This window comes from Heloderma suspectum, chromosome 1 (genome assembly GCF_057233095.1).
Source record: "Heloderma suspectum isolate Gila_16-S chromosome 1, 16-S_ref, whole genome shotgun sequence".
Classification (NCBI taxonomy): Eukaryota; Metazoa; Chordata; class Lepidosauria; order Squamata; family Helodermatidae; genus Heloderma; species Heloderma suspectum.
Window position 1 is genome coordinate 137,571,769 of NC_139458.1, and position 72,089 is coordinate 137,643,857.

At 45.1% G+C, this 72,089-nt stretch overlaps 2 protein-coding genes across 2 annotated transcripts in view; one reads left to right on the top strand and one right to left on the bottom strand.

Moving 5' to 3' along the window:
- Nucleotides 1-183, top strand: part of MPEG1 (macrophage expressed 1) — a 3,249-nt gene extending 3,066 nt beyond the window's left edge. The window contains exon 1 of the mRNA XM_084828851.1: nt 1-183. This exon is cut by the window's left edge and continues 3,066 nt beyond it. The gene's annotated coding sequence lies outside the window, so the exon portion shown is untranslated.
- A 6,009-nt stretch (nt 184-6,192) lies between these two features.
- DTX4 (deltex E3 ubiquitin ligase 4) lies at nt 6,193-52,016 on the bottom strand. Its single transcript, XM_084828864.1, has 9 exons — nt 51,601-52,016; nt 33,030-33,792; nt 29,510-29,571; nt 28,606-28,767; nt 21,019-21,080; nt 19,922-20,074; nt 11,985-12,146; nt 11,250-11,339; nt 6,193-6,426 (listed from the first exon to the last, which is right to left on the bottom strand). The coding sequence occupies exons 1-9, from the start codon at nt 51,809-51,811 to the stop codon at nt 6,193-6,195; spliced, it is 1,899 nt and encodes a 632-aa protein (XP_084684990.1). The 5' UTR covers nt 51,812-52,016.
- Between the last annotated feature and the right edge of the window lie 20,073 nt (nt 52,017-72,089).

Consider the following 72,089-nt stretch of genomic DNA (forward strand, 5'->3'; position numbering starts at 1 on the left):
ATCTGGAGGACACCAAGTTGGAGAAGGCTGGGATATCATATGCTCATTTGGTTGCGGCCAGACCGCACCTAAATTCATTCTATGCCCGTCCTCCTGCCTGTCTGTCTGTACTGCAAATCATGGTTAAGGTGGTGGTGGTGTCATGAGGTTGTCAAGGGCATACAGATAAAAAAGTTGATTTCATCACAGCGGACTCCCTGAGTTATCTTATTAAAGGGGCTGGGGGAACCATGAGCTCACCATGGGCAGCGCAGCCCTTACAGGGGAAGGGGTTTCTTTCTATATACTTCCTAGCAGATCCTGCAAAGATAAAACCCTTCTGTTAAGGACATTGATTTTGAAGGACAGCCCCCAGAGTGTGTGCAAGATTCAAGGTGCACAGAAAGGCGACCGGTTGCCTATCTGAAGCTGGTAAGTAACCGCTTGTATTACACTCAGTCTGCACTCTTGTGCATCCACGCTGACACACACTTTGCCTAAAGCAGGAGTAACGAGAGAAGAGGAAAGGCTCCCCTGTAAAACAGGGATGATGTCGTGAGAGGCAACTCTGTGTCAACACCACTCCTTGAACATCGCAGGCACTGCAGCAGCATCTCCAAGGCAGGCCTGCTGCACAGTCAACTTGCCCACAAAGTGGGCACCAGCAGAATTGTGCTCACAGAAGCAGGACCTGATAAAGCAGCCTTCCCCAACCTGGTGCCCTCCAGATGTTTTGGACTACAACCCCCAGGACTCGCGACCATTGGCTATGCTGGCTGGGCTGATGGGAGTTGAAGTCCAAAATTTCAGGGCACTCGGTTGGGGAAGGCTGTGATGTTTTAAAACTAGCTACTGCTACCTTGAAAAATCTGCTTCCTTCTTGTCTACTTCTCACAGGACACATCTATGTGGCACTCATGTGTGTATGTGGGGGTGCTATGCTGCTCCCTTGTGCCCCCCCCCCCGATTGACAGGAATTATCACAGGACTACTGCACATTGCACAGGCTGCATGAAAAGCCGCCCACTTTGAAGGCAAGGCAGCAGGGTGTGTGTGTGTGTGTGCATGCGCGTGCATGCGCAATCCTTCCAATGCCCAGCTGGACATGAGGGAAGCTGCTCTTTACACATGCCCAAAGTCCCCAATCAGTAACTATTTTTGACAGTGAACCATTTTGACAAGATGTGGGTGGGTGGCATCACTAAGGCAGATGCAACACATGCAAAAACAACCAGTTGCCAAGTCCTATTGCCACAGATTCTGCAAATCCACCCTCTTCTTTTGCCTTTAGGGCTGGTAATGGGGGGGGAGGGAGGCACATGGCACCACTCAGGGAGTCAGACAGGGCCCAGGCGCCACCCGTCACTGATTCCTATCCTAGTTAAAATCTCAGAGGGATGACCTTCCCACTTCTTGCATCCCACCGCGGACTAAAAACCCTCTCATCATAGACTCCCTTCCCCTGTCCCCAGCAATTATACCCCTGGGGGTGGGGGAATAATTGTTATTACACTATTCTTTTATTACTACCCCCACACACACGTTTTTCTTTTTTTTAGCCCCAATTGCCACATAAAGGCTGCAAAAACTGCCAGCGCGTAGATTTTCAAGCTCCCTTTTGCCTCTAGTTTAAGAAGCTGGATAAAATATAACTTGACAAGGACACCTCTCCACCCCCACTCCAAGCCCAATATAAGACGGATAATATGAGGACAGAGCAGGCTCTAAATGCAGACTTTTTACCAGCAGCACTCTAGAAAGAATAACCTGAGTAATGATAGAAGCAAGCTCTGGTTTTTCTTCCCCTGTAGTAACAGAGGCTAGAATAACATTTCCCTAGCACAGCAGAGGGTTGAGCCAGCTTTTATTCATAGTGGCAGGGAACAACACTTTGAACTCCATAGAAGAAAAAGCATGCTTACTGCCACATGCTCACACAGCCCTTAGGCTTAAAGGAGGAACAGGAAAGAAGGGGGAATGGATAGGAGAGAATTCAAAGAAACTTCAAGGTCTAGTCCTTGCTCAGTACTGAGATGCCAGAAGTGGAAAGAGGCAGCAAATGCTTTTATCTTTCGACAAGATGGTTTTTTTTTCTTTTTCTTTCCTGAGCCCACTCCACAAGTGCATCTTTGAATACACATTGTGCATTAGCACAATTTTGAGAATAGCTCCTCTGTGTTCAGTCAGCAGCCTCTGCACCATTACAGCAACATATATCCTCACGGGGAAGGATGACAGGAAAATGGACTCTTCTTCCACAATGGGATTTGTCTGTTAAGCACAGCAGGTTATTTACAAACTGTCATGTCTTTGGTTTTATTTGATCCAGCAAAGGCAACTGCATATATAACAATGTATTAAAATATACTCCGGAGTGCAAAAATATACTGTGCTCTTTTATAAACATGATATTCAATATGTTTGGTGGGAATCAACCTGAATGAACAGCATTTTGTGTAAGTGAGCTTTGCCTACTCCCTAAAGAATCTTGATTTTCTCAGAGCTGCTTCTATTTGATTGCCCTGTTTTATTGCTTAATGTTCCAAGCTGGTGGGGACTCAGTTTTAAAGGACATAAGAAATGATGTAGGCACATAGATCTCATCGAAACAAAAAGACTGACGGTTACACACAAGTAGAAAATTATCAGGAAAGCCAAATTCTACAATCAGAACAGAATTAATATGTGAAACACAACTGTTTATATTTAGTTTTCCTAATTAGCCTCTATTTCAATACTTCATGCTAGCGCAAAACTGGAATTCTTTGGCAATGAAGCAAGTGTCAGAATGAAAGGGAGTTAGATCTCTAGAAGGATCAGGGAACAGTAACAGGTACAGCCTGGACCTTGGAAGCCAGAGTAGCCTCTTGCCTTGGAGCCAGGATCACATGAAGAATGATCTGGGAGGGTTTCCAATCCTCTTGCCAACACACCTTGTACCTTTAATCACTGCATGAAAGGCAGGCATTCAACAAGTCCAGATTCCTCCAGCACTGTATCTTTAGACCAGGGTAGGGTGAGGTGGAAGGGAATCTGCACCTGTTTAATTTCTGCTTATCATGCAGCTGTGAATGGCACAGGGTCTCTCTCTGGAAAAAAAAGCTGCCACCATCCTAGATGGTGGAGCATAAATACATTCCAAGACTCACTCCAACTCAATCCCTCTTTTGTCCCTTCGTAGTATTTTCCTCCCGTCTCACACCTACATGTGAGATTTTGATTTTGCCTAAAATGTAAGAATTAATGTCTGTCACTGGGTCTAAGCATCCTCTTAACTATAGCGAGCGGGCTTTCTGTCAGCTCCCCGTTGAGCTCAGGACCAAACACTAGCTTTCCTTGTAAGTGAAACAATGCCCCCTTGTGTCCATTTGAAAGCTGATGTTCTCCCAGCTAGGTAAATTGTACACATGCACCTGCTCAGGAAACAGAAACAATGAACAAAAAACAGACACACAGACACAGGAAACACAGACACAAAACGTTCTTCAAACTGGCAGTGGAGTTTTCCTTTTATTGTTACACCCCAAGGGTGCCATCCTCACATAATGCAACAAACTAGAGACGGGCAAAACGCACCGTTCACAAACAACGAACAAACAATATACAGCATGGCTCCCCTCCCTCCCCTCCCCTCCCACCCCCAAGACCACTACCAGCACCCACACAACCTGCTTTGGGACATGACGAGGACCACAGGGGAAGAGACCCTGCCCATCACCCCCGCTGACAGTGTCACATCAGGCTGGTCATTCTCTATGAAGTATAAAAATATCAACAGCTGGAGCATTAAAGGAAGAAATAAATCAACCAAAACAAAGTAACGTAAAACGCAAATTGACTCTCTTCAGCTGGGAGATGCCATTGGCCAGGTCACCCTTCAAAACCCCTGCCCTATCCTGGAGGCTAAGTCACATTTGAGGGAATGCCATGGCTACTTGAGGGTCGGGGGGAAGAAAGACCGTTATGCTTAAATTGTTAAGGGATGGGGAAACTGACTCCTATGGTGATTTTTTGTTCTCTACTAAGACAACCACTCAATCAGATCAAATCTACTAGGGGGAAGATACATGTGGCTTGAATCCAACAGGGAAAGCCTGGTTAAAATGGATCAAGGAATGTATTCCTATGTACGACAGAAGCCAGGGCGCTTTCAATCCGGTGATATCCCCTGGCGCCTTGTTACTTTCATTAAGTAGTAACTGAGGTAAAAACGGAAGAAATTAGTGTTGGCAAACACACCGTTGGGGAATGGGCACGTAGGGCATTATTTTAGCTTCTCTGTAAGGGCCTACAGGGAGTGATTTCTGAAGCACATTTATATTTCCAGGAGGAAGCAGGCATACTGGACATTTAATCCTCTTGAAGAGAGTGCCGCTGAGAAGGAGGAGAATCTCTAGGTGGGACAGAACCTTAAAAACACACTGCAGACTTAAAAACCCATGTGATGTCTCTGGGCTTCTCCTCTTTCACTCTTTCTCACACATACACTCACACACACCCTTCCACCACCAACTTGGACAAGCATGCAGACACCTCCACAAACATGCTTCTTTCTCTTCTCACATGCTTTCCCTCTAACCCCGTCCCATCTCTTTATTTTCTTGCCCAAGCCTGCCCCATAGAGATTTCACATGGATTGTTAAGCTCTTTAAAAAGCCAAAGTATTGACTAAGATACTTGGGGTGTGGGGGGTGGACATGAACCTAACATAATATTGGTACAACCATTTCAAAATGGCTGCCGGTCTTACCTCTGAACCATGGCAAACTGCGGTAACAGTAGCTCTTAGCCTCCAGGTCTAACTTAAGTACCACTGTGTTACACATCCTAGCCTCAACATCTCTTTCTCATACATTACAAATATATATATATATATATATAAGTATATACATATATACGACAAACCCCCAAAACATGAGGTAAATAAATTCAAAACAGTATCCAGGGGACTCCCCCATACAGACAGTTCAAAGAACGCACCTTGGAAAACGTGGGGAAAAACCAGGAAGTGTCTCACCTTCACCACTTCCGTAACTCCACTCATTCTAACCCACAACAGAAACAGATCAAACATAGAACAATCCCCTGGGATGCAATTCACAAACAGAAAGAGAGATTGGGGCACATGGCTCTGTACTGGTCTGGAAATAAGTAAATGCAATGAGACAGAAACACCTGACCTAAACTGTGACCAAGTCAGTATAGCATCAAGAAGCCCAGCTGGGTCAAGCAGAGCCAGCTACAGGAGCAAGTAGTAGTTCTGACTCGGTTTGGAATGGACTGACATCATTTGGAAGCAGGAACAGGCCAGATTCTGATCTACTAACTTCAAGGAAGCAAGAGGGTTATTGCTCCTCCTTGAACTCCAGATAGTGGCTGCAATTAATTTATTCTGCTGTAGTACACTTTGAACTGGATTGTGGAGACTTACATGCAGCTGACCCAGTTTGGAATGAGGAATTTCCAGCCTACTTCCCTAAGGAACTGGGACAGATTCTAGCAGTTAAGCGGGCCTACTTCTTAGCTCTCTTGGAATGGGACTGGGGAGGCAGCCTCAAAATACAGGAGGCTGTCAGGAAAGAAATACCAGACCAGCAAACAGCACATTTCTGACTCACACTGACTCCAAGACATGGAAGCAGCAGTGACGTGACAACATGGAACCAGGCATCTAGCTGGGCAAAGAAAAAAGAAAGACCAGGGCTGGTATTAATCCTCAGTGCCTTCGCAATGGAGCCATCTTCTCGGCTCATGAGTGGTACCACCAGAGATACCGTAAGGGGCTGTCTGCCCCAAAAGCATACCTTGTTTTTCACAGAATTTAAAGTGGGGCCCTAATTTCCCCACACAAGGGTGCTAAGGTTAATATAACCTCAGGCCTCATCAGAATGCTCCACCCCATGCCCAAGAGGAGCTGGAAAAAAAACACCAAGTTTGTTTGTTTGCTCTTCTCAGTCAAGTGCTGTGGGCACATGAGAACAGGACAGCAGTCTCTCATCTGAGCAAGGTCCTAAGCATACTGCCGGATAGGCAGAGCCGGGCCCTTTACGAGGCAGATGGTGGCTGTGGCAGGAAGAGGAGGAGGAGGAGGAGGAGGAGGAGGAGAGGACAGAGTAGGCACAGTGGAAGAGGGAGGGAGCTTGATCCATGGAACTCGGCTATACTTGCAGCTCCACCCTCAGGGCAAGGCCCTTCCCCTCTCCTCCCCCACTCTCAATCTTTTTCTTGAACCACACTCTCTTCTGTAATGCCTTGAGCTGCCAGCTCCGCCAGCACATTGTCTACGTAGTTGGGATCAGGGTAACCATGGCCAGTCAGGTTGGAGCCAAACTCTGTCTTGTGGTGAATCTCGTTCCAGATCACTGTATCTGACTCGCCAGTGGTGCTTGAGGTGCCGATGGCAAAGATCAGCCGCCGATCCCAGGCTACCAATAGCAGTTTCAGCACCTGGCGGACGGAAACGACGGGTGTTAGAGGAGTTGTGTGCCTAATCCACAGAAACCCACACCATGGTGGGCTACTTCACTTAGCACACTGTGTGCATCTGATGCACTTGCAAACATCTTGATGCCGCTATGCAGGAATCTACCCAATACAAACGTAAGAACAGCCATGCTGGATCAGACCAAAGATCTATCTAGTCCAGCCTTCGGTTGCCACACTGGCCAACCAGAAGCCTACGGATAGCCACAGGCAGGACGTCAGCGCAACAGCACCTCCTGCTTGTGTTCCCCAGCAACTGGTACAGAGAGGCATAGCGCCTCCAGTGCTGGAGGTAATAGGCAGCCATCACGACAAACAGCTACTGATAGTGTTCTCCTGCCTAAATTTGTCTAATCCCCTTATAAAGCCATCCCAAATTGGTAGCCATCACTACATCTGGTGGTAGCAGGTTCCACAGGTCAACTACGCACAGTGTGAAGAAGTACTTCCTTTTGTATGTCGCATGGACAGATTCCACAATCTCATACTTGCCCAATTCTGGTAACACTATAAGTTGACACCAGTCAGTGGTGGCATACAAGCATTCCTGAGGCATGGGAATAGGCCCAATGCAATGCCCTTTTCCAAAATGCCTCCTTAGACAGAAAGGAGGTCCCCTTCTCATCCAAAAGGAGACTGCTCTTCTTGGTCCCAAGCACACAGGAAGGAGTGCTGCAGTAGATAAGATTGTGGAGAAGCCTTGCCTGGAATGCAAAGTAAAGAACCTCTTCCCCATATTTTATCCACTCCCAAAGGATAAACTACCTTACAGCAGCCTCCCCCAACCTGGCACCCTCCTGATGTTTCAGGCTACAATGCCCGTAACTCCCCAGGCAGCACAGCCCATGATCAGGAATGCTAGGAAAATATCTGGAGGGCACCCAGTTGGAGAAGGTTGCTCTAGAGCAGGGGTCCCCAACCCCCGGACCGCTACCGGTCCGTGGCCCGTTAGGGACCGGGCCACAGTAGGGGTGTGGGAACCCCCCCTTACCTTGAGTCTGTGTGGGGGGGAGGCAATCCGTCCCTCCCCCCCGCCCCGGAATCCTCGCTGGCCTTGGCCAGCTCCGCAGCGAGTCCGCGGAGCTGCCAGCCAGCTCCGGCCCTGTTCTTTGCAGTAATAGCCTATTACTGCAAAGAACAGGGACGTAAATGGTGTCTGCTATGCGGACGCCATTTGCGTCCCAGCGGCCAGAAGTCTGCCCCCCAGCCGGAGCAGGCCAGCAGCTTCGCGGCAAGTCCAGGGCTGACGAGGATTCCGGGGGGGGGGGGGGAGGGACAGATCACCCACCCAAGGACCCAAGGTAAGGGGGGTTCCCACACCCCTACTGCGGCCCGGTCCTATCCCCCTGACCCCGGTCTGTGGAAAAATTGTCTTCCACGGACTGGTCCCTGGTCCCAAAAAGGTTGGGGACCACTGCTCTAGGGTATATGGACAACTTGGGCTACAATCAGGAAATACACTTTTGTCGCTGCAGAGGGAAGACTTTGTTTCTGTGCTGTCATCAGTTAACGTTTTAAATGCTTCACAGACGGACCTCGTAATATAGGGGAGCTGGCACCAGGAGTGGCTTTTCACAGGACTTGTGTGCTGAAATGACCTGCCTCATACACTATGAGGGGTAAGTGTGTACAGCAGGGGGGAGGGTTCCCCACATGTTCCCACCCCCTTCCTCTGGCCCCACCCCATTTCCTCCAACTGACGATTGTTTGGAGGTTACTCAGCCTTTGCACGTCCCCCACCCCCAAGCCTCTTGTCAAGGGCTCCTTGGAGGCCTCTCTCAGTCTAATCCAGTAGCCAAGTCCAGACACAGACAAAGGGATTCCTTTCAAAGCTTTATTCCTCTTTTTTCAACTTAACAACTCTAGTTAAGTTAAGTTGACTAGTTAAGTTAAGTTAGCAACTAGATATGAGCAGCAGAGTACCTATGCCCTAAGTTGGAACAGTTGGTCCCCGTTTGAAAGGGAATTACTGGCAGACCCCTGAACTTAAGGACTAGGGAGAGTCCCTCCCCTTTTCCCTAGGATCCTCTGGGCGCAGCCGTTGTTTGCGCGCCAACCAGGCACTACGCCTCCTTTCTGCGCCCTCCATTTGGCGCCGCTCTCTGCGTTGGCGTCGCGCGTCCATCAAGTCTGCTTCCTGTGTTCTGTCACTCCCTGGACTGCTATCTAAGCTAGGATTGCTGGTGGGAGGAATCTCCGTCAGCTGTTGGCCCTGGGAAAGAGGAGGGTGCTCCTCTCCCAGGAGCGACTGCTCTTCCTCAGAATCAGAACTACTCTGGGATTCTGTGGGCTCAGTGTCCACCCTGACACCTCTCCTGAGGCTTACTTACCGGCAGCAAGAGCTTCCAGCTAAAATGTACTGGTATTTTGGGGTCTAATTTCCCCACCCCTCTTGCCTTTGGCCCTGCCGACCTGCAAGAGTGTCTCCAAAATCGAATTTGACCACTGAGCTGAAAGAGGTTTGACCCAGGCTAAATCAGTAGCATGAAGAAGCCTTTCACAGCCAATCTGACCTGATTATCCCAAAGGGCCAAACTACTCCGTCCTGCTTCCCATCCCCCTTAGATCTTTTCTACATCACATTAATGCCACTTATAATAAGGCATTCTACAGTGCCATAAGCTAATATTTAAGGGAAGAAGATTTCATGTTTTGATTCAACAATATCTGGGCTTTTGAAAAATTATCCAGCTCAGCTTCAAAACCAGAGAATCTCTCTGAACGTTGGAGAAAGCAAAGAGCTCTCGCTCTGGGACTGAGATTCAACCTGCAACTGTATGCAGGGGCTTTGTTGGAAATAACACAGGAAGCTCCAAAAACTGCTCTTAGGAGGTTCATTGAAACTGTGGCCTCAGAACATATCAAGGCAGCTTAGAAAGTTCTTGGACTGAAAAACATCCTGTTGGGAAAAGAGATGTAAACCAAACAGATTCAATATAAGCTCATTATTATTGCATATAGGGTGTGGTCTTACTGACTGGACTAGCTTTTATCAGCTCCTTCCCCTACTTAAAACAGGGGGAAAGAAAAAATTCCAGGCAATCTCCTAGTCATGCTCTAAAAGGAACTAAGGATGCCACGCCACCAATGGCACTCTTTAGCTCACGTTTGACTAGCCAGGCCCCTGTAGCAGCCATTGTGTGACTAGCCACATCCACCATGGGAGCCATTTTGTGGTGGTGCCCACAGCAGTTTCTCAAATTCCCAAATGTGCCCAACAGGCAAAAAAGGTTGGGGACCCCTGAGACAGAGGAGTGGGAATTATCTAACATGCTGATTCAGCCAACCCCATACCTGCAAGTTACAGAGGGACCACCATCCCCATTTGTCCAAGACCAGATCAGTGGGCTCAATACATGACATGTGGGCACAAAACACTAAGGCAAATCTGGCTCCTTTTCGCCCCTGGGTGCTGCTGCTGCTTCTCGGACACGACTGAACGACTGAACAACAACAACAATATGCAGTCAGCCATGTAGGAAGCTGTTATTTGGATGAAACGTGAGATGTGGAGTTCCCACCCCCAGCAGTTTTTTATGCTATTCTTTAAAACCATGTAGGGTGTGTGTGTGTTAAACTGCTTTTAGCCAGAGAGCTCAATTCCATTTCAGAGACGCTTTTGGGGACCGCACTCCAGTTGGGGGCGGAAGAGGGGAGGCAAAAGAGACAGGGCTAAAAATACTAGCATATTTTACCTTAAAGTTCTTGCTGCCTTAGGAGAGGCAGTTCAAACTTTTAGAATTTGGCAGGGAGGGAACTGCACAAAAGCCAGGAAACTATCAAATGACTGGTGGTTGTGGGAAAGGGGTGTGGCCTTCTGGGGAGCCACAGAGTGCTGGATTTGACCCTCTGTACTCCTGCCATACAGGATAGGAAAGGTACTTGGATTCCAGTATCAGCACAGAGAGAAAACCAGGAAGGAAACAAGGCGCAAGAGCCAGTGCGGTGTATGGGCTGGAGTGCTGGAACCTGGAAAGACCCAGATTCAAATATCTACTCAGCCACAACTGCTTACTGGGTGAACTTGGGCTATTCACTATCAGCCTAATCTACCCTTCAGGACTGTCGTGAGGATAAGGGGAGGGGGACATCTCATACACATTGCCCCAAACTTCTTGGAAGATGGGAGGAGCTCCCCACAAGTCAATATATTTTATTTACTTATACTATTTTAGTACCAATTTTTAACCATAATTGTTCCCGAAGTGGTCCACTGTGTGAAAAGTGGTTGTCATGTGTGCAAGATGTTTGGAGCTGGGCGTGGAGCTTCAATTACTTGCTAGATGTGACATCTAGGTACATCTTGTCAAGAAGGTGGGACTAGACTGCTGCAAGCATTCCAAGAAATGTTCTGCATTTATAACTGCAGGAGTTAAGGTCAATCCTCTGGCTACACGTGCTCTCTCATTATTCAGTTTGAAATATTGCACAGATGCTAGCTAGAAGCCACTACAATGCAATCCTTCCTGCCTAATTTAGAACTTAGGAAAAAGCAACACAGACACTTTAATAGTCATAAACCTTATAAGTCATGCAAAAGAAATTGGCATCGTCACTTTCACATACATATGTGTAAACTGAAGCTGTGGTAAGTCTTCCACTGGGTTGCTCAGAGAAGCAAGCCAGCAAGCCTATGGCAGAGCCAAGAACACATTGACCTGGACCAGAACACACAGAGCAATGATGCCTTCCTCATCAGGGCATAAATGACTATCCAAAGACACAGCATGTTCCAGAGACCTCTTGGGAAGCTTGCGTAACACCGATAGTGAAAAGATGCCACTGACCTTTCTGCCTCTCTCGCTGTCTGGGAGGTAACAATGTCGAGGGAATCCCCGGGCAGTGAAGCTCTTCCCAGGATTTGGGTGCTCTGGTCCCTGGAAAGAGGGGGGGGGGGAATGGGAAATATGAACTAAGCTGACTTTTAAAATATCCTCAAAGGAGGTACATAGGATGAGACAGCTAATCTCTATGCTGTACCATCCATTGGTGCAGAATAGCTCGCTGCTTGTCTCTCCTTAATTTGCACTTGCATTTGCGATCGCTGCTGATTTTGTGCGAAGAGGAAAATTATGCAAAACGAACAAATATCAAATATAAAAATGGCGCAAAATGTCCCAAATTCGTGCAAATTTCTCCAAGGACTAAAGCGCGCGTGATTTAAAAGTTGTGCATTTCGAGGAAGTTGCACATTTTTCAAAATTCATGCATTTTGAGGACGGTGTGCATTTTGAAAGCCTTGTGTATCTTTCAAGTACACACTTTGTGAATGAGAATGCAATTTGGGAATTTGCTAACATTTTCAGAGAAAATGTGTTCCCATTCGTGTTTGGGGTTGTGAATGGAGCATTTTTGAGTGATTTGCAAACTGAAATGAAATTCTTTTATATTCCTAGTGGGGAAGCCAAGGATGTATGATCTATTCAAGGACCCCACTCACAGCCCACCATACTTCTCCTCCTGTCCCCCGACTTACAACTGTGGTACTATTGCCAGGCCCCTGCCCAGAGCCAGAATCTCACCTGGACTCCTGGTGGGATGTTGTAGATAATTCGGATTGTTTTACAGTCGAAGTGTCCAGGCAACGAATGGGGAATAAGGTGATACTCCATCTTTCCAGGAGGCTGGGTGCCAGTCTTCACCCCATAGATGGTTTTGCAGGTCGGACACTGCAAGCTCCCATCCTTAAAGGAAAATGGACAAGTAATAAGACCAGGACGTATTTTTAGAGTAGCACAGAATAAAAAGACAGCCGGTTGACATTAAATAATACTACTCCCAGTCCCAGCACCATAAAATAATTGGCATGGGGGATCAGTGATAGGTAACACATCACTCTCCAGAAAAGTACGACTTCACAATCTCATCCATCCCCAAGTGGAGAAATGCAAGCACAAAAAGCAGGGTTAAATTCCAGGTTCCCTCTCTCCACACACATGTATCTAATCACCCGCAAACCTCTCCTTCAAATAACTACATTGGACCACTTCAGACATTTTGTGGCAGGAAACCCAGATCTATAACCAAGTGCCCCATACCACAAAGAGATGCAGTGAATCTTAGTTCCCTGGGGAGCATGTACCTGGATGATACATGTCTTTGCATAATTGCAGATGGACTTCTAAATTGTATTCCTGTGGTGTGGGGATTAACAGATAGACAGCAAAAGCGGTCTTTGAGAGACTCTACAGTTGCAAAGAGACTCCCGCTTCAAGCCCAGAAGGATAATCACCCACCACCTATCATTCATTGGTCTGAAAATCTTACTGCTCTGGTTACATCTGAATGTATATCGTACAGTTGTCAATTTTATATGGATGCACATGGACTGCTTATATTAATGTATGTATTTGAAATAGAGGGGTCAAACCTTTCCCCCCTTCCTTTTATTAATGGTATTGTAAATTACTATTGTGAATGGATATGCTTTTATTTTATGTTCTTCCTTCCCCCCGCCACACACTTTCTTTTTCTTTTTTGTTATATTTGCATTAAAAAAAAAAAGATACATGTGTTTGCAAACCATCTATCCACTAGCACACTGTCTACTCCGACTGGGGTTCATTCACTTGCTCATCTTCCAATGTGGCATATGCCATCTTCTGTCAGCAATGCCCCTCTGCATTCTATAGAGGGCAAACAGGCCAGTCTTTATGGAAAAGATTGGACACAAATCTGACATCAGAAAAGGCAGTATTCACAAACCACTAGGAGAACACTTCAGCCTCCCAGAACACACTGTCTTTAACCTTACAGTGGCCACTGTGGAGCAAAGAAACTTCAAAGAGAGACTGGAGCAAGAGATCGGAATGAGAGTTAGCATTCATCAACAGGTTCAATTCTATCACGCGAGGCCTGGATTGAGATAATGGTTTTATAAAATCACACTACACGTGTTAATTGGCTTACTTAAGTGCCTGGAGGTTTGTGTTTGCAGCAGCAATTGTAGTGTGACTGACTACTATTAATAATGGCAATGTCTTTAATTTCTGCATTTAATTTCCTTTTGACTCACTGTTTACAATTCTTCCCACATGTACTGTATATAAGCCTGAACGGCTTGATAATACTCCATGCATCTGATGAAGTAGTCCATGAAAACATGTGCCAGAATAAATATGTAGTCTTCAAGGTGTTACAAAACTCTGCTGTTGACTGGCAGTGGCTCTCCAGGATCATAGACAGAGCACTTCCCCATCATCTGCTACCCAATTTTTCTACTTTTAAGCATACAATAGAGACTTTAAAAAATGAGGCATTCTTAAGTCTTAGTGAAAAGTGTTTTAATAAGCCACCTTGGAGAAGAGGCAGCCAAGAAACATGGGGGGGGGGGAAGGTGTCACTTTCAGGGTAACGTTCCCAGAAACATGATGTATTCAGCTGTGCTTTGAACTCAGCTTAGATGTGATAGACCTTTTCACTTGCACAGTCAGCCCAAAGGAGAATATCAGAGCCGTTAGGTGACCAAGGCTAATGCAGCCCATTTAAAATGCAAAATGGAACCTCAGAAATGACGTCTCTCTAACCATGGACTTCAACTAGGACTGTGTATAGTCTACATAATTAAAACACACAATTCTGCACCAAGGAAAACCAGATTCTAAATATTAATAAATGATGCTGATTTTGCATAATTTATTGTTCTTCTGCTAGCTAAGGCAGAAGAACAAAGAGCTGAGGCTCCATCCCCAAAGTCAAGTCGGTCTCTTTTGGCTTCTAAGAGAGACCTTGCCTATATATTGTTTTATCCCCAGTCATAAGGCTTAGAAACTTGTTTTTGAAAAAGTAAAAATAATAAAATAAGGGTGAGATTCTCAGGATGCTTGTATCATGCCACCACAGATGTGTAGAATGAACAGAACTATTGGCTTTGGCTCATTACAAAGAGAAACAAAGGATGACTTATGGTGCCCTACCTCCTGTAGGGCATCTCTAACCACATGGAGTGACAGCCACCTGTAGTCTCTGGCCACACAGACAGCTGACTCTTGTGATGCCCCTGCTCCCTTCCTCAGATTTCCAAGCAAATGTAGGATGCAGGAGTGTAGTAAGAATTGGTTTGCTGCATGGACAGGTATTACAAATATGACAATATTCTCCATATTCACCAGGGGCTTCTGAGAGCTCCAACTGAATTGGGGGTGTGTGGCCTGAGTACTCCCAGCAGCTGAGTGGGCGGGAAGCTTCAGTCTGTTTCTCGCCTCCCAGCTGAGCAGAGCAGAGCAAGCTGTTCCAGCTGGTCCAGGGACTACAGAAGCAAGCAAGCTCCCAGAGAGCGAGCGAGCAGACAGGAGTTGGTCAGGGGAGTTGCAATGGTGGAACAGACAAAGGACACAAAGGACACAAAGGCTAAGAGGTAAGTGGGCTGCAGGAAGCCCAGGGGGCTGCCCTTTATCCTTCTGAGTGGCTGTGAGCTCACCAGGGGCTTCTGAGAGCTCCAACTGAATTGGGGGTGTGTGGCCTGAGTACTCTCAGCAGCTGAGTGGGCGGGAAGCTTCAGTCTGTTTCCCGCCTCCCAGCTGAGCAGAGCAGAGCAGAGCAAGCTGCTCCAGCTGGTCCAGGGACTACAAAAGCAAGCAAGCTCCCAGAGAGCGAGCGACCAGGGGGAGCAAACAGGAGTTGGTCAGGGGAGTTTGGCAGGGGAGGTCAAGGGGGAGGCCCCTAACATTTTTTTTCATTTTTTAACTAACTTTTTTCAATTATTTGTCTTGTAACACACACTTCCACACCAGTGAGACTCTGCTTTTAACCTCTACTAAGTAGAGCAGCAGGCACAGGCTAGTCTAGAGCAATCACAAAGCTAGACACAAAAAGGGAAAAGAGGCAATGGAAGGACAGGACTCTCCAGTGGTGGTGACCTGCAAGGTGTGTGCAATGCTTGTTTTCTTGCCTGAGAACAACATGGCCTACACCTGCAACAAGTGCAAGTTGATCACGCTGCTGGAAGAAAAAGTAAGTGGACTGGAGCGGCGACTGTCAACCCGCCGGGGAATAAGAGAACATGAAGCGTTCTTGGACAGAAAGGAGGAACTACAGAAGCAAAGGGAAGACCAGAAGCTTGAAGAGCAACAGCAAGATGAGGCAGAAGTGGGAAATGCTGAGGTGAAGAAAAATGGAGTACAGGATACTCCATGGAAAAGGGTGACAGTTAGGAGAAGAAGAAATAGACACCACTCTGCACCAGTGGAAGCAGTGGAGCTGTGGAACCGATTCCAGGTACTTGCGGATGAGACTGGAGGACAGCCTGCAGAGGAAGAATCACAGGGGAACCTACATGAGGGTGAGCAAGAGGCTGAAGGTCAGTCAAACAGAGGCGATGAAACCCAGGCCTATAACAAGAAGAAGAGAAGAATGGTAGTAGTGGGAGACTCCTTGCTGCGTGGGATTGAGACCCAAGTATGTCGCGAAGACCCATGGACTCGCCAGGTATATTGTCTCCTGGGAGGACGGATTAGAGACGTGACTGAAATGTTGTCTGCACTCATAAAGCCCACTGACAGGTATCCCTTTCTTCTCATCCATGTGGGAACAAATGATACCGCCAAGCGGAGCTACAAAGAGATCATGTCAGACTTTGAAGCTTTGGGAAGGAAACTCAAGAACTTTGGGGCCCAGATAGTTTTCTCATCCATCCTTCCAGTAGTCAGAAGAGGGATAAAAAGGGAACAAAAAATACTCTGGATGAATGACTGGCTACGAAGGTGGTGCCGAAGAGAGAGATTTAGATTCTGGGACCACGGCCTATACTTCCTGGAAGATGGGCTGTTGGCAAGGGATGGGTTGCACCTCACAAAGGATGGGAAGAATGTGTTTGGCCACAGCATGAGGAACTTCGTCAGGAGGGCTTTAATTTGAATCCTACGGGGAAGGGAGATGTAAAGTTGGGGGTAACAATGGACGTAGGCGCATGCACTGCAACGGAGAGAACAGCTCTGATAGTGCCCAATAATAGTCTTCAGACACATGTAGGAAGAAAGCCAGACTATGAAGCACATAGTCTTCGATGACTATATACTAATGCCCAGAGTATGGGAAACAAACAGAACGAACTTGAACTCTTAATACAAGAGGGAAATTATGACTTGATAGGTATAACTGAGACTTGGTGGGATGACTCTCATGACTGGAATACAGCAATTGAAGGATATAACTTGTTCAAAAAGAACAGGAGGAACAGAAAGGGAGGTGGGGTTGCACTGCATGTGAAAAATACATATCTCTGCACAGAAATACAGGAGGATGAGCTTGGTAGCCCCATCAAGAGCACCTGGATCAAAATAAATGGAGCAAAGAATAAAAGGAACCTGGTGGTTGGAGTCTACTACCGGCCACCCAATCAAGGAGAAAACGAGGATGAAACTTTTGAAAAGCAAATAGCCAATGTTTCAAGGAAGCATGATGTAGTAGTAATGGGGGACTTCCATTTCCCCGATATTTGTTGGGAGGCAAATTCTGCAAAACATGGCCCCTCCAGGAAATTCCTGACTTCTGTGGTGGATAACTTCCTCCTACAGAAAGTAGAGGAAGGAACTAGAGGATCGGCTATCCTTGACTTGATCCTAACCAACAGAGATGACTTAGTGGATAAAGTAGCAGTTACAGGAACTCTGGGGGAAAGTGACCATGTTGTACTTCAGTTCTTGGTTCTAAGGGAAGCAAAACCTAAGTGTAGTCAAATGCGTATTCCTGGATTTTAGGAAAGCTGATTTTAATAAACTCAGAACAATGATCAGTAAGGTCCCATGGCAAGCGACGCTAATGAGAAAAGGAGTCCAAGATGGGTGGGAGCTTTTAAAAAAGGAAATTCTCAAGGCACAATTACAAACAATTCCAACAAGAAGAAAAGGTGGAAGATAACAGAAGAAGCCAATGTGGCTTCACAAAAAGCTTAGGGATGACCTGAAAACAAAAAAGGACACATATAGGAAGTGGAAAGAAGGCCAAGTAACAAAGGATGAGTACAGGCAGGTAGCACAGAATTGTAGGGATGATGTCAGGAAGGCTAAAGCTGAGAATGAGCTGAGGTTAGCAAGGGATGCTAAAAACAACAAAAAGGCTTTCTTCAGCTACGTGCATAGTCACAGAATCATAGAATAGTAGGGTTGGAAGGGGCCTACAAGGCCATCGAGTCCAACCCCCTGCTAAATGCAGGAAAAAAGGCAGAGGAAAGAAATGGTGGTTCAGCTATTAAATAAGGATGGCAAAACGATAACAGATGACAAAGAAAAGACAGAGGTGCTCAAATCGTACTTTGGCTCAGTCTTCTCCCAAAAGAGGTTCCATGACCCCCCTGGCAAAGGCAAATTACAGGCTGAAGGGGCAGGATTGCAGCTTGAGATCGCTAGGCATATGGTCAAGGAACAGCTAATGACTTTGAATGAGTTCAAATCTCCAGGGCCAGATGAACTGCATCCTAGAGTAATAAAGTAGCGGGCAGAAGAACTCTCAGAACCGCTATCTATTCTCTTTGAGAAATCATAGAGGACGGGTGAAGTGCCAGATGACTGGAGGAGGGCTAATGCTGTCCCTATCTTCAAAAAGGGTGAAAAGGAGGAACCTGGGAACTACAGACCAGTCAGTCTGACATCAATCCCTGGGAAAATTCTGGAGCAGATGATAAAGCAATCCATCTGGAAGCACCTTGACAACAATGCAGTGATTACTCGAAGCCAACATGGATTTGTCAAAAACAAGTCCTGCCAGATGAATCTAATCTCATTTTTTGATCAAGTCACCTCCCTTGTGGACCGTGGGAATGCTGTAGACATCATATACCTCGACTTCAGCAAAGCTTTTGACAAAGTGCCCCATGATATCCTGATGAGCAAACTAGCTCAAAGTGGGCTAGATGAAACAACGGTCCGGTGGATCCACAGTTGGCTACAGAATCGTACTCAAAGAGTGCTTATCAATGGGACCTTCTCAAACTGGGGAGAGGTAACGAGTGGGGTACCGCAGGGCTCAGTCCTGAGCCCAGTGCTCTTCAACATTTTTATTAATGACTTGGAGGAGGAGGTGCAGGGAATGCTGATCAAATTTGCAGATGACACAAAATTGGGAGGGATAGCTAATACTTTGGAAGACAGAAACAAAATTCAAGGTGATCTGGATAGACTGGAGCACTGGGCAGAAAACAACAGAATGACATTTAATAGGGATAAATGCCAAGTTCTGCACTTAGGAAAAAGAAACCAAATGCAGTTACAGGATGGGGGATACGTGGCTCAACAACACTACAAGCGAGAAGGATCTTGGAATTGTTGTCGATCACAAGCTGAATATGAGCCAACCATGTGATGTGGCTGCGAAAAAGGCAAATGCTCTTTGGGGCTGCATTAATAGAAGCATCGCTTCCAAATCCCGGGAAGTACTAGTTCCCCTCTACTCAGCACTGGTTAGGCCTCATCTGGAGTACTGTGTCCAGTTCTGGGCACCACACTTTAAGAAGGATGCAGACAAACTGGAGAGGGTTCAGAGGAGGGCAACAAAGATGATCAGGGGACTGGAAACAAAGCCCTGTGAAGAGAGACTGAAAGAACTGGGCATGTTTAGCCTTGAGAAGAGAAGACTGAGGGGAGATATGATAGCACTCTTCAAGTACTTGAAAGGTTGTCACAGAGAGGAAGGCCAGGATTTCTTCTCGATCGTCCCAGAGTGCAGGACACGGAATAATGGGCTCAAGTGACAGGAAGCCAGATTCCGGCTGAACATCAGGAAAAACTTCCTGACTGTTACAGCAATACGACAATGAAACCAATTCCCTAGGGAGGTGGTGGGCTCTCCCACACTGGAGGCGTTCAAGACGAGGCTGGATGCTCTGACTTGGATTCCTGCACTGAGCAGGGGGTTGGACTCGATGGCCTTGTAGGCCCCTTCCAACCCTACTATTCTATGATTCTATGATATGGTTGCAGCCATCACAGGAGAAGAGAATACTGTCTGTGTATGGTATGTATTTACAGGCTGCTTTTTGACCAAATGCAGCATATAAACATATTAAAAATACAGTAAAACAGCAACATAAGTTAAAAGTGTGCAAACCAAAATACAATCAACAGTCAGCCACAGGTTTTTTTAAAAAAACCCTCAACAACTTCAGGACAGCAACTTCACCAGTACAGCACTTCTGAACAAAATGGTCTTCAACAGATTCCACAAGGTTCATGAGGAAGAAGCTCCAAGGAAGGGAGTTTGAAATCCGTGCACCACGAACAAAACGGCCCTGTCCTGTGTACCTACCAGCCATACTTCAGGCTACAGTAGAAGGTGGAGCAAAGCTTCTCCCATAAATATCAGTGGGTGGGAAGAATCATGTAGCAAGTGGTTTGTCAGCTTCTATTCTAAGGAGCCATGGTTCATGCAACCTTTGCCATTTGCTCCCAAGTAGAATTCAGAGTGCATCCACCTGAAACTGCAGGTGTATCCTGCCCACCTCCGCCATCCTCTTCCCATAACACACCTTGTTCCCGTTGTTGTACATGGCCACAAGGCAGTGGAGATGATACATGTGGCCACACTTGGAGAGCTTGCCCACCAAATCTGGCTTGATGGCTGGCTGAGGTCCCTTGTAGCCTGAAGGGGCAGAGAGGCGTTCCATGCAGATGGTACAGTCCTAAAAGAGGGAGGGGCAGGAGACAATGGTAAACAGAAGAGCAAAGTATGTGCGCACATGGAAAGACTGGTCAGAATGAAAGTCAAGCGGATGAAACTTTTGCTGCCGTAACCCCCTCTTTGAAAACAATGAAATAGTTCTGTGTAAAGCTCATCTGCCACTGCCTCCTCCCGTTCCCATTATTCTACAGTCCAGCGATGGGAAACTTGTGGGCCTTCAGATGTTTTGGCCTCCAACTGCCATCAGCCCTACCTAGCATAGCCAATGGTGAAGCATGGGAGTTGTAGGCCAAAATATCTGGAGGGCCACAAATTGCTCACCCCTACTCTACACCACCTGCCAAGATTCCAATGCTCAGAATAGCCCCCCCCCCCATATATAATGAAGCTCTAAGGAGCATAGCAAGCTGCCTTATACCAGTTCAGACTACTGATCCATTTAGCCTAGTATTGTCTGCTCTGCCTGGCAATGACTTTTCTTTCCTCTCTCCCTTTTAAGTCCCTCTGCAAGATCCATTTCTCCAGCAAAGGCTCTGTCAGGTACTATCACCGTACCTGCATCTCCACCAAAGCTCCCCTGTTCTATCCTCACACACTACTTATTTGTCAATCCATGGCCTCTTTCCACACCCAGATCTTATTTCTGCAGTACAGATTATAAACCCGCTGGGTAGAGTCTGCATTACTTCTATATTTTGGACCACGCTCAGCATACCAACAGTGCTAGGCAGATGTGCAGCAGCAGCAGCAGCAGCAGCAGCACCAATAGTTGTATTAAGGTTAGGACAGTTGACGCTCTGAACTAAAACAAAATTCTGTACTGGAGCAAACAGATGTCTGCACCCAGAAAACCTGAAGTCTCACCTCCAACCCCAACACTTGGGCTACTCAGCTACACTGGCTTCAACAAACACAGACATGCGATATGTAAAGAACCAGACTTACCTCATCTGGAGGATGGCGCACCTTCTGTAGGTATTTTTTCAATACTTCTTCGGGGGTTTTACCTTGAAAAAAGGAACAAACAAGAGAATCAGCCAGTTGAAGGCATCGTTCATGAGGGTTCTCGATGAGGTGAAAGGGAAGGCAGGAAATGGGAAGGAGGGATGAGAAGGGAGCAGAGCCTCCTAGAGCTTTGTTTAGTCCTACTGTACACCGTTAAGTTGCCTTCCCTTGCTTTATGTTTGGCTCTCTTCCCCTCAAGTCATTTGGAGCGACTTGCTTTGCAATACTGGCTCAATTCTGATGTCACTAAACCATGAAGATTAACCATCACTTAGTGTGACATCCAAACTGACAAACAAAGCTTTGCTATGGGTTGGCAAACCAGAATAAAAAAGCAATGGTTTTAAGTGGTTTGCACTTTGCAAACCATAGTTTGCTCTAACCATGGTTTGATGTGATGTCCTCATTAATGAACTCTAATTAGGGCTGTCTGCCTCTGAAAGTCTCTGCACCATAGAGATGGGAGTGCTAAGCAGACAGAAAATGAACACACATAAGCAGCTCTTGCTTGTAGCTCCCCAAGCACGCCCTCTCCTTAGCACTCTCATCAGCCCACAACTCAGCTCTTGCCAATTTATTTATATATTTTATTTACTTACTATATTTCTATTACTGCCCAATAGCCAAAGCTCTCTGGGCAGTTCACAAAAATTAAAATCCAAAAATACAACATGATAAAATATAAAACCTTTAAAAGTTTAAAACAGAATAAAACCAGGAGCAGTGTAAGGATCTAAAAACACCATCACACATTTAAAAACAAATGTGAAGGGCTAATGGTTGCCAGTGTAACCAAATTCTGAGAGCAGAGTTCTCTCAGAGATTAAAATGAGACCAATCACAACAGTGCATTTTTTTACACGTAAGAAACAACTATACAAGAATGGACAAATTTCCAGTTTACACTCAACATTCTAATCCACTCATTGCCCCAATGCCAAACTCAAAGGTGAAGAGTGCAAAAATCACATGCCTCCCATGTTGTGTGTTCATCTGTCCATCCCTCCTTCCCAGGGATGTTCGTTCGTTCGTTCGTTCGTTCATTCATTCATTCTTTCGTTCGTTTATTTATTTACTTACTACATTTCTATCCAACCTTTCTTCCATGTGGTTCCCAGGTGGTCTCCCCTCCAAGCACTGACCAGACCCAGACCTACTTAGCTTCAGCACAGTGGCTGCCTCATGTGCCTTCAGACTATGCCCTGGATGTTATAGTATTCCTGAAAAAGTCTCCACCTGGTTTGTGGCTGCAGCCCAAAGCTGGACTAAGCAACACTCCTCATTTATCTCCATGTCTACTGCAAGCTTGATTCCTGCCTGTGATGGCAGAGGCACCTGCAGCCTCTGTTGCTTCCACCCAGGTATCTCACGCATCCAAGGGCATGCAAGCCAAGACTTGATCAGATGCAGAAACAAGGCTCTTCGTAGACAGGTAGATGAGCAACTGTACTCAAGAGGGAATTCTGCAGGCAAGGCTATCTGGTCGGCTGAGTAGATGGCACGGAGGTGCTGTACAAGAACCTGTGCCCAGTGCTTTTGAAAAAGTCAATACCCTCAAGGAAACAACAGCAACAAACTGACTGGCCAGACATGCACATGAATTTTATTATATGCATTTTAATGTTGTATACCGCCTTGGGAGGGCTTCTACCCTGAAAGTCGGCCTATAAATATTTTAAATAAATAAATAAAATAATATCAATCAGGGTTGAGGGGAAAGCCATGCCCCTTTACCAAAACCTGCCCCCCTTCCTCAAGAACAGGACAGGTGTCATCTTTGGCCATACTGTGAGCATCCTGTAGCAGGATAGGTGCCAGAAGGCAAGCAAGCTCATCATACCAGACAACTCCTGTTGCTCAGCTCAAGCTGGCATCGTGGCAGCAGATGCAGATTCCAGCCACAGCCACCAGTATAGCACAAGCAGGCATAGATCAAGTAGCCACAGGCACTGCCCCCTACCCCAAAGTCAGCAGTAGCTCCTGGTCCTACAGCAAGGACAGCAGCATTTGTCTGAAGCAACCCCTCATCCACAGTGTGAAGCGGCTCCGGGGCTTCAGTCTTGGTGCACAAGTTCTGTTCACGGGGGTGCAGAAACAGCTTTTTCAGCATGAGGTGCAGGAGCAGTTTTAGCATGAGGTGCAAGAGCAGCCTGTCCATGGATGGAATGCTGGAACTGATCTTGAGCTCCTGGACTGGAGGAGAACCCTCGGCTGCTCTTTGAAGACACAGCAGCAGAACCACAGCACTCATCTCCAGGCATGCTCACCAACTGTTATGGATTCACACCCAACGTAGGCTTCCTGACACAAAGCTTCCCAAGAGGATACTGTCCTGCTGCTCTTCCCTCCCCATGTCAACTCTCAACATTATGTTCCTTCTACTTAGTGCCTATTGTTCTAGTCACACCTGTCTGCTTCCCCTGGTGCTGCTGTTTAAGAAACAAGTTATTTGCATACATTCCTCTTTGTACGTTTCCATATTGTCCAAAGAGAAATCCTGTTCCCTTCCCACCCACCCCCGCCCATGTTATCAACTGCACGATGTATATGCTTGCCCTTCCAGTAGCTCACCAGACTCAGACTGATAGGGCCAGGAATACTAATGTGATTTGCACTAAAATGTACAGAGCAAAAAAGAAGAAAACATGTTGTGCATGATTACAGGGTCCTCAACCCATTCTGTGGAAACTTCTTTACCAGGTGTAACAAAAAAGCAAACCACAGCTGTGCTCTGGAGTTGCGCCCCATTCATTTATGTATTTACTGCATTTATACAGAGTGGCCCAAAAGTAGGTTTACAGTATTGTTTATTTGGATTTTATTACATTCACATTTGTTTAACACTGTTTAATCTCGTAAGTGCTCGAAATGTATTCCATCAACATTGCAACATTCCTCGAACCTCTCCAGAACACTGTGACGCACAGTATGACACAAATTCCGGTCCGCATCAATGTCCATAAATGCTTCTGAGATGAACTCTTTTAATTTGTCCACTGTCCGGGGATTCCTCTCAAAAACCTTATTCTTTACTACGCCCCCCCCAAAGAAGTCTATTGGTGTTAAGTCGGGTGAACGTGGCAGCCATTCAATGCTGCCACATCATCCGATCCAATGCTGTGGGAAGGTGTTGTCAAGAAAGTCCCTTACTGCAAAAGCATAATGAGGAGGTGCCCCATCTTGTTGGAAGAGCAGTTCGGTGAAGTTAGCCCTGGTTCTGAGTTGTGGCACTACCACGTCGCGTAACATGTTTAGGTAATTGTTACTATCCACAGTTGTATCGAAGAAAACCGGTCCTACAACACCTTCGCTGGATAGTGCACCCCACACTGTGATGCCTGGCTGATTCAGTTGAGATGTGATAGTCAAATGAGGATTTTCATCTGCCCAATACACACAGTTATGCCTGTTCACGTGGCCTGACGACTTGAAAGAAACCTCATCTGACCAGATGATCTTATCAAGAAGGTCTGGTTCGTTAGAGATTTGGTTACACATCATCTCACAGAATTGCAACCGACAGTCTGGGTTGTCCTCCAGAAGACCATGTAACAGTCTTGGACGGTACGGCTTCAATTTCAATTTACGCATTAAGCATTGCAAGGATGTTTTAGGTATGGATAGCTGCTTAGACGCACGTCGTGTGAACTTTTTTGGACTGTTCACAAATGTCAGAGCGACGCTCATCTCATTTTCCTCTGTCAACATTCTAAACAACTGTATACCTACTTTTGGGCCACCTGGCATACTGCCTTTCTGTAGCTTTCTGTAGCTAACCAAGGTGGTTTCCAAGAATTCAGAAAACAATAAACAAATACAAATGTAATAAAACATTAAAAGCAACCTTAAAAACCCATCCCAAATAAGTTCAGCTATAGTAATTACACAAAGAAACCTTTCTACGAATCTAAGTTAGCAGCTCTGCAATGCACTTGCAGTGTTCACCACAGTTTTTCATTTCATGCCCAGTGACACTGACACAGTAGACGAAGGGACAGGGGGGACAAAAAGCTGTGCTGTACCTCAGTGGTAGATCACATGTTCTGCATGCAGAAGGTCCCAGGTTCAATCCCCTGCACCTCCAGGCAGGGCTTGGAAAGACTCCTGCCTGAAACCCTGGAGAGGTGCTGCAGCCAGCCAGTGTTGACAATACATGGTCTGACTTGGTATAAGGCACCTTGCTATGTTCCTATAACACCCAAGAAACCCCCACTAGTAAGGGGTGAAAGGCAAGCCAGGGACACAGTTGTGATGCAATCAATCACACCCTATAAACTAACAGTAAACTCAATTAATTCTCTGTATGGATCCTTATGTCGACGAAACAGCACCACCCACACACAAGAGGGAGGTATCAGCAGGCTTAGGGGAATTCCAAGGATTACAGAAGTCCTGCAAGTCTTTAGAAAAAAGCATTAACTAGCCCAGTAAAGACTAAGAATGCTGAATGGCCACACAATGCTGACTCCCTGGGGATGAGGGAAGAATGGAATGGAGCCTTCTGGAAAATGGCATCGCTAGCTGGAACTCTGAACAGGAGCACTCCACACTGCAACATTTTGTTGCAGGTCCTGCTTGTTTATTGTCTATACTTGTTTTCAAACTTCTTTGTCTCAAGAGTATTAAAGAACTTATTGTTCATCAGCTACCATGCTTTTTCCTACCTTCCATTGATAAAATAGTTAAGAGCAGAGACATCACACTGACAACAAAGGTCCGCATAGTTAAAGCAATGGTCTTCCCCGTAGTAACCTATGGCTGCGAGAGCTGGACCATAAGGAAGGCTGAGCGGAGGAAGAGAGATGCTTTTGAACTGTGGTGCTGGAGGAAAATTCTGAGAGTGCCTTGGACTGCAAGAAGATCAAACCACCAGTCCATACTCCAGGAAATAAAGCCAGACTGTTCACTTGAGGGGATGATATGAAAGGCAAAACTGAAGTACTTTGGCCACATCATGAGAAGACAGGATACCCTGGAGAAGATGCTGATGCTAGGGAAAGTGGAAGGCAAAAGGAAGAGGGGCCGACCAAGGGCAAGGTGGATGGATGATATTCTGGAGGTGACAGGCTCGAGCTTAGGGGAGATGGGGGTGGCAATGGCTGACAGGAAGCTCTGGCGTGGGCTGGTCCATGAGGTCATGAAGAGTCGGAAGCGACTGACCAAATAAACAACAACACTGAGTTCACAATGCAGCTTTCTTTTTTCTCTGAGAATGTACACTCCAGTTCTTCAACACCCTTCATAAAATATTGTAATGTGGGTTTTAGGAGGTACATTTAGGTCTGGACTTAATAGGCTTGCAATCACAAAATACAAAACACCTGACTGTGGGTGGGCTTAACTACAGCCAGATCCTACATGTGTTTACTCAGAAGTAAGCTCTACTATGACCAATTGAACTTACTCCTGGTGGACTGTGTACAGGACTACAGCGCTAAATTGGACATTGAGCAAACTCAGCAGGAGAATGCAATGCTCTTGGCAAGAGGACTTTTTTCCTAGCAGCTCAAGGCTGACTACAAACACCACCTGTAGGTCAGGAAGCTCTTTGCCTTAAAATCCAGATGTGCGGAATTCTCTAGGATCTTGGTGTGGGAAATACACTCTGCACCTGCTCTGAGGCATGTATATATTCTGAATTCATATATTCCAAGGTTGAGTATGGACACTGATAACAGATGGCAGCGTTCAGCCCTGGAGATCTCTGGCACAAATTAAGCTTTGGCTGCTGATCACGCAAGGGACATTGTGAGCATATCTACCTTTGTCAGAGTTATAATGAGTGGGGAGGGAGATGTGCTGGACAAGAGATCATGGGCCCCCTTTGTTTCCACCTCCTTTGCAGGTGCACGACAGGCACCAGTGAAATTGATTAGTCTTCTGGCGTCCTCTCCCCCCAGCCCCCATGGCACATGGAAGCATAGATTGTGATCTATCAGACAGATATGAAGTACTCTGGAGAAAGGACGATTATAAAAGGGTAACACCATACCAGATAGGGAGTGCAATGCAGCATACTTGCTATGGTTGGGCTGGGAAATTATGAGGGGGTGGAGGATGTGTGCAAGTCAACAGCAGGGAACATGTGTTAGGTAATGCAACAGATGGGAATCATCCAAGATAAAGTTTTGGAAGAACACTGATTGGATATCTGCCATTGTCTCTGGCTATCAACAGATGCAGCCGCATGCTGGTATGGGACAGAAAAGTGGGGGTGGGGAGGGAGGGGAGTAAAATGACACTTTAGGACAGGGTTCCCCAGCCTTTTTGGGCCCACAAGTTCATGTTGAAATTTGAGAAACTATTGTGGCTACCACCACAAAATAGCTGTCACAGAAGCCTGGCTAGTCACAACTTATAAGTAACTTGCCCAAGAAACTGAGTACAACGCAGAGGTTGGATCTGAGCTCCAAATATCAAGCCAGATGTTTGACATTATTAAACTATGCATTTCCCACAAGGAAAACTGGTGACACTCCAGAGAAATCTCCCACACAAACACACCCAGGCAACACGCACATCACGCTCCCTGCCCAAAATTAAAACAATGACAACAGCCTCCCAGGACAGTATGCTCTGTGCCACCCCAGGATGCTCCCCACTATCTCCTCATCATCTGCCCCCAAAGATTACCAGGCAGAGGCAGGTCACTTTTCCTTTCTTTTTCCCTTTCTTTCTACATATTTTAAGGCAGTTTGTCTGCAAGCACTAGCTCCAGCTGCCCTCCTTTACTTTCCTTTACTAAGGATGTCTCTGGGCCCCACATGGGGCCCAAGGGCATTCTGAGGGAAAGAGAGAATGAAAGAAGGCTGGTGGTTGGGAGCCAGAGCCTGGCTCCCTCCCCATCCCCTGCAAAAAAACATCAGGAGGGATTTTTAAAAAATCAGGAGGGACGGGGTCTTGGGGGTGCCAAGGAAGGTGTCTGGGGGCACTGCGTTGGAGATCCCAGCTTTAGAACCATGTCTGGGTGAGAGTTATAGGAGACCTAGAGAGAACTTGGAGCGAGGGAGAGGGGAACGGTCTGTAGACTGGTGCATGCAAAGACAGGAATGTACTATGTGCTCTCCAAAGCCAAGAGCTGTCACAAGACTTCTGAGAAGGCAAGTCCTCAGCTAGCTCACCCCCCCCCCACAAGGGAGCCAGCCAGTGATAATGCAGCAGCACACATGGTATCACTGTGCCAGAATTTGTGAGCATCTAGGGACTCTGGCAGGAGCTGAGAGAGCTGAAGGAGGACATGGTCTGAGCATGGGCTTTACACAGCGAGCAAAACTATCATTTTCCTGTACATCTGGAACCTCAAACCATGGTTTGGCATCTAACTATAGTTAGTACAAACCATGGTTTGGTGCGATACCTAAATTGAGTTACTTTCTGCAGTGCACCTGATAGATTGATATGTGAAGGGCCCATGAATTCTAGACATTATATTAAAGGACTGCCATGGCCTGTTGCTACCTTTTCAGGTGTACAAGTGAGTGATAGAGAAAGGCAAGGGAGGCGGGGGGAGAGGCTCTCCATTCTTACCTTTCTTAGTCTGCTTTTTGGTGGTCTTGCGGCAAGTACTGGAGATCCCAGGGATGGATTTGATTTCACTCTTGCTGACTGGAGGGGGATGCAGAACCAGCTTTGGGGGTCGAGTGAGGCAGACAGGCAGCCCTGCAGCACTCATAAGGATCCCTGTGATTCCTGGGTGGGACAGAGGGGGCATTTGAGAAAGTGATTCCTCCTTGCCCCACAAAAGCCTCCCTGCTAACTTCCCATATGCTGCATGCCTGTAATAGAGAACCTTGCCTCTTAATCTATGGCCTCCCTGATGCCAGAATCATTCAGCAAGAACAGGAACACCTTCACTCAACCACTACTGAGGCCATCTCTGCAGGGCACCTCAAGCTTTCTGCCAGTGGTGCTCTGCAGTCTGGGACTAAGTTTCATCTACTGGGGGGTTTCCCATTTTTGCAGTAAGTTGGCAAGATGGCCACTTGACTACTTCCAACTCTTATAACACCACAAAATAAAGAGCAGGCTGATAACCCTCAGACCAAGGGCTGCCTTCCCTAACCTAGTGCCCTACAGATGTGTTGAGGGATTATGGAAGTTGCAGTCTGACACATCTGGAGTGCCTGACATCGGGGGAGACTGATATAGGTCCTGCTCCGTAGAACCCCACCATCACCTTCCTTTTAATGTTTCTGTTGACACAACTCCTATCTTTTCCCCTATGCCAGCTCGGCATATCCCCTCCATTCCCTGCATAAACATAAGGCATAGAGTCTCCTTGCTCCCCCATCATTGTGTTCTGATATGATCCCTCTGAAGCCTCACAAAATGCCCCCAAGCCTATTCAAGTTACCCCACGTGTCCCTTATTTAAGCCAAGCAATAAGCCATTCATATTTGCTCTGGTCCCACAGTGATTCTGCTCCCCTTACCTGCTAGTGCTGGGTTGACTGGGCTTGAACCATTGAGGTTTTTCACAGGAACTGTAGGGACCCTGTGAGGAAAGAATGCAGGCTTTTTAGAGCTGGCTATGAAGCAAATCTGCACCACTGTGAAAGGAGTCCTTGAGAACTAAGCAAACATGGAAGGAGCGTAGGCCCAGATTTCAAAGGACACCACAAAACCCCTCTGAAGAATAGAGCTGGAGGCTCTGCAAGGGCAAGAGAAATGGAGCATTACATCTTCTACACATACTACACAGGAGGGGGTGGGGGAGCAGGTTCCCTGCAGTTTCTCTGATCCCCAGAGCGGTTTCTGTTAGGCCCCAGAAAGTGACAAAAAGCAGCGTGTTCCCACTAAACTAGCCTGGCGGGTTACATCCCTGCCTTTGGCTGCTAGCAGCCTGAGGCACAAACACACTCTCTGGCTGAACAAGGAGATCCAGTCTGGGAGAGGCAAGCAAGTATCTGAGAGAAGGGTGTGTGCCAGAGACAGGAGGATGACTGGTTTGGTGAAAGGGCACATCTGTGGTTGTGACAGGCACATGATTCTTTAAAGGCGTTACAGGGGTTGGGAAGAGGGTCAGATGTGCACTGGGTGTGTTCTTCCAGCCATGATGGTCTTCTGCCTGCCAGCACAGCAGATAGGATCAACTATTGAACTCGGTGGTGAGAGTGACCATAGCAAGGATCCGCACAAAGAAAAAGTGCCTGTTTTCCAGAAATGCTTCCTCTCACTTCCAGTTTAATCCTGAACTTCTATAGGAAGTAGGCACAAGATAAACCTTGTGAAGTTAATTACAATTAATCCTGAACTTCTGTAGGCACAAGATAAACCTTGTGCCCCGAGATTAGATATTATTTACTAAAGCATCCCTCTTAGGTGCCTAGCTGGGGCTTTTAGAAACTAGCAACAGTTTCATCATCAAATGTGCGTTCCGGCAGAGGAAAGAAGCTGTATGAATGCTCTCTCAATCACCCACCACGACATGTGTGCATAGCCACCAACTTCTGGCCATGTGTTGTTAACTGGGTTGGAAGCATGGGGGGAGATGACACATGGGCAGCTTCCCTAAAATATGGTTACCCACACATTTCCCTACTCACAAATATACTCATGAATAAAGTGAGAAGTGGCTGATAATCATGTCTAGATATGCAAGATGACCTTTGGGGAAGTCTGGAAAGGTTAAAACACACACACCCTTATCTGATTTTTAAACTTTTTTGATGGGGATGGGGAGAAATGACAGTACAAGGTTCCTCATGCTATGTCTGATGGGAGGAAAAACTACCTATAGCACAAAGAGTAAGCAATGGAGTTGTGCTATGAAAAAAGTGCAATCCCACAACCCACTCTTAGAACATGTCCACATGACAGCTTCACGCTCTCCCGGTCTGTCCATGCAGCACAGGAATTGCCCTAGAAAAAGGAGGTTGTTCCCCACTCTTCGGGGCACCTTCCGTTTATGTTCAAGAAACCAGACGTGGGGACTGCACAACCTATATTGGGCCGTGTCAGCTATGCAAGTCCAGCAGAAACCAACCCAGCCTGAAGAATCCTGCATGTCCCTGGGCTGTCATGAGAGTTTTCTGGCCAAACCCCGACAACAGTTTCAAATACCAGAAAGTGCCATTTGCCGCCCACAAGTGTATGCCTTTTGAAAGTGAACAATCCTGGTTTTGCCCCTGAGACAAAAAAAAAAGGGGAGTGCAGCTATTATGGGGGCATCTGGGATAGGGATAGATGAAGTGCATATGAGATGGTGAGGCCCGAATTACAGACAGAGCGAAGAACCTTTCTAGCTGGACAATAGTTGCCGTAGTGATAGACCAAGACTTAACGGGAGACGAGACAGAGAATCCTCCAATCTAAAGACAGAGGCATTTCCCCGCCTTCCCCATTCGCTGCCCCTCTTCTCACTGCTCCTTTCTCCAGCTCTTTAGAAACCATGGTTGTGTCTCCAAGTTATTCACAGAGCCTTTTGTTCCTCGAAACATCGCCTTGGCCCCTTCCTTCCTTGCTCCCTTGCATGGGAAAGTCTTTTGCAAGGGTCATGGGCAGGGAGGGGGGAGCCACCAGCGACAGAAGGCTGATGGCAAAGTCAGACAAAGGGGAAGAAACACGCTAATTAGATGGCCAAGAAAGCGTATTTTGGTCAGGGGTGGGTGGGTGGGACTGAGGATGGGGTGCCTTCCAGATCAGGCAGCAGCCATGAAAAGCTTTCTATAGGCCTTTTGATAGGAACCGTCCCCAGATCTGAAGTATAGAGGAAAAGAATGTTTCACTTCCTCATTAAAATTCAAAAGGGGTTTGCAGGCCTCCCCCATTTTGTGGTTAAAGGGGTCTGTGGTATTTGCTGAAAACAGAGGGGCGGGTGACTGAAAGGAGCTGATGTGGGAGTGTCAGACACAGGCAGTCTTAGCTCTTCATTAGGAATGTTCTATCACCCTGGCTCTTTCAGCTGCATATATTAACCTATTCCAGTCAACCATCACAAACCACTAAATCAGGGGTGGGGAGCATATGGCCTTCAGAAGATGTTGGTGGACTGCAACTCCCATCAGCCCTAGCCAGCACAGCCAATAGTGAGAAGTGATGGGAGCTGTAGTCCAACAACTTCTGGAGGGCCTCACGTTCCCCATCTCTGCCCTAGATTCTCCATCAGGTCCTCCAGTTCACATGAACTGGTGTTTCTATACTAACGCCTACGGAGATGACTCATTCACATTTACCACGCATCAGAAGTCAGTTTCTTTAAAACACAAAATGCTTTGAAATCCCAAACTTAGTCTTTAAATAAAATATTGCAAGGTAGTTTCACCTCGTGACGAGTTCCTCTACTGAAAAATCTTTCCCTAACACTGCACAGGAACTGACACTTGGCTTGACATTCAATATGGTATTTTTTAACATCCGTCAAGATCTGGTTTGCTTCATCATTTGTTTATAATAATCCAGTAACAGAGACTGGTATCAGATGGCGAACTTTGAAAAACCAATGAATGTGAGAGAACATGCCCTGAAGAGGAAACTTCAAAGAGCTTCTCCCATATAATGACCCAAGAACGTGCCACAGTAGAACAACAGTGACCACAGGAGTGTGGATTCCAAGCACCTCAAGTCTCCTAGGCCTAGACCAGGAGTGCAAAACTTCAGGCCTGGGGGCCAAATACAAGTGCTCTTGGTGTCCCAATCTGGCTCTCCAGGTTTCCCAAAATGGCCACATGCCCTTTCCCTCGACCACTGATTGTTGGGTGGTTTCCCAGCTTTTGTGCAGTTTTTTCTCCATTCTAAAAGGTTGAAATGCCTCTCCTGAGGCTTAGTTCCTGGCAGTAAGAGCTTAAAGCTAAATTAGGCTGGCCTTCTTTGGAATCCCTTGCCCCTTTTGCCTCTGGCCCCGCCTACCACTAGAACCTGGCCCCTGAGAGCTCCACTGAAATGGAATCTGGCCCTTGGGCTGAGAGAGGTTCAACACCCCTGGCCTAGGCAAGAGCAACAGGCATTACTTACCCTGAGGCTATCAGCACGCGGGACTGTGCAATGGCCAGACGCTGCAGGTTGGTCCGGTTCAGTGTATTAAGGCTGGCCCGAGTCACCTTGCCATTGGCACTGGGAGGGCTGGCTGGGGAGCTGGTGGCGGTGAGGGCCGGTGTGCTGGCCGCCTGCCTCCGGCTCACTTGAGATGCCAGCGACTTCAAGGAGCTGCGCATCGTGGCTGTTCCGTCTTGGGGCTTGTGAAGTGATGCTGGAGTGGGGAGTTTGGTGCTCCCAGAAAGGGAGACAGCTTTACGGGGCGGTGGCGGTGGCTGCAGCTGCTGCTGCAGCTGCTGCTGGCTCACAGTAGCTCCAGTTCCTCCAGTGCTCCCTGCTGCCACAGCTGCCTTGATGCTCATGACAAGGAGGCACTGCGGACATGTGCAGGCAGGAGCGGGAGGTGTGCTGGCCACGCCAGGGCTTGCTGGCCACGACTGGGATTTGGGCAAGGTCCCAGTGACCAATGGGTAGACCATGTCAAGGCGGCGGCGGACACGGCGCTTGCGTTGCGTCTGCCGGTTGATCTGCCCCATCGTGCTGAAGTCAATGATGTAACAGAAGCCAATGGAAGTGAGATCAATCCAGGGATGCTGTTTCTCATAGGCATGTTGGATGGTGATACCCACCTCCATGTCGTAGGGCGTCCAGGTGCCATTGTCATTCTCCCACTCCCATACCACGCCCTTTCCTGGTGCTGACGAGGGGTCATAATAGCTGCGCCGCACAGGCCGAATGGTGCCTACAAAGAGAACCACAGGAGGAGGGTCATAAAGGGCACCAAGAGGAAGTCAGGTGACAGCAACAGACCACAGTAGGGTACTTCACAGTCATGCATGGAAAAGGATTTTTTTTAATGAGCTCTAGCCAGAAAAGAGAGCTGGTCGGGCACAGTGGCTAAGAGTACGAGCCTCGAAGTCCCTGCCTGAAATCTTACATCACTCACCACATGGCCCTTAGGCAAGCTGTCTTTTTCTCAGCCTCAGCTCCCAGCTACAATATGGGGATAATATTATTGGCCTACCTTACAGGGTTGATGCAAGGAATGCTGAGCTAATGTACACAAAGCAATCCTAACACATGTACATATGATTAAAGAGAAACCAGATGGGCAATGGAAGTAAACAGGTGGGGTGATTACATCAGTCCGTGTGGCTGCACTCACTGAAATCATCCAGCCCATGAAGGGCTCTGTGGGGTGCAATTCGGCCCCACGCCTAAAACTGGTTCTCCACCCCTGCCCTAAACTGAGCTTCATCTTTCCTTGTCATGTGACAATCTGTGAAAGCTGGGTCTGAGAAATTCCTTTTTTTCAAGCTCATTATGGAAGTGGGGGGAGGAGCTATACAGATCCATGCAGCAGTTAGGGAGGAACCTAGTAACTGGACCTGGACTGGCAGCCAGTTACTGGTGTGGGAAGCTGGGCTGGGTTTGGGAGCAAAATCCAAGCAAAGGGGGAAAGAGTAAGCACAACTAGCCCATGGGCTCAATTTCCTTTCAATTGATTATTTGGTCTGAATATGCAGCGTGCAGGTGTACTCTAGAATATCTCTCCTCTCCTTGTCAACTTAGCTTTTTTGCCACATAGAATAGATGTGCACAGTGGTTGAACTTGAGACCACCAGGACACAATTAAAAGTTTGATATTTCTATAATTCACGTTATAATTGTGTCAATTATATACTGACAATTATTATATATTGTGCATTACTGTACAACATGTAAATGAAGCCACTGCTTTCTATATAGTTCTGTAATTCAGGGATTATTTGGGTACGTCAGTGCAGCAATTCCTGCTTTACGTACTAGTGGTTTTGTAAATCCCACTGACCTCCTTTTTCATGCTTGTATGTTTATGTTTTAAAGCAAATTTCTAATCCTTACTGTCATAGAGAAAAACGTTAAACACATGAGCAGCAATCTCAAAAGGAAAGGAGGGGGGCAAGAAGGATTTCCCGTGGTGTGTTAACGAACGCGGCATGCATTTTTGCATGGAACCCTATTAATATATGAAGTGGCTACATGCGTTTATTTCACCAGGTCTACATGCAAAAATGTTATTCAGAATTGTGACGGATCCACTCTTTCCCACAACGTATTTGCACAGTGAAATAAACCTGGGTAGATGCCACCGCACACACACACCCTACACACTTATTATCGCTCATGTGACCCACCAATCTCAGTCCCTGATCCCTATGCCTTTTCCACTCTCTCTTAATGACCACATTCTTTGCCAAAAAACCCTCCAACCCTTTGAATCTCTTGGAAGCAGAATAAAGTATGCAAAGTAAGGAAATAGATGTTCATTCACAGATCTACCAGAGTGCATGAACTGCATTACACCCCTGCTCTTGCATTTTTGTCTCCTCACATGTATTAAGCTGTCACAGCTCAGGATTGTAGGTGCCACTGAAATAACAACTGGGCACTGCTGAAAACAAAACAAAACAAAACAAACATTGGTGGAAAATAAGGAAAAACAACCCTCTCACTAAATTTGTCTTACTCCTCCTGGGTAAAAATCACCTGAGGCTTTAAGTACACAACCATTATTTGATAACAATCATAACATGTAGTGTTAACTAATTATAATACAATCATTAACTCCTGCCAGTGGCATTTACATAAGCAAAGACTTCAACCAGTTATATTCTCTGACAAAAGAAGGTCGTAGCACTTTTGATAAGGGAATCACGCCCAGTAACAAATATTTACACAGCCAGCAGCGGTTAATAACCACCACAATGTTGTTCCACTGCTGGTATTAACCCTTGGGCCTCCCAATGTTGGAATGTTGTCTATGGAAGTAGAAAACAATTATTCTGTGTTTACACAGCCATACATACCAGTGAGTATTTACTTGAAAAATGCACATCACTGTGGCTGTAGGCCTATAGTATTTCCATTTGCTTTATTTTAAAATATCTAGCTTGCTATTTCTTTCCACTCTGAAAGGGTGGAAAGGGTGGTGGGGTGGGAGGGGAAGAGTTACAATAAATTAACTGCCATAAACACTAGCTGTAAATGCACAGGTTAGCATGGCAGATAATATATGAATCTTCTCAGGAGGTTGTAAGTGCAAACGATGTTCCAGCTACCACACATTCTATCACACAGGCAAGATAGGCTGAGCTTTCTGACATGCTGCCCTATTTCACCCACAGAACTTTCTAACGAGATTTCAGGACTGTTTTATCTATGCCAGTAGAGTTAATGGGCTTAAAGATAATCTGAGTAGTTACATTTTGAAGCATTACATCTATGATTCTCATGTGTGAGGGGTGGGCCTTCCTAAAGAGATGAAGGCAGTTGCTATGGGGAAGTACAAGCCCAGCTCCCCTGGACAACTCTGATTTCTCCCCATGTGATTCAGGGGGGAACTATGCATTAGGAGGGAAACACAGGGTTCCCAACACCACCTTTGCCCCATAACACTCGGGGAGGGGGGATTTGCGAGGGGGAAATGGCAGGAGAGAGGAGGAATACTCAGCCTTTCCCCTGTCTGCCAATTATCTGCTGCATGTGGTCCCAGGACATGGTCTGAAGACATACGATTCAGGCTGACGCTAAGCAGGTCTGGGGCTGGTTAGGGCCTGGATGCGAGACCACCTAGGATCCCTAAGTATGCTTCCATGAATTCCAGAATGGAAGAAAGGCAAGACAGAAATGCAATAAATAAATACCCCCACCTCCAGCTTAAGAGATCTGGATTCTAGTCTCTACTCAGCCACTGGGTGACTTCAGGCCAGTCACTGACTCTCAGCCTAACCTACTTCACAGGGTTGTTGTGAGGATAAAATGGAGAGGAGGAGGACAACCATGTAAGACACCTTGGGTTTCTTGCAAGAGGAAAAAAGGCAGGATATAAATGTAATAATAAATAAAAGGAATTAAAATAAATAAGCTGGCTCTACGACTAGAATTAAGGCCAGCTTGGGGGTGGGTGAGAATAGCCTGAGGGGTCATGTGTAACGGAGAATTAGCAGGTGATAGATGGGTGAAGCATCCCCTCCTCCCACCTATATGGTCTTCCCAAAAAATCACATGTCCATGTAACTTCAGCAAACACAGATTTAGGAACACACATTTGCTGAGGTAACAAGTAGTTCTGCCCTCAACTAGGTGGGAAAGCAGAAGCTGGACAGGCTGTGTATCTCTCCACTTGTGATAATAATTGTACTGGAGGCCAGTGTGACAGCCCTCTATTTTGTTGGCAGCTTCTTTTCTTCCCCCTCCACCACACAGCTCTAACTAACTTAATCTAAGGACAAATAACAGGACAACCCCCTGCTTTAAAGAATGAGAGCCAGTACACCGCCACGGTTAGAGTGCTGGGCTGGAACTTGGGAGATCCTGGTTCTAGTCCCCACTCAGCCATGAAGCTCAATGGGCAACTTTGAGCCAGTCAGTGACTCTCAGCTTAACCAACCTCACAGGGTTGTTGTGAGGATAAAATAGAGAGGAGGAAGAGGATCCTATAAGCTGCCTTGGGTTCCTTGGAGGAGAAAAGGAGGGATATAAATGCAACCAGTCAATCAATCAATAAGCGATAATAAATAAATAATAAAGAAGAGCTTACAGACAAGGTATGCCAGTGATTTTATTGAGTTGTACACTTCCTACAAACCAACGGGAGCGGGGGCACTTTGGGTTAGTGATCCATACCTTATTTTAAGAGACATGTGATCCAAGACCTTATCTTATACAAAGTCTCCAAGCCCATCTGCATATGCACTGGCTTAGAGAGCATTTTTGGGCCCAATTCAAAGTGTTGAATTTAACCTTTAAAGTTCTTAACAGCTTGGGTCCAGGATACTTCACCCATTTGTACACTTGTCCATACCTTGAAATCTTCTTCAGAGGCCCTGCTCCAGATGGCACCAGGGGCTCCCCGGGTGTGGAATACCCTCCCCAGAAAGGCCTTTATTATCACTTCAGCGTCAGGTGAAGACTGAATTCTCTCAGGCCTTTTAAAAATCTGTGATTTTAATGTTCTGAGCCACTATTTATCTGCTGCATATTTTTAGTATGCTTCATTCTTCCCTCTACCTGAAAATTTTTATGTTGCAAAATGTTACTTTATGATATTGGATTTCTAACTGTATTTATTGGTGAGCCACTCAGAAAACAATGATATTAGACAGTGTGGAGCTGAGGACAAGGGGGTGAGACCAAAGGCAAAAGGGACGGGGGCCAAAATACTAGCATACTGTAGCTTAAAGCTCTTACTACCCGTAACTACGCCTTGAGAGAGGCATTTCAAACTTTTGGAATTGGGAAAAAAACTGCACAGAACCACCGAACGATTGGTGGTTGGGGGGAAGGGGCATGACCATGGGAAGGGGGCACTGCTATCTGGGGAACCCCAGAGGGCCAGATTGGGACCTCAGAAAGGCTGGATTTGGCCTCCGGGGCTAAAGTTCCCAGCCCTGTGCTAAGACATCACATGCTTTGACAAACTACTTGAGCCAATGGCAGTCAATAGGCTTGACTCTTTGGCAGCAGACTCACTTGCAAGAATGACAATTATTATCATGAGAGACTGTCAAGAGGATGGAGGCACTGCAGTTCCTTCAGATTCACCTTCAGTGGGTCCTAAAAAATGCCATGGAAAAGGCATGATGCCTTAGTTAAAACTATGCAGCCAGAAAGGGTTAAAGAGCACTGCATACCACAAACTGAATGCCATTATTGTGACTTTGGTACAACAGTTTCCTTTGGATGTAAAGACTGGGGCTGGAGATCTGGGGAAGTATTTAACAGTAGCCTAGCGCTAGAGCTAATGACATTGTGCTAGTGTAAACCAATGCTTGCGCAACGTAACGATCACTTGCTAGAGCAATGGAGAAAATTTATTTGTATTTATTTATTTATTTATTTTCTAATCACCCATTTGGCTGGTCACCCGGCCACTCTGGGTGATGTACATTAATGATTTGCCACCGAAATTTGGTGCTGCCACTGAATTTCAACAGCAAATCACCACTTTCCCCATTGTCCTAGCAAGCTAGTTACATTGTACAAGCGTTGGTTTATACTAGTGCAACGTCATTAGCACTAGCACTGGGCCACAGTTGGATACTGCCCACTTTTTACATCAAAATGAGTGCACAGGTGGGAAGAGCTGAACCTTTCTCCTCCTTCACCTTAACTCCCCACAGTCCATCACTTCAGGCACCTTTCTCCCAACCTGACTTCAATATGGGAAGGGAGATAGGCCAGGACAAAAGTGCCTGAAGAGATGGACTATGGGGAGTTAAGGTGAAGGAGGGGTAAAGTTCAGCTCTCCTCATCTGTTCATTCCTTCTGATGTAAGAATCAGGTCCATCTCACCTGCTCCCTTTAAATGTGAACAGGACAGGCACAGAAATAAACAAGCATGACTTCCCCTGTCACATCTAGTTTGGCCCTCAGTCCCAAGCCTCCTTCTGACCACTTACTCAATAATCTCCTCCATTCTACCTCTCATCCCACATGCTTAACATTCCCATTAAAAAAAAGGGGGAGGGGGGCTTAAATGTGCAAAACTTTGGCTGGCTCATGCCCTTTATCTATTGATGCCTTTTAGTAGAAGCTAAACCAGTCCACTTTACAATCCTGGAGCCCAACTACTTCACAATCCCCCCCCCCCCATTTTTCAGCACTTTGGATAACATTTTGGGGGGAGGGAGATGCCACTCTACTAATTCAGCATTTACTAATAAAAAGTTTACAGTTGTTCCTGCAATTCTAGAGAAGCAAGCATACTTCTACGGGGAAAAATGCAAAGATTGCTCCTGGGATAGTAAGCAACAAAACTGAAAAGTAACTTGACAAGGAGCACCATATGGAGGCAATTTAGGAATCCTGACATCTAATTTCTGGTCTGGATAACTGGCTAAGTGGTAACTATAACTGTGGTGCACACTGAAGATACAGATGATTGGACAGCAGGGTAATTAGCTTTGATACAACACACATGTAACTGACCGGCACCAATACAAAACCAGTATTTAAATTATGTGAAAAATGCAAACTATTGAGTCAATTTTGGCATTTATGTTTAATTTGGTTATCTTTGTTTATAACTGTAAACCCATTCAAATAAATATTTTTATCAGGGATTTCCTTTTTTTAAAAAAAAGTATTCAAAACAGAGAATGGCTGTTTCCTGAAGTGAGTTTCACCAGAAAATATGACAGGCAATTCTTGCTTTATGTATGGGTAGTGAGAAGCTAATGAACGGAAAGTTGGCAATTTCCCCAGAAAAACTAGTTCAGAAGAGGGAACTAGGTAAAAACTGATTTATACACATTACAACCTATATTTACCAACACCCTGCCCATAACAAGGAACTGGAAAAAGTAATATTATTATTAGGACTAAGTCCCTGCTGTAAAACACTTCTTTGGAAACTATATATATATTATAAAAATTAAAAATGCTCAACCTGAGCAAGTTAGCATCCCAGCATGAAATGATTAACTCAAGAATTTTTTTTCTCCCTGTCTGTTAAATAAGTATTAATTTGCATAGCAAAATAAAGAAATAATCAAATATAGAAATATCTCCTGAAGATAAATGCTGAATTAATTCTCCAAGCTCATAATTTCCCATGTGAACTAGTTAGCAGGAGTGTAACTAATAACACTCATTTTTTCTTATCCAGTGATTCCTTGCTGGTGTAGAACACCTACTTGTATCTGGTGTTCCCCATCTACAAAAGCTTCCTGAACAAGATCTATAGCTTTAAAAGCACGCGCGCGCACACATACACAAACAGTGCTACAATGACTAATGGATGTGTCTGCCCAAAGGTTTCTGAGCCTGTTTGAACGTTCTTTCACAAGAATTGCTAAGGAAGTGCATTTAATTCTAAACTCTACAGTGCTACTAAGGAATTGATGCTTCACATGTTCCTGGCCAATCACATTAGGGACAGATGAATCGGACAGTTTCACTTTCTCCCATATTCATTTTTTAAAAAACTCTATTTCTTTCTGTCCTGCTTATGAAGCTATCTGCAAAATCTGGCAAGTTCATATTCAAAAAATAAACCAAACAAAATTCTTACTCATATGCAGTGGTCAAATCCAATAAGTACAGCTATTCCCAGCATGGAGAAGATCATATTATACCTGCCTCCAATGTAGCTGTTAAAGATGAGGTGCCTGTCAGAAAAAAAGAGGTGGCAACCCTAATTCAGCACAAAAATATGTTTGAATACACAGGGACTGAACCCCAACTCTGAAGAGCTAAGCACTCAAAGTCCTCTGCCTGGATGGACAAATCTTACAGTTTTGCTTTCTTTCACATTCAAATGTTTTTGATCTCAAGTTCTTTCTGTCCTGCTTATAAAGGAATTTGTGAATGCTGATACATTCTTATGGAAAAAAAAGAGAAGTACCAAATCTCACCCATCCCTAGAATGTTACACCAGAGAAGGGGATGGTCAGCCCAGTTATGTAAGCTACAAGACTAGTTTTCTGCTATGAAGTGGGAAAGAAAGTACCTTTTCCTTTTTTAGGGACTCTTCTCAAGTCTTCGAAGCTGTCACATGGACACGCCTTAAAGCTGCAAACCTAACTATATTCTAGTATTTGTAAAATACCAGACAAGACGGAGGTACTGTTAGTGGGTGGTTCGTCTGCCCGGCTAGGTGATATTCAACCTGTTCTGGAGGGGGTTGCACTCCCCCTAAAGGATCAGGTTCATAGTTTGGGGGTGCTCTTGGATCCAGAACTGTCACTTGAGGCACAGGTGAACTCAGTGGCACGGAGCACTTTTTATCAGCTTAGGCTGGTATACCAACTACGCCCTTATCTGGACAGAGATAGCCTAGCTACACTTATCCATGCTCTGATAACTTCTCGTCTGGATTACTGCAATGCGTTATACATGGGGCTGCCTTTGAAAATGGTCCGGAAACTTCAGCTGGTCCAAAATAGGGCAGCAAGATTGTTAACAGGGACTGGCCTGCGAGCTCATATTACGCCAGTACTTTTCCAGCTGCACTGGCTGCCAGTCCATTTCCGGGCCCGATTCAAAGTGCTGGTGTTAACATTCAAAGCCCTTAACGGCTTGGGGCCAGGTTACCTGAAGGATCACCTCCTCCCATATGTGCCTGCCCAGACCTTAAGATCATCATCAGCGGCCCTTCTCCGTGAGCCCCTGCCAAAGGAAGTGAGGCAGGTGGCTACTAGGAGGAGGGCTTTTTCTGCTGTGGCACCCCGGCTCTGGAATGAGCTCCCTAGTGAGGTTCGCCTGGCATCTACATTGTATTCCTTTCGGCGCCAGGTGAAGGCCTTTTTATTTTCCCAGGCATTTTAGCTTTCTAAATTTTTATCTTTGCTGTTTTAAATCTGTATTTTAAACTCTTGCACTGCTGCTAGGTTTTATTGTGGTTGTACTGTTATATTGTGGTTTTAATGTTCTATATATTTTAAATTGTTTTATTGTGTGTTGTTTGGTTTTAATTTTTGTGAACCGCCCAGAGAGCTTCGGCTATTGGGCAGTATAGAAATAAATAAATAAATAAATAAATAAGTTGTGCTGAAATCAGTGTGCGGGTGGAAAAGGCTATGCCTTGGAAAATGTACACTAAATAGGATACAATCTAGCCAACCACAAATCTTGAGCAGTCCTGATTATTCTGCTATCTTGTGTGTGCTACACGCTTCCTGTGCACTAAAATGTGTACATATCTCAAGGCAGGGTATACAGTGATTTGAATTGCAGCTAATGGTTTCAGCGTATTAAAAAAAACTGAGATCCAAATCTCTGATAAGGTATAAATGCCTCTGGAGTTCAAGAACAATCTGGAGATTCCCATTAGTATCTAGGCCTCAAAAGAGAAAAAAGGGCAGAGATCCCCAGGCCTAAATGACCTGTGTCCCATGATTCTAAATTCTGTGACATTTACATGAAAATAGAGTTCTCTAATTGAAATGTGAATGTTATGAAATTATTTCATGTTTGTTTATTCTAATCCTGCTCCCACTGATATCAGTATGAGGCCAGGCCTGTGTGAGAAAAAGGGAAGAATACAGGAACAGTTCAACATACAAAGCTGGTCAAATAAACAAAGCAAGATCTCTCCCTCTCTCTCCCTCTCTGTTAATTGAATTTTAAGTTTGTTAAAATGTCAGTAGAAAACAAAACTATCATCAAACCATGTGCCACATCACTTCTAGAATCTGCAACTCCAAACAAAAGTGGATCTGTAGCCCCAAGTTGATTTAGGGTCCCATTTTATAATAATAATAAAATTGAACAGTGTCAGAGATTCCTCTGAGTTACAGAGTAGCAGAACCTTGTTAACTGACACTAGAAACAGGTGCAGATGGCTGAACAGTCTGGATTAGGAGGTGATCAAACAATAAAAGTAAAGGATAAACCTGGATCATTTATTCCACTGATTGTAGTTTAAGCCTGAATTACATGAAATGTTTTATGATGTAGTAATAAATGCACAGCGGCAAGTGTGGAACAAAAGAAAGACACTGTTGTGGCTAGATTCCATCCCATAATAAAATGTTTGAAGAACGTATTGCTAGGATGGAAGGAGGTGGGTATGAATTAATAGATTATCAGCTCTCTATGGCTAACACCAGGATATTTCCCACCCAGTTCTGCTCTCTCAAAAATGCCTTGACTCATTAGGCTTGAGCAATGCTCAAAGTAAAATCCTATCATCAGGGAAGACCACACACACAAGAACAAGGTATTTCAGACCAAAAAGAGATTTTCTGAGGAAATTATGTGGGGAGGTAGACTCTAAGAAATAATCAGGCATTACAATGTGAAAGCCTGTTACAAGCTAAACCACAGTACCTCTAGTAGAGACTCTATAATTTATTATAATCCATCACGAGAAGAAGGAACCAGCAAGGGCGGGGGGGGGGGGGGAGAGAATACCGGAATTCCAGCATCTGGCTCCATCCATCAACCTTGTGGGAAAATCTTCCCGCCACCCCTCTCTCCCTGGGTCATTCCGAGACAGGCCATCAGCCTCCCATTCAAGAAGAGAAGAAAAGGGACAATAGCTATTCAAGACCCTGCCAAGGTCACGACCCCTCTACCATCAGAACTCCTTAATGACCCCAAACAACAACATTCATAGCAACTGGGGAGGGAGAGGAGGGGACACACACAGAACAATCGCTCATTCAAAGGAGGCAGCTTGGGGTGTGAGGGGCTGCTGCCCATAATTACTCCACCTTTAATCGGTCTTTAAGGCACTTTCATCAGGCCTATCTGTTCTCACCAAGAGGAGTTTAAATTGAAGAGGGAACAGAAATATGGCTTTGCCTTGAGAGAGTATGTCCCCCCTACCGAAGTGGTAGTTCAAGTAAACGTTATTGGAATTTTGTGTTCCAAGGGCCACTGGGAGTCTGCACCTCTCTGCCTCCCAGGAGGAATGTCATGGCAAGGGGGAGACCAACCTGTCCCAATACATCAGCCAGAGAGAGAGCAGCTGCATGAGCCTGCTTCATCCCTCCCTGCCAAATACCTGTGAGGACTTTGAAGCAAAGAACTAGTTTTTCTTTTTCCTCTTCCCTCCCAATCCCTTTTCCCTTTGTGTTGTGTCTTTTAGATTGTAAGCCTGAGGGCAGGGACTGTCTTAATATTAATCTGTAAGCCACTCCGGGAGCCCCTTTTGCCTGAAGAGCGGGGTAAAAATGCTGTAAATAAATAAATGGCAAGAAAGAAAGAATGCATGCTTTACACATTACAGAAAAACAGGTTAATGGGTATATACTGTGTGTGCCTGCAGTGTTCCCCATAATATGGGAAAGGCAAAACGTCATCCTGTGTCTATGCTGTAAGCCGGGGTGCAGAACCTCTTTCAGCCTGAGGGCCGCATCCCATTTTGGAGATCTCAGGGACCGCATTCCAGTGGTGGGCGGGGCTTAAGGCAAAAAGGGGCCGGGCCAAAATACCAGCGTATTCTAGCTTAAAGCTCTTACTGCCAGTAACTAAGCCTTAGGAGAGGCATTTCAACCTTTTAGAAGACCGCCAAACAACTGGTGGCTGGAGGAAAGGGGGTGGGGTCAGGGAAAGGGCCAGGGCCATCTGAGGAACCCCAGAGAGCTGGATTTGGCCCCCAGGAGGGCCGGATTTGCCCCCTGGGATTGAGGTTCTCCCTGCTGTAAGCAAAAATTGCAGGGAGCCATGACCAACTTTGGATCCCAGAAACATGAATACTTTGTAAAATAGAGAAGGTTGATCCCAAAGTGTGGAACCTGAATTTGTGTTGGTGACTGAGAGAACAGAACTGTAAAATTGTATTTATTCTGGAGTAATTAATTTAGAACAGCCTTCCACAACCTTGTGCCCTCCGGGTAATTTGGACTCCCAAATTATCCCAACTCCCATCAGCCCCAGCCAGCACGGAGGGCACCTGCTTGGGAAGGCTGATTCAGGATGTCAGAAGTTCTTGTGAATGCTTCCTCAAAAGAACAAAAAACACTGGGGGGATGGGATCCAGCCCACAAAGTTGTATTGCTCCCAGCGGACTTGGGTCTAAGAGGACCAGTCTCTCCCTGAGACTGCTAGAAATAACTTCTGTGTAATGATGTACCAACACTACCAGGGCCACCCATCATGCCTGTAGCAGTGGTGGTGGCGTGGACATTTCACATGAGAAGGAACAAGGAAATGGAGAGCAGTGCTAGACCTTAGAGTCACAACTGAGTGGCTAAGTATTCACAGAGGACTGAAGCCTGCATGTGTGGGAACTCCAGCCTGTGCTCGTTCTCCATCCATCCACACAGCTTATGAGGCTTCTGCAGCTTCCTAGTCCACATGTGGGTCTGCAGTCTATACAGGGATATCCAAAAGGAAACATTCCCTGCTATATAGTACCGCTGGTGTAAACTCTGTCTCAGACGCCACCTGTGAAATGGAAATAATGAATTCACAACTGTTGTGAACACAAGCAAATTCAAGATGATAAAGCACTCCAAATATTAGAAGTGCAATAGAAGATGAAGACGAAATGGGCCTCCAGATGAATTCTAAATGTAATGGGTAGAAATTTCTTACCCTTTCTTGTTTCCCCTGGCAAACTGAATGCCTCTCTTAACTCTAGGGATCCTGTAGGCTTGAAGGAAACTTTTTTTTGTTTTCAGTATTCTTCTTTAGCCTTTCCTTTTTCAAGAGCAAAGCAAACATTAATCTCTGCCTGTCTCGGAGCTGACAAAGGGCTATAGACAGACCGGCAGCTTGGCCGTCCCACTTTCTTTCCTGACCCACTGGCTCTAGTGCCAAATTGGGACAAGGTTGGACTTCAAAATAAGTTTGATTTTGTCTCTGCAAATTCAGCCAAGGAGGTGGAAGGACAGGCAGACACATTGCTGTTATCACCGTGGCAACCCTGGAGAAGCTAGTATAAGGGCTGCACCTTTATTCAGAGCAAGGGAGTGAGATCAGGGAAGGGGTGGGGTGTGAGAGAACCCAGGCCACCTCCACACAGACAAGGAGCTGGTGTGCATGCTAATTTTACTCTCAAAAGCCCTTTGCTGAGCACAAACTTCTCTGTGGCAGGACTCCTGCAGCAGTAATTACATCATGACGCGAGGCCCACATCCACCGTACGGTGGTACTCAGAATGCTAGCATATTTGTACAGATGTACTATCCACAAATATACATATATCTACAACCAGATTTGGGGCTGAGGGTGCCATCAATGTTCTCCTCTTTATGGATAGCAAAAGCTCTGGAAGGGCTCATGCTAGTGTTTCACAAGGTCATTGCTGCTACGAAAAGAGTGAATAGAGACAAACAATTCCCATGGTATATGCCATTCCCCACAGTATCTCTCTCTCAATTCCCCGCCCCCCGGTAGGGTAGCCTTCCCCAACCTGGTGCCCTTCAGATGTGTTGGACTACAACTCCCAGCATCCCCAGCACACATAGCTTAGAGTTATAGTCCAACACACCTGGAGGGCAATAGGTTGGGGGAGGCTGCTGTAAGCGGACTATCCAATGAAACCAATTACCAGTAGATGCAGGACAAACACAACAAAACATTTCTTCATACAATGCATACATCAGTTTATGGTAATCATTGCCACAAGGTTTGGGGGTGGCCAAAAATGTCAACTGCTTTTTAAAGGATTAAATGAATTCATGTTACGATCATCACGGGTTGGGAGAGAAACAACAGGCGATGGCTATCTTGATCTTGCTCAGCTGTGAGCTATCCTGGAGCAACTGGATACTAGCTACTGCTGAAGACAGGATGCTAAATTTGATGGACCTTTGGACTGGCTAAGCAAGGCAATTCTTATGGGTTTGGGAGATCTGGACACCCAAACACAGCAACATCTTAAGCGGTAGTGAACACCTGAGAAATTAGGTAACAAAATAATCCCACAGCTCTTTGACCCTCAATGGGCAGCCTGAGAGCCAGCAGGCCTTCTGAACCCAACCTAAGCCCTGTTCAGGCATTCTTTATCTGTGTACAATAAACTCATGAGGAGAGGGAGAGCTCTAGCCCGCCCATCCCTGCTCATGTGTTTCCCTTGCCCTCCACCTGTGGAGGGTGACTTTCTGAAGAGGAGAGCATCCTGTATCCGTGGAGGCTCCCCATGCAATTGCAAAGGTTGGAAAATCAGGGCTCACAAACCCATAGAGAGCCTCCACGGAAACAGGACCCTCTCCTCTTCAGAAAGTCACCCTCCACAAGTACAGGGCAATGGAAACATGCGAGGAAGGGGATGGGGCTAGAGCATTCCCTCTCCTCACGCACTGATTGTACACAGATAAAGAACACCTGAATAGGGCTCCAGACCTCTTCCCATCCTTTCCTACTGCTGTTGCCCCAGCACTTCTCTCTGCTGGTCAGGATGTCTGACACCGACTCTGTATGCATTGCCATGCATGTGGACACATGTGCATATATGTCACATCATAAGGAAAAATGGCAGAAGGAGGGGTATTGGGAGCCACACCAATTACCAGGAACACAGAACAGATGTGGCAGGTGAGGTGGTGTGTTGCTTTAGCACACAGTATAGTTAGAAGACTAATATAGCTCTTTTTACAAAGTGATTACAGCAATTAACTACCTTATTAATCCTCCTAACAACCTTATAAAAGTAGACAGATCATATTAATGCCCCCATATTATGGGGAGCTGAGGGTGACACACAGTGATATTTATTTATAAAAACATTTTTATATTGCCATTTGGCCCTAACAGGGCCCCAAGGCGATTTACAACAATAACATCTCAATACAAGTAAAGAGCATTAAAAACACCAGAGTAAAACAAGTAAGACAGAACCCAAAGCCAGCAAGATTAAATCACACTAAAAGCCAGGTGGAATGAAAAGGTCTTAACCACTTGCCTGATGAATAATAGGGAAGAAGAGGGTGGCCTTCGGTCATGCTAGTTGACACTTTTACCAGGAGACAAATAAGGGCAATGTGTTTCTGTTCATTCTTTTGGAATTCTCTGCAGCTATCATTAAGGAAGCTCTCAACTGTGCTATCCTTCTGGACTGCCTGAGAGGGCTGAGAGTTGGCACAGTCCTACTTCAGGCAGCTATAGCTGAAAAAGTGCTGGGGGGCTGCTGCTTCACCCTATGGCAGGGTACAAAGCCTCCGGCCTGAGCTCCCAATGCGGTCCATCTGGGGTTCCAATTGGGCCCTCTGGGGTTTCCCAGGGGACATGTCCCCTTCCCCTGGCCCTGCCCTTTTTCTTGACCACCAATCATCTGGTGGTTTCCCAGCTTTTGTGCAGTTGTCTCCTCTATTCTAAAAGGTTGAAATGCCTCTCCTATGGTTTAGTTACTGGCAGTAAAAGCTCGAAGGTAAAACACACTGGTATGTGCGACGCAACCCTTTTTGCCTTCCCGCTCTCCCCCCACTGGAATCCCCCCCCCCGCCCCGCTTCTCCAAAATGGAATGTGGCCCTCGGGCTGAAAGAGGTTCAACAACCCTGCCCTGTGGGAATTAACCTGTGTTGAGTGCCACAAGATTCCATCTTGTCCCCCATGCTGTTCAAACCTACATGAAGCTATTGGGAGAGATCTTAAGAGTTTAGCATCATCAGTATGCTGATGACCCCCAATGATCTTTCCTTGAATCCCAGGGAGGCAGTGGATACTGTGACCTGGTGCCAGGAGTTAATAATGGGCTGAATGAGCACTAAAAACTGAAACTTGATCCCAGATACGACTGATTCTGGATGATTCCCATTATACTGAAGTTGAAACAAATTCAGTTGTCATTTTAAAAAGAAAAGGAAAACTTTTACTGTAAAATAAACACAACATAAAATGTACAGGTACTCTTCTTAGAGGAGATGGGGGGAAAAGGAACTGATTTAAAACTACAGACCAGATTTAGGGCTAGCTTCAGCCCTGGAGTCTTTATTGACTGATTACTTACATTTCAGTGCTGTGTTTAATAATAATTGGGAAGGGATTGTTTAATAATATTACCAACTTCTGTATGAGCACCCAAGTCAGAAGAGTGACCCTACTTCTCTTGCAGTGTTCCCTTCCCCTCACACCCTTGGGCCCCTAAAAGGAGTTGTAAATCTTGCATCCTTGCTTTCTTGGTTTTCTCTACCTCTGGTAGCTTTGTATCTGCCCCTAAAATTCTCCTAAGGGCTTTCTGTCCTGGTTTCAATGCACCTTTCCTCCCTCGCCCTGGTTTCCACTTTTCTCCCTTGCCCAGTTTCAGCCTATCCAATATGCAGTCCTTTGCACCATAACAGGAGGCTTTCATTCCTATGCATGCTGGTGGTGGCCTGATTCACCTGTTATCTCCTCCCAGCTCCTCTCCTGGTCCAATAGCTTCACCCCTTCTTGAAGTGAGCTCATTGGCAATAGCAAACAGGGATTCTCAGCCAAGGAGGCTGATGGCTTTCCCAGGGTATTCTCCTCTTGTCAGCAAAGACAGGTCCCCACCTATACTTGATTATTTTCAGAGACTGCAATTGCTTCACTGAAGGTATTTCGAAAACATTTTACCTAGAGGCATTCAGCCCTTGGTAAATCACTTAATCAAGGTACTAAAGAAGAGGGTGGGAGGGGGAAAGGAACCCAGCAGCAGTAGCACTGGAGAAGCACCCACATCTGTCAGTGTCTCCAAACCACAGCCCCTGCTATTCAGCATGACTCTGTACAGTGTTCCACTCAGTATCACACTAGTGTTCACTCCTCTTCTTCTGAGCTTCTGGATTTCTTCTAGCTTACATTCACATTTGTTTCTAGCTGACAGTTTCCATGCAGAGTTCTAAACAGCAGCATACGTCCCCAGTTAATGGCCATTAACAACTATTTTGGAAAGAATCAGTAATTCACTTGCACCCACACAAACATACTTTTTTTTTTTTTTGCAAGGCCCTAGGCCCTATGCAACCCTAGGGTGAAGTAGGACTAGAAGCCTCAGAGTGCATGCTCAGGATCATTTCACTTGGATTTCACCTCAAGAATATTTTAATCATTCTGTCCTACTCACAATCCACACCACCACAGGTAAACAGTATATTTGCCCCTGCTTTTCAATCGATGCTTATAGTTTAGAGACGGTGTGTAAATGTGATCATTTACTCCAGATTAGTTAAATTACAGTACAAGGATTTTGTATACATTCATGTCAAATTCCTTTATGCCTCCCCAGGGAATCATCATTGTGAGGTGCTGGCTTGACTTGTTGCTTCTACTTGTTCTGAAAAATTCCACACACAACACACAAAAACATAAAAAGTTCCATTATATCCCATGCTATTCACCCAATCTTTGCCCACACACAGAGAGAGAGCTCTGTTTTATATCTGTCCTGAGACCCTTCCAGGTAAATTCTATACAGGTTTAATCAGAAATAAGCCTTGCTGAATCCAATGGAGTTTACCCCGAGTAAACTCCCCCCCCCCCCCCGCGCGCCGCCTTTGACATTTCACAGCAGCATAATTTGCGCTTTGCGAGTGTGCAAGTGTTTGGGAGCTCACACACGCTAAGCGAAGTGTTCGAGGCCGAACATTAGCACTCTGGGCACTTCTCAGAAGATCAATGGGTGTGCAGTACAGAAGCCGATTTCTACAACTCGTACACATTAATGCTGGCACTATTAAGCGAAGGTACAATTTTGCCTGTGAACGTAATAGTTCTTTTGCCAACCCATCTATGTGCGCTCCTTCTCCACTGTCCTTTTGCAGGATTGGGGACCTGTGTCATGCCAACCGCACCACCACGCACCCGCCTCCGGAGCCCTTCTCTAGGCTTGGAAAGTGTTATTTTGCTCCCACAACCTGCCTCCGTCCCATCCTATATTCCCTTCCCCGTCTCGGAACTGCTCAAACTGCCACTCCTTTAGAGAACTCTGCAGTCGGGAAACCCCACTACAATGGATCTTTACGCATTACTTCTTTTTTTACACGTCTCCCAATTTCAGGGCTTTGCCCCTCACTGCGCCGTTTGCTAGGTGATCAGGAGCGGGAGGGGGGCGGGGGCCAAATGACAAGGGAGATGGGACCGGACAGGAAGGGACCAGATCGCAGCCAGCGTGGTGGGGTCGGCGCGGAGAAGACGACGCGGGGTCACACTCACCAGTGTCCTGGCGGAACTGGTGCATGGATTGCAGATCGATGATATACGGCGAGAGGCGATTGTCCACCTGGCCTAGGACCACGCTCCCCCCCGTTCTTGGCCCGGCCCGGATCACCGCCTCGATGTGGTGGCTCACTGCCGGGCTGTAGGGTCTCCAGCGACCGTGTTCGTTCAGCCATTCCCAAACCACCACGGCGGAAGCCAGCAGCATATTTTTAGTAGTCTCCTCCAAGAAAGCCGACGCTCCAGACCCCGAGCACCGAATGAAGCCCCTCTCGCCCGCTCAGGGTCCGATCGGTCTCATCTGCCCCCTTTAAACTCTGCAACGTCACGGCCACTGGCTGCTCCTTGGATCAGTTCCAGATTTTCTTCTTCCGAAATTATTTTTTTTGGGGTGGGGGTGTCTTTTTCTCTCTCTTGCAGAGAATAAAAAAGGGTAAAAAATAAAATAAAAAATGCGTTAAGTCTTCTGATTACTGTTCCATGCAAATAATGTAAAAGCCTTCCAAAGCGTTCATCCCGCCTACTTCAATACTCTTCCCTCGTTGCCTGTAAAAATCCATGCATTTAAAAAATCACAAAGACCCATCCACTCAGCGAGCTGGAAAAGCAGGTTCCGTCTTTCGCTCTGTAAAGTGCCTCCGAGGGGAATTTCTCGGTATCTCTACGGCAAAAGGAGCGTGACTCAGTTACACCAGTTGCATCTCCTCCTACTCCTGTTTTTCTCTCTGCATTTGCACGGGGGATCCTCCTGAACAAGCCCTTCTCGGAATTTCATGCTCTAGTTTTTTCCCCCCCTCCTCCCCCCCTGTGCACTAGATGCAGCAATCGCTCCAGCTCCACCTCCCTGTTGCTTTTCTGTCTTCTTTCTATGAGGAATCCGGCTGAGAGGGGTTTTCTCCACCCAGCAGGAGAAATGCAAACCTCCACCCAACGCGATGACCCCTTTCCACAGCTGAGAAGCGATCACCCATTGCACGACCTGGGCACTTCACGCCTGCCTATTGCAACCCGCCGCCTCGGCCGCCGCCGCTACAACTTCCCTGCCTACGAGCTCCCCAGGAACGCAATGTCTCGAGCACACGTGCCCCCTCCCTCGTCCTCCTCACCACCATTACCTCATGCTCGGCCCGCCGCCCCTAAGGCCCTAAGCCCACCCCTCTGACCAGCGTCAAGGCGCCATCTGCTGACCAGACAAAACGAACCGCAACTGCAGGCGGGACTGAACCACCACACGCAAAACAGGGGGTGGCAAATCGATTGCCACCACGAGCAGGGAGCAGAGGAAGGGAAGAAGACAACGGAGTGCAACTGCAGTCCCAAGCCTGCCTGTAGGGAATCGGCCTGGCCCGTGCTTTTCTCGCCTCTCATGCGTTCTGCTGAGGTACCCCCGCAGCCCTGCACTGCAGCCTCCAGTACCCTCTAGCATTTTCAGGGGCGTGGCCGGGGAGGGGGATAGGTGGAGCTGTTTGCTGTGAGAACAGCTCCTTCACAGCTGGGGTCAGAGTAGACGGCGGGTAGAAAAACACTTTCCATGCTCTAGTGACCATCAGTTCCCTATTAAATAAAGATGTAACTTTTAAACTTCCAAATGCAACATTTATCTACTGTCTTCTACAATATATAGTCCTTTCTAGGATATAACAATTCGGTATTTTTCCAGTCTCTCAGGCTAATGTAGTTCCTCAACACCATCATTTCAAACCACATTGTAAACTGTGGACATTGTTGTTGTTCAGTCGTTCAGTCGCGTCCGACTCTTCATGACCCCATGGACCACAGCACGCCAGGCCCTGTCCTCCGCTCTCTCCCGGAGTGTGCTCAAGTTCATATTCATTGCATTGGTGATGCTATCTAGCCATCTCCTCTGCCGTCCCCTTCTCCTTTTGTCTTCAGTCTTTCCCAGCATCAGGGTCTTTTCCAGAGAGTTTTCTCTTCACATTAGGTGGCCAAAATATTTGAGCTTCAGCTTCAGGATCTGTCCTTCCAATGAGCAGTTGGGGTTGATTTCCTTTAGGATGGACTGATTTGACCTCCTTGCAGTCCAGGGGACTCGTAATAGTCTTCTCCAGCACCACAGTTCGAAAGCATCCGTTCTTTGGCTCTCAGCCTTCCTTATAGTCCAGCGCTCACAGCCATACGTTGCTACTGGGAAAACCATAGCTTTGATTATGCGGACCTTTGTCGGCAAGGTGATGTCTCTGCTTCTTACTATGCTGTCTAGGTTTGCCATAGCTTTCCTCCCAAGGAGCAAGCGTCTTTTAATTTCATGACTACAGTCACCGTCTGCGGTGATCTTGGAGCCCAAGAAAATAAAATCTGTCACTGCTTCCATTTCTTCCCCTTCTATATGCCAGGAAGTGATGGGGCCAGATGCCATGATCTCCGTTTTTTTAATGTTGAGTTTCAAACCAGCTTTTGCACTCTCCACTTTCACCCTTAACAAGAGGCACTTTAGATCTTCTTCGCTTTCTGCCATTAGGGTGGTATCGTCTGCATATCTGAGGTCGTTGATAGTTCTCCTGGCAATCTTAATTAATTAACCTGTGATTCATCCAGCCCAGCATTTCTCATGATGTAGTCTGCATATAAGTTAAATAAGCAGGGCGACAATATGTAGCCTTGTCGTACTCCTTTCCCAGTTTTGAACCAGTTGGTTGTTCCACGTCTGGTTCTTACTGTTGCTTCTTGGCCCTCGTACAGGTTTCTCAGGAGACAGGTAAGGTGGTCTGGTACTCCCATCACTTTAAGAATTTATTTATTTATTTATTCATTTCATTTCTATACCGCCCAATAGCCGAAGCTCTCTAGGCGGTTCACAAAAATTAAATCCAAACAACACACAATAAAACAATTTAAAATATACAGAACATTAAAACCACAATATAACAATACAACCACAATAAAACCTAGCAGCAGTGCAAGAGTTTAAAATACAGATTTAAAACAGCAAAGATTTGCCACAGTTTGCCACAGTTTGTTGTGATCCACACAATCAAAGGTGTTAGTGTAGTCAATGAAGCAGAAATAGACGTTTTTCTGGAATTCTCTTGCTTTCTCCATAATCCAGCGAATGTTGGCAATTTGATCTCTAGTTCGTCTGCCTCTTCGAAACCCAGCTTATACTTCCGGTAGTTCTCGGTTCATATACTGCTGAAGCCTAGCTTGTAGGATTTTGAGCATAACCTTGCTGGCATGTGAAATGAGCGCAATTGTACGGTAGTTTGAACACTCTTTGGCGTTGCCCTTCTTTGGAATTGGAATGTAAACTGACCTTTTCCAGTCTTGTAGCCACTGTTGAGTATTCCAAATTTGCTGGCATATTGAGTGCAACACTTTAACAGCATCATCTTTTAGGATTTGAAATAGCTCATCTGGAATACTGTCATCTCCGCTAGCTTTGTTGTTAGTAATGCTTCCTAAGGCCCACTTGACTTCACTCTCTAGGATGTCCGGCTCAAGTTCAGTGACCGCACTATCATGGCTATCGGGGACATTAAGATCTTTCCTGTATAGTTCTTCTGTGTATTCTTGCCACCTCTTCTTAATCTCATCTGCTTCTGTTAGGTCCCTGCCTTTTTTGTCCTTTATCATGCCCGTCTTTGCACAAAACGTTCCCTTGAGATCGCCGATTTTCTTGAAGAGATCTCTAGTCTTTCCCATTCTGTTGTTTTCCTCGATTTCCTTGCATTGTTCATTTAGGAAGGCCTTCTTGTCTCTCCTTGCTATTCCCTGGAACTCTGCATTCAGTTGGATATATCTTCACCTTTCTCCCTTGCTTTTTGCTTCCCTTCTTTCCTCAGCTACTTGTAAAGCCTCATCAGACAGCCACTTGGCTTTCTTGCATTTCTTTTTCTTTGAGATGGATTTAGTTGCTGCCTCCTGAACAATGTTATGGACCACCATCCATAGTTCCTCAGGCAGTCTGTCTATCAGATCTAATCCTTTAAATCTATTCCTCACCTCCACTGTATATTCATAAGGGATATGATTTAGGTCATACCTGAATGGTTTAGTGGTTTTCCCTACGTTCTTCAATTTAAGCCGAAATTTTGGAAGAAACAGCTCATGATCTGAGCCACAGTCAGCTCCAGGTCTTGTTTTTACTGACTGTATAGAGCTTCTCCATCTTTGGCTGCAAAGGACATAATCCATCTGATTTCGATATTGACCATCTGGTGATGTCCATGTGTAGATTCACCTCTTGTGCTGTTGGACAAGCGTGTTTGCTATGATCAGCATGTTCTCTTGGCAAAACTATTAGCCTTTGTCCTGCTTCATTTTGTACAACAAGGCCATGCTTGCCTGTTATCCCGGTGATTTCTTGACTTCCTACTTTAGCATTCCAATCCCCTATGATGAAAAGGACATCTTTTTTTGGTGTTAGTTCTAGAAGGTGTTGTAGGTCTTCATAGAACCAGTCAACCTCAGCTTCTTCGGCCTCAGTGGTTGGGGCATAGACTTGAATTACTGTGATGTTGAATGGTTTGCCTTGGATTCGTACTGAGATCATTCTGTTATTTTTGAGATTGTACCCCAGTACTGCTTTTCCCACCCTTTTGTTGACTATGAGCGCTACTACATTTCTTCTAAGGGATTCTTGCCCACAGTAGTAGATATAATGGTCACCTGAATTAAATTCGTCCATGCTTGTCCATTTTAGTTCGCTGATTCCCAAGATGTCGATGTTCAATTTTGCCATCTCATGTTTGACCACCTCCAGCTTGCCTTGATTCATTGACCTTACATTCCAGGTTCCTAACAATATTGTTCTTTACAGCATCAGATTTTCTTTTCACCACCAGACACATCCACAGCTGAGTGTCCTTTCGGCTTTGGCCCAGCCGCTTCACTCTTTCTGGCACTACTTGGAAATACCCTCTGCTCTTCCCCAGTAATATATTGGACACCTTCTGACCTGTGGGGCTTATCTTCCAGCGTCATATCTTTTAGCCTTGTTATATGTTCCGTGGGGTTTTATTGGCAAGAATACTGGAGTGGGTTGTCATTTCCTTCTCCAGTGGACCACATTTTGTCAGAACTCTCCGCCATGACCTGTCCGTCTTGGGTGGCCCTGCACAGCATAGCTTATGGCTTCACTGAGTTACGCAAGCCCCTTCGCCACAACAAGGCAGTGATCCATGAAGGGGGTGGACATTGTTAGAGGAACCTAAACATTCTAGCAGCACATTAGTATAACATAAACATTTTGTACCATTATTATTTCCAAAGCACTTTTTGGGACATGAAATGCTTTACACTTCCTATTTTGATCTGTGTATCACATATTTTGAGGTCAAGTTGGGCTGCATACAGAATTAGGTATGAATTCAGTGCACACCTGAAACTGAGATGCACACATAGTCTCATGCATTTCTCTGCCTTCCTCCAGCGGCAGCCAATCTGCAGCAGAAACAGGGGAATGTATGTGCTATCATGTCATGATGAAACTAAGTACATATTACAGAGTGGGGGCGGGGGGGAGAAAGTGACACGGGGAAGCTGTTTTTCCAGTATAGTTATAACCCGGTGTCTTACCTAAAAACCTTTAGATAATACATTGCAGGTCTCAGTCCTGGGCCCATTGCTCTTCAACATTTTTATTAATGACTTGGATGAGGAGGTGCAGGGAATGCTTATCAAATTTGCAGATGCCTTGGATGAGGAGGTGCAGGGAATGCTTATCAAATTTGCAGATGCCACAAAATGGGGTGGGATAGCTAACACCCTGGAAGTCAGAAACAAAATTCAAAGTGATCTTGATAGGCCGGAGCGCTGGGCTGAAAACAACAGATTGAAATTTAATAGGGATAAATGCCAAGTTCTGCACCTAGGAAAAAAAAACCAAATGCACAGATACAAGATGGGCGATACTTGGCTCAAAAATACTACAAGAGAGAAGGATCTTGGAATTGCTGTAGATCACAAGCTGAATATGAGCCAACAATATGATGCGGATGCAAAAAAGGCAAATGCTATTTTGAGCGGCATTAATAGAAATATAGCTTCCAAATCACATGCAATACTAGTTCCCTTCATCTGGAGTACTGTATCCAGTTCTGGGCACCACACTTTAAGAAGGACGCAGGCAAACTGGAAAAGGTTCAGACAAAGATGATTAGGAAACTGGAAACAAAGCCCTATGAGGAGAGACTGGAATAACTGGCCATGTTTAGCCTTAAGAAGAGAAGACTGAGGGGAGATAGGATAACACTCTTCAAGTACTTAAAAGGTTGTCACAGAGAGGAAGGCCAGGATCTCATCTCGATCATCCCAGAGTGCAGGACACGGAATAATGGGCTCAAGTTACAGGAAGCCAGATTCCAGCTGAACATCAGGAAAAACTTCCTGAGCAATATGACAATGGAACCAATTGCTTAGGGAGGTAGTGGGCTCTCCGACACTGGAGGCATTCGGGATGAAGCTGGACAGCCATCTGTCAGGGATGCTTTGACTTGGATTCCTGCATTGAGCAGGCGGTTGGGCTCAATGGTCTTATAGGCTCCTTTCAACCCTACTATTTTCTATGATTCTATACCAGCCCATTATATAATTTATTAGTGAAATATTTATTAGAAAACCTTCTCCAATACTAACACATCTGTTCTCCCTGGCTTTTAATTGAATTTTTTTAATGGAATTTGTTGCTGATGGATATTTTGACATTGCATTTTATTGTCATGGTTTTATATAAAATTGTTTATATTTTATTTGTATGTTTGTTGTATTGTTTTATGCTGTAAGCTGCCTTGGGAAGACTACGGCCTTGAAAGGTGGCTAAGAAACGGATTAAATAGATAAATCAGTGCTCAGAGCCAATTCACATAACGTACAAATTGGACTGTTAGTAGGCCATGAGTTCTGCGCACTTTATACCTAACTGTACAAACTGTATTTTTAACCATATGGATGGCTTTATTATACAGAACGTTATTGTAACTTGGTGTACGCGATAGACTATGGCGTATGTATTAGTACAGCTTTCTCCAATCTGGTGCCCTCCAGATATGTTACTTACCATGCTGGCTGAGGATGATGGAGGTTGTAGTCCAACACATCTGGAGGGTACCAGGTTGGGGAAGGCTGTGCTAGTACATAAACGAATGGCAATTCCTGGTAATTCAAGCTGGTGTTCATTAACTCCAGTTCTGTGAATCCTGCAGGTTTAACATGTAAGAAATGCTTAAAGCCACGATAAAAAGGAAACTCTACCCTGAAGGAGTACCTTTAATATCTCTATAAAGATAATATCGCCAGTCCTTATTATCCTCAGGATATGTCAATAAAACAGGAGGAGTCTTAGTAAGAAACTGCAGTGGTTCACTTCAAAGCAAGAGTTGATATGAACAGGCAAGGCAGGACTCTATTTTAGGGATTTCACAGCCTGGCCTTTAATCCAACATGCCAACAATAAAAATCGCTGCAATGAAATAATGTCCTGGAAGCAAGTGCTTTGATTTGCTTTCACTGAGCGTGGCTCATCAGTGGTGATGCCAGGTGAGCTATTGATGAATTCAATTACAGCCAGCTCCTGAGAGGCTTAAGGCCTACCACCAGTGAAGGAAAGAGCTGGCCATTTCAGGCAGTTACTAGTGCAAAAATGCAGCCATTTAACATCGATTTACTGTTAATGGCTGTTACTTACTTAATGCCATTACTACTAGTCTTGGGGAGCTTGATTTCTAGGGGAAAGCCAGGCACATGGTGGATGACTTCAGAGTGCTGTGGCGCCTCAGTGGGCCAGTTCACACATTACATTTTCAATATGTACATGTTACAAATGCGTGCATTATATGCGTCGTACATATGCTAGGGGACCGGGATTCGCTCCCTTCCTTGCTATGCGTGAAGTAGCAAAGATGAATTGTTGCATTGTAGTATGGAATTTGGCTAAATGCAGCCTACTGTATGACTGTACGTGGGATTGTGTAGATTTTTTCCCCAGAGTAACAAGAGAAACTTCTCCATTAGAGATAGGATGGCACAAGCTCCAGCCCTGCAACAGTAAGGTGATAGCTGTACACACATAATGGAGGAAGTGCAACAGAAAAAACTGGGAAGAAGAGTAAGATAAGAAAATCTGCTCTGGGCGGCTGGTAAATCCTCCAGCGCAGGTTTTTTAGCGGCACGGAGAACTGCAGTGGGGAGGAGACAGGGAGAAAACCCTGTTGCTCTAGCGGATTCCCACCAGCATGACCTTAAATTTAAACCATAGTGCAGGGGTAGGCAACATGCAAAAGCCCCACAGCCACGTATTCCAGCTGAGTGGCTCTCCACAAAAGTGACACAGCAGTGGCAAAAGTATAGGGGATTGTGCAACAAGGGAAATGGAGGGTTGGCAGCTAGCTGGTCCAGACAGTCCGACCAGCTGCTTTTCTCGCTGCAATAAATGCCACAGCGGGAGAGTGGCTGGTGGGGCTCTCTAGAGCACCTGCTGGAGGTTGCGGGACAGCAGCGGCACGCTCTCCTGGCAGTGCGGGGTGGGGGAGGAAATGGCGCAATTCACCTTACCCTGCTTCATGGGAGGGATGGCCCTGACTATCTGTAATCCAGACATTGCAAGCCAGTGATAGCAAAGAGATTCAATGTAAAATTGCCTACAAACCAAGCATATCCAAGTGCAGAGTTTAGCCACAATCCCAGAAATCTCTCTTCCTTTGAACTCATCTCCGAACTTTCTAAACACATCTGCCTTTCTAAACCCATCTGCAAGAAGATCTCCTCTGCTCCTGCCTTGCTTCCAGTGCCTTCCTTCCTCAGCCCTTGCCTGCACCATCTGTTGCCTCAGAGCTTTTCTACACAAGACTGTTAATCCATTGTTAATCCATGTACTTTCAATTTCGTCACAGAATTGAGATCCGAGGTCCACACAAAGAGCTTTTCCGTCCCTGCTTTGCCCCTACATAACCTCTAGATGGCACTGTGCCACAATGACAAAAATAGGAAAATACATTTTCTTTTGCTTTCAGAAATAATACTTGGGAAAGGGCTCTTAAAAAACAGAAACAAAACTGGGGGGTTATAACGTCTAAAGAACCAGTAAACAACCATGAGTAAGAAATGACGTCCACACATTAAGTGCCTCATGTAGAAAAGCTCTGAGTCACTGGAACAGGAAGTTGGAGCAAAACTCAAAGTACACATTATACCTCTTCAGTCAGTTTCCTGGTTCATGACCCTGTTAGCAATACTAAGCTGAAAGAAACAGAAGCTGATTGAGACAGCACAATGGCTCAAAGAATTCAAAGCTTTATTTAATAAATCAAATAACAGAAAGTATACAATGGCATTGAATCGTAATGTGACAGATTTGTCCTTGTCTAGGGATATTATGATATGGGATTTTTTATTTAGCTGGATCATGGATCAGCAGGTAACATATCCCATGCCATATTCCAGAAGCAAGTTATTTTGTAAGTTTACAAAATCCCTAGTTTTTAAATAGAGGACTCTGAGATCAGACATGTCTTTTCATCTTTTACTTTAAAATCTCAAGCAGTTCCTTCCTACATGATTCACATTTGATATAAGAGCACTGAATAAATACAAAAAAATACATAATTGTTACAAGCAAAACACATTTTAAAATAATTTTAAGTTTAGTTCTAGGTGCATGGCCTTTAAAGTAATAAAATATCTCACCCACATGGCATTACTGAGCTTGTAGAAAAATGGAGCAGAGAAGTCAATGAGATGGATGTTTTGGTCTCTCATGAGGACAGATGGTGTGTCCTGGTGAGAACTGATATTTGTTTCTGTGAGGACAGGTGGAATGCCCTGGAGTTTTTGTATTTTGCCTCTCCTATTTATCTGATTTCTTTTTTTAAAATATATTTTTATTTATTTTATCTTTATAAATGAAATAAACAATACCAAAATTACCAACAACCTGATCAATACTACAATTTCCCAACAATACAATATTCTGATGAGGACACCACAATAACAAAGAGAGAAGGAGAAAGGGGAAGGAAAAAAAAAAAAGGAAAAGGGAGGAGAAAAGGAAGTGAAGGAAAAAGAAGAAGATTCTTTCCCCTTCCCTCCCCCTCTCCCTCTCCCTCCCCTTTAAAGAATTAAGTTTAAATTCCAGTATCCCCCGGCCTCCGATGCCATTCTATTTTAAAAACTATATCTGTAACCTTAACAAAACAACCTTACATTTCAATATCATATCATCAATCTTATATCAAAGAAATAGGTCTACAATTCATTCCCAGAAGCCTATATTATTATTATTATTATTATTATTATTAATAATAATAATAATAAATATAGTGTTATATAATAATAAAACTTAATATAAACCTTCAACAGTCAGTAATATATTTTATACTAGATATATTATCCATTTTTAAATAAAAAAATTAAGAAAAGCCAGAAAAAACAAAAGATGAAAGAGAGTAAACCAATATATGTGTAATCATTTATCTTCCGAGTTAGCCTAGATCATATAGACTAAACACAAACGGTTAACAAAGCTTGTTTAAAGATTCCAGTTCATGGGGTTGTAACAGAATTCTCATGCATTTTTACATTCAGCCATGCCTCCGCCATTTCATGATTTTGAAACTTCTTCATCTGACCTTCAGACACAATACAAAGTGTAGCAGGATATTTTACATAATATTGTAAGTTCATTTGTTTTGCCATATTTTTTGCTTTGATAAATTGCCTTCTTTTATTTGCCACCTCTTTGATGTAGTCTGGAAATAACATAACTTTATCTGGTTTCCAGGAAAGGGTTCCACCCTCTCTTGACAAATGCAGGATATAATTATTTGCGGAGACTTTTGCAAATTGAACTATGATCGTGTAATCAGTCCCTTTAGCATTTGGCACATGAAATGCCTGCTCAATAGCAAGTAAATAATCTGATGGGATAGGGAGTATCTCATGCAAAAGTTTATCCACAAAAATAGGCAATTTTACATCATTAGACAGATTTTTAATCCCAATAATACGTACATTGGATCTCCTCGTGAAGGCCTCCAGTTGAGAAATTCTATCAGAGGCATTTTTAAAACAAAGTTGTGTCGTAGTTTCATTTCCTGCCACTTGGGCTTCTAGCTCATTAATTTTTGTCTCCATTTTTTGCCATGATACATTAATTAAATCTACAGCTCCTTGCAAGGCGGTGATGGGATTTTGGATTAAATCCAACCTTTTGGCTTGCTCTGTAAATTTCAAAGATAAAGTCTTTATCAGAGTAAATAATTCCCCTATATCTTCTGTTCTCGAAACTTTTGGCACATGGGGTGCGGGGGGAGTTGATGCCAGCTCCTTTCTTCTCCTCGGCGCAGACATGTTTCTCTCAAACAGATCTTACAGGTCCTCAGATGTTCTCAAATATTGTTAACATTTCTTAAATCATCCCTCAGAAGTTATTTCTTAAAGCATGTATTATTATGGAGCACGTCAGCCCTGTTTTCTCCGATGAAATAGGAGTCTCAGAACAGCTTTTTGCATTGGTAAAGCTCTGGGGAGATAATCCTGGAATCCAGCCCCCCCCCCCATCTCGTGGGGGATACTTTTCTCCAAGATGTTATCCAGAGCTGCCTTGCCCCCGCTTTTAATTCCAGGGGGGAGATGAAAAGGTTTTTCAACCTTTTAAAAAGCTGTTTGAGAAAGCTCCCATGGAGAACCCGTGGGGAAGCTGCCAGAGCGACATCGGTTCCAACCGGAAGTCCCTTATTTATCTGATTTCTTATTAGCACTGGTTTCGTGATTTCTTCCACAGAATGGAATTTCTTAAACAATTAGAGAGCAATCCTACGGCTGCTAGACACTGTCTAGAGGGCCATAGGATATGCTCATTTCTGGGAACTGACCTCAGAGCCTGTGCTCTGAGGTCGGGTCCCAGAAAATTGACTGCCCTGCTTGTCCGCGCTTCCTCTGAGGCAGCGTGGAGAAGCCGCATCCTCCGTGCTTGCAAGACGAGAGCAGATTGACTGAAAAAGGGCGGGGCTGGGGGGCATTCCATGGCAGAGAGTTCGTAACTGCCCGTACGACACATCCAATGGGTTGTATGGCAGCTTCCTCTCCCGGTCAGCCCCCCCCCCCCCCGCCACTGCTAGACAGCCAAAAACGTCTGTCTAGCGAAAAATTGTAAGGCAGGAGAGGCGCGGAGTCAACGATCCCCCTGTGCCTCTCCTGCCTTGCTTTGGATAGGCAGTCGCCTCCAAGGTCGGAGGCAGCCGCCTATCTAGTTAGGATTGCGTCCTAAATTATCATTTTTCCCAAAGTTCCCAGCTATGATTTGGAGTGATATATTTACTCACATCTTGGCAGCTTTTCTGAGCCACGCTTCCCTTCCAAACAGCATAATATCTGCTTCTCTTCTGCAGGTTTATTGTTTCACTATTTTAAATCTTAAGCGTTTCTTAGTTATTTTTACTTCCCACAATATTTCATGTTCACTTATTTGCATCATACACTAAACATGTACAATACCCCAGTAAACAGTTATCCTTCCTTCCCAGCCTTCTTATCTGAAACACCTGCTGGCCTTTCCTGAGTTCAGCTAGGGTTGTACGGATTTTGTTAAATCCAAAGCATCTGTGTTTCACAGATTGTCAAGCATCTTTCATTCTGTTGTCTGCTCATTGACATAATCTGATTCTTGTATGATAATTTTGTTTGTTTGCAAATGCACACATGTGGTAATGCACACTAGCGCAGCCCCCCCCCCCCAGTTAAACACTGGTCCACAAGTCCACAAAATCCATGTGACTCAGAAAAACCCAGTCTGCTATGGCATCCACAGGTCGGATTCATAGAAATCCAATCTCATTTGAATCCATTGCAGATTTCTCCGACATCCCTAATTCAGCTGGGAAAATGTCTTCTTTCAAATGTCTTCTTTCAAACTGTCCTTTCTAGTAATGCCCCTCTCTATATACCCAACCTTCTCTTGCAGATCAATGTGAAACTATCAGACACATCAAAGCATGAAGCAGAACTCGCAATCTTTTTCTGGATATTTACAAAGAAGTTAATACGGTCACTTTGTTCCCTCAAAAGCACGTTGTCCTGGATTCTGCCTTACACCACATGCTCCTTTCCACCATCACCTAAATTCACCATGAATTCTATTTTATCATCCAGTGATTCCTCACTGCTAGGTGGAGCCTGTCTTGTAAGATGATTTCCAGTTTTTATCATAGGATTTGGTCTATTCATGGGTGTCATACTCTTGGTGCTTAAGCTTGCCTCCAAGTTCTCATTACTGCCCTAATAAAAGACAAGAAACTGAACGAACCTTTTGCTTATGTGTTTTACTTTTAAAACAAAAACAAAAAACCAGGCTCATAAAAATCCTGTCTAGGCAACTCACCCACATGCTATTCCACTGCACAATCCTATACATGTCTGTTCCCAGTTAAGTGGGTGTAGGATGGCAGCCTCAGTCATATTTCTGGCTGACCTTCTAAAAACATCAACCAACCTTCCCCAAATAAGGTTTGTCCGTGGAGTTATGGCAGTGCCACAAAGGAAATGAACAGGAATTGAGAATGGTCATTAATTGTAATGGTCCTTTTATTTGCAGCAGCTACGAAGACGTGCTCGTGCCTGGAATGGGGCAGGTCAGTAGAGTTCCCTTTTGCAAGATCTGCTGACCTGCCCCATTCCAGAAATGAACATTTCCACTCATTTCAGGTTGCCCCTGGAAGTGCCTAATCTCCATTGTGCAAGTGGTGGGTGCCACTTAATGGAACAGAATTGGTGGGGCTGGCTGCTTGCGGGTGGTCGCCACTGGCTTTTGCCCCAAGTCACACATGAGTAATATTTTTGATGAAGTATATTTGATGAAGGATAATCCAATTCATTTGCATACCCCAAAGCTTTTCTTCTGATGTTTCTACAATGAAAAGGGTTTCCTTTTCATAGAAATCTCTCATTCTATAAAACCCTTCTTGTTTCAACTTTACATGTTGCTCCTGTTTATCTATATGAGCAAACATTGGATGTAACAGAAATGGAAGCAATGGGGATATTTGGGGATTAATTTATTTTTCCATTTCTTCCAGATTTTTAATATGCTGTATAAAAAGGGGTTATCTACCCATTTCAAATATATATTTTCCCCACCAAATAAAATTTATTCAATGAATAGTGAATCTTTTACAATTGCTTCCATATCTACTCACAGCTTCTCTGATGCTCCCTGTTCTTAATTGATTTGCTTTGTAGTATTTATGGATACTTGGCTCTTCCCACCCCACTTGATCTAATTGCTTTTCCTCAAATTTTTTGGAAACCTTGGGCTTGTCCCTTGATTAATAAAATCTACTAATAATGTTTGTCATTGTACCAGATCTTTCTAATCAATTATTATGGGAAGCATTTGGAAAGCAATATTTGATTTTGGCATTGCTACCACTTTTATTCATAACAAATAATTGTGGCAAGTTCTTGGTGGTTTGGGGATACCAAGTCATCTTGTTTGCCTCCTGAGGAATCTGTATAATGACCAAGTAGCAACGGTAAGATCAGACACGGAACAACGTACTGGTTTAAGATGGGGAAAGGAGTATGGCAGGGTTGTATACTCTCACCCTACCTATTCAACCTGTATGCAGAACACATCATGCGACGTGCTGGGCTTGGTGAATCCAAGGCTGGAGTTAAAATTGCTGGAAGAAACATTAACAATCTCAGATATGCAGATGATACCACTTTGATGGCTGAAAACGAGGAGGAGCTGAGGAACCTTATGACAAAGGTGAAAGAAGAAAGTGCAAAAGCTGGGTTGCAGTTAAACCTCTAAAAAACCAAGATTATGGCAACCAGCTTGATTGATAACTGGCAAATAGAGGGAGAAAACATGGAGGCAGTGACAGACTTTGTCTTTCTAGGCACAAAGATTACTGCAGATGCTGACTGCAGCCAGGAAATCAGAAGATGTTTACTTCTTGGGAGGAGAGCAATGACAAATCTTGATAAAATAGTTAAGAGCAGAGACATCACACTGACAACAAAGGTCCGCATAGTTAAAGCAATGGTAGTAACCTATGACTGCGAGAGCTGGACCATAAGGAAGGCTGAGCGAAGGAAGATCGATGCTTTTGAACTGTGGTGTTGGAGGAAAATTCTGAGAGTGCCTTGGACTGCAAGAAGATCAAACCAGTCCATACTCCAGGAAATCAAGCCAGACTGCTCACTTGAGGGAATGATATTAAAGGCAAAACTGAAGTACTTTGGCCACATAATGAGAAGACAGGATACTCTGGAGAAGATGCTGATGCTAGGGAAAGTGGAAGGCAAAAGGAAGAGGGGCTGACCAAGGGCAAGGTGGATGGATGATATTCTGGAGGTGACGAACTTGACCTTGGGGGAGCTGGGGGTGGCGATGGCCGACAGGAAGCTCTGGCGTGGGCTGGTCCATGAAGTCACAAAGAGTCGGAAGCGACTGAATGAATAAACAACAAACAAACCACTTTTATAACACTAATACTAACCATACTTTTATTTGTCTGATCTCTGGATATACATTTAACTGGAGTTAATTTAAATTTTTGAAATAATTACTCCTAGGCATTTAAATGATTTATGTAGCGTTGGAATGCCTAAATGTCTTTGAATTTCATGTTGCGCTTTGATTTTAATATTTATGTATAATACTCCAGATTTTTTTAAATAGTTAATACACAATCCTCCCACCACACCATATTCATTGACCTCCCACATTAATTCTGGCACGCCTTCTTTAAGATGTGTGGAAAGGATTGCAACATCATCAACAAATATGCTGATTTCCTGGCAGAGTTGTAATACATGTGCAGTCCTGATACCCTGCAGTTGTGTGTCTGAACATTGTGGAAAGAGCCTTTGATTTATCAGCTACCTGGAAGAAAGATTTCTGTATCACCCATAAACACTGAACAGCAACTGTGCAGTTACTTTTCAGTAACAATGGTGCAGCCCAGTGGAACCTCAAATGACCACCCAGAGAGCAGCAGGTCAGCGGGAGGGGGGGGAGTGGCAAATAGATCCAGCATCAGCACCTGGGCTGGCACAGGCAACACCACAGTCTCTTTCTTCTTATTTAAACACATGTTATAGCTGAGGTGGGGACGCAAACAACTAGGCATGTACATGGTTACAGATGCTCATTTTATTATTCTTACCTTTGCATATCCCTTTCTGCAACAAAATGGTCCTTCTTCCCAAGTAAATGCGTTTAGCATCAAGGCAGCAGAAACAAACTCCATTTTATTCCTGAAGTCGTGATGGTGTACAATTTCAGGCCATGAGTTCTGATGATGCCCTGTGATGTGGCTTGGGTTTCAGGGTTCTGCTATGGATCAGATTTGGAGCAGGGGACAGGTTGGGGCTGGATCTACACTTACCGCCTTTTTTCGCTTCCAATGAGGTTTCACCGCCCACCTTTCACACTACGCTGAACCCGCCTCGAATTGGAACCAGAATTTCCCACTTCCGTGCTCCTGCTTTCAATACCCTAATATCCCAGCATTTCCCCTTAATGTGCTCTGATTTTCCGCCTTCGCTACCATATCCAGTCATAGTCCCCTCCTCTGCCTGTCCATATACGGCGGTGTTTGTATTTCCCTCCTGTCCAATCACAGCTCTCAACGGCCCCATGTCTTCTTCTGGCTACTGATCGCATAGCTTCCTCAGCAGCCCCTGTTCCCTCAGCAACAAGCAAAGGGCTGGATGTGTGTGCGCTTGTCTGATCTCAGATGCTAAGCGGGGTCAGCCCCGGCGGTCAGTAGTTGGATGGGTGACAGCCTGGGAATCAGGCTTCCTGCACTGAGCAGGGAGTTGTTCTATCCCTTCAAATGAGTCTAAGTTTTACCCCCTTCTATCTCCTGCTCCTGATGTTTTTTTTTTTTTTTAATTAAGGCGTTATCCTCGCAGAATCAGGGCTTCTCCACAATGTTTTTTTTTTCTAATTCAGGCATGATCTTCGAAAGTTGGAAGTTGGGCAGCTTCACATCTTCGAAGATCATGCCTGAATTAGGGGAAAAAAACATTGTGAAGCCCCGATTCTGCAAGGATAATGCCTTAATTTTAAAAAAAACCATCCAGAGCGGGGGAGAGGAGGGGGTAAAACTTAGCCTCATTTGAAGGGATAGAACAACCCCCTGCTCAATGCAGGAAGCCTGATTCCTAGGCGGTCACCCATCCAACTACTGACCAGGGCCGACCCCGCTTAGCATCTGAGATCAGACAAGCGTGTGCAGGAAAACAGCACAGTGCTCAAGTGTGAACCAAGCTTGTGCATTCGATGAAGCACTGCAATGGGGAAAATGGGTGAGTGTGAATAATCACGTTTTAATGCGAGAGCATTTAACCCAACGGGACACCGAATTCATTGCAATGGCAGGCGCAATGTAGATCGGCCCTGGGCCAGGTTTATCAGGAAGCCAGACAAAAAGAGACCAGCACCATGGGATGCTCCAAGTGGGGCTGGAAGCTAGACTGGGATGGCTATATTTTGCTCTAACAACGATCAGAGCAAAACTGAAGTTCAAATAGAAGCCTTGCTGGAGTTAGGCTGGCTGGCCCCACCTCCATGCTGACTCTGGTTTTGTTTTTTAAAGGGACTTGGGCTGTTTTATCACCCTCAGGCTTCAATGATATGGGACTGTGGCATGCTAGTTTCCTCATGTCCTGAGTCCTCAGAGTCGGAGGATGCTAATGCAACCTCCTCTGGGCACAGGAGAGCTGGTCCCTGGGGTCTTTCTGGAGAACTGTGTCAGGGGAAGCAGAAGCCTCATGACACCTTTCTATAGCCATGTCTTCTCCCTGGAGCGTATTCCTCTGAGGACAAGGGGTCTGAGTCATCTAAGGATGAGGGTCAGGGTCCTGGCCATGAGAGACGGTGCTATGATTTAAGTGATTTTAAAGTGTAAAATTATACATGCACAGTATTTCTTTTTCTTTTCTTTATTGGGGTTGGCAAAAAAGGTTTGTTTGTTTGTTTGTTTTGCTCTAAAGTATCAGGAACGAAGAAGCAGTTGTTAAGCATGGAATGGTGGCATGGAGGAGAAGAGAAATATTAGTTGTGTGTTTCACAACTGAAGTTATACACATGAGGCCCCGACCATTAAGTCCAGCTTCTGAAATTACCTAGGCTAGCTGTAGTGATGCGGGTTTTCTGGAAAACATTGAATTGGAAAATTAGGGTGATTTGAATGGGATAATTTGCAACAGAAAAAGTTCAGTTTGCAATGGAAAATGTTCAGATGCCCTAGACAGTGGTCTAATTTAGCACATTTTAGCATGTATTTAAACAAGTAAAATTTGTCCCAATAAGTATTAGTCCTGTAGAATTTAAGGAAATAAATTAATTACAGCACATTTAGGATGCAATCCTATGCACGTTTAGGCAGAAAAAAAGTCCTACAACTCCCAGCATTCATGACTGGCTGGGAAATACTGGGAATTGTAGAACATTGTTCAGTCTAAACATCCATAGGATTGTACCTTTAATGTGATTTAAATGTTATATTATGTAGAAATTATATTGGAATACAATGGTATATACTTCCTTTATATTGTTTAAATTTAAGGTAAAAAAATACTGAAAACTGTTGACACAATTACATTTTTAGCAACCCAAAAAACTGCTTAGTTTGCTGACAACCATTTATCTATTTCAATTTCTACAGCTGTACAATAATTAAAAATGAGTACAATATGTAATGTTTGTCATTTTTATTCCCCTATGCTCCCCACGTACAAATTAATAACATATATGTATTCTTTCATATATTTGCAAGGGATAATAAGCTGGAAAACATTATTATTATTATTAGTAGTAGTATTAATTTCATTTCTATACTGCCCAATAGCCAAAGATCTCTGGGCGGCTCACAAGAATTGCATTAATTACATCTTTGAAACTGCTACACTTGCTTAATATTGTATTTGCAATTAGCATCAATTCATTGCTACTAATGAACTTCTAAAATGGAAACTTTTCCAGAGAAAAATAAAGCAATGGAAAAATCTCCACTCCCGATCACCGTGTAGCTGCACCACTGCTCAGTAAAACAATTTCCAGAAGGGTAACCATGTTAGTCTGTTGCAGCAAAAACAAACAGTTTTGTGTAACCTTAAAGATGAACAAATTTCATAATTTGGGGAAGGCTGGCATAAACCAGCCTTCCTCAATCTTGCTGCCCTGCAGATGTCTTGAGTACCATTTGAGTACATAAATACTGTCAGTTAAAAGCATGATTGATCTGCTTGCTAGCCTTCTCGGTTCTAAACTAGGAGTGCCAGATGCAAATAAAAATCAGTTATGTTGGCAGGCTTTTTGCAATGTTTCTTACGCTTTCCATGAAGAGATACAGGATCGGGATCTTTGCATCCATGATTTCATCCCTTGGCAAATATCGCCATCGTTTAAAAAAAAAAAAAAAGTATGTCCTTTATATAAAAAGCACTAGAAATCTTTTCAAATGGAAGCAAGGATTCTCAGAATTCTAAGATCTCTTGAGCCACATAAAAGGCAGCTTGGGTCAGTATACAGTCTATGGGCTGTACACTTCCAACTCTCGTCATGCATTTGAAATGGCTTACATACAGTTAATTCTACTTCACTACAAGGAATGAGCCTGATGGCTTCTTCAAGTATATTCTAGTCCTACAGAAGTAGGAGTCTAAAAAATAAATACTCTGTGACTGCAAATACACATAATATTAATCATGTGTGTGAGAGAAAGAGAGGGAGAGCACGTGCAAGCATTGTGTATACATCTGTTTTCTAAGAGAGCTTCATTTTTGTATGATGGCAAAATGTGTTGTTTAGGCGTAGTCTTATCAAATTAAGCTGAGTCCCACCATCACTCTGCTATAGACGTGCCAGTAGATGTAATCCTTGATGGCTGCCCCTGGCTCACAGAACTTTATGAGGGTAATACGACAACACAAAGTGACCCAAATCGATCTTTGGCTATTTTGCGAAGCATGACCACACGCTTGCCTGTTTTCATAGAATCATAGAATAGTAGGGTTGGAAGGGGCCTACAAGGCCATCGAGTCCAACCCCCTGCTCAATGCAGGAATCCAAGTAAGAACATTCCCGAAAGATGGCTATCCAGCCTCGTCTTGAACGCCTCCAGTGTGGGAGAGCCCACCACCTCCCTAGATAATTGGTTCCATTGTCGTATTGCTCTAACAGTCAGGAAGTTTTTCCTGATGTTCAGCCGGAATCTGGCTTCCTGTCACTTGAGCCCATTATTCCGTGTCCTGCGCTCTGGGATTCTTGGACTCATTTCTCCCATGCTGCCTCTCAATGCCTCTGATCCTGCATATACTTGTCCTGCTGGATCCTTGATTACCGTAGGAAACTCCATTAAGGTTGTTGAGGTTCTCAGCAAATGGCTCAAGACGGTTTCCTTTAAAAAATCCACAGATCTGTTTACTGCCATTTTAGCCTGCTTATTTCTTTTGTAAGGAAATGAGAAAATTACTTATTTGATCATGGCTAGGCAAGTCATGATTACCGTTATTGACTA

Coding starts and splice junctions, on each gene's coding strand:
- DTX4 (XM_084828864.1), bottom strand. CDS start 51,811: ATGCTGCTGGCTTCCGCCGTGGTGGTTTGGGAATGGCTGAACGAACAC. Junction 21,081..28,605: donor CAAAAAGCAGACTAAGAAAG/GTAAGAATGGAG, acceptor CCTTTTTTCAAG/GTAAAACCCCCGAAGAAGTA. Junction 20,075..21,018: donor TGCGCCATCCTCCAGATGAG/GTAAGTCTGGTT, acceptor TCCCTCTTTTAG/GACTGTACCATCTGCATGGA.